Source organism: Carassius carassius, chromosome 9, assembly GCF_963082965.1.
Source record: "Carassius carassius chromosome 9, fCarCar2.1, whole genome shotgun sequence".
Taxonomy (NCBI): domain Eukaryota; kingdom Metazoa; phylum Chordata; class Actinopteri; order Cypriniformes; family Cyprinidae; genus Carassius; species Carassius carassius.
In genome coordinates, this window is record NC_081763.1 from 28,898,636 (window position 1) to 28,969,862 (window position 71,227).

General features: G+C 37.2%; 6 protein-coding genes and 1 pseudogene across 9 annotated transcripts; 2 read left to right on the plus strand and 5 right to left on the minus strand.

Annotated features, from left to right (window-relative positions):
• The first annotated feature begins 16,680 nt into the window (after positions 1-16,680).
• LOC132149512 (interferon-induced GTP-binding protein MxE-like) lies at positions 16,681-26,059 on the plus strand. Its single transcript, XM_059558827.1, has 12 exons — positions 16,681-16,746; positions 21,305-21,513; positions 21,634-21,771; positions 21,881-22,035; positions 22,154-22,292; positions 22,403-22,602; positions 22,885-22,962; positions 23,226-23,348; positions 23,803-23,944; positions 24,182-24,340; positions 24,543-24,838; positions 25,215-26,059. The coding sequence occupies exons 2-12, from the start codon at positions 21,318-21,320 to the stop codon at positions 25,446-25,448; spliced, it is 1,860 nt and encodes a 619-aa protein (XP_059414810.1). The 5' UTR covers positions 16,681-16,746; positions 21,305-21,317; the 3' UTR covers positions 25,449-26,059.
• A 255-nt stretch (positions 26,060-26,314) lies between these two features.
• LOC132148665 (tripartite motif-containing protein 16-like protein) lies at positions 26,315-30,382 on the minus strand (annotated as a pseudogene).
• Positions 30,383-34,016: 3,634 nt separating this feature from the next.
• Positions 34,017-37,458, minus strand: LOC132149513 (large ribosomal subunit protein bL12m-like). The gene is made up of 5 exons (XM_059558828.1): positions 37,243-37,458; positions 35,814-36,006; positions 35,284-35,361; positions 34,648-34,785; positions 34,017-34,434 (listed from the first exon to the last, which is right to left on the minus strand). The coding sequence occupies exons 1-5, from the start codon at positions 37,299-37,301 to the stop codon at positions 34,318-34,320; spliced, it is 585 nt and encodes a 194-aa protein (XP_059414811.1). The 5' UTR covers positions 37,302-37,458; the 3' UTR covers positions 34,017-34,317.
• Positions 37,459-37,988: 530 nt separating this feature from the next.
• On the plus strand, positions 37,989-40,712 carry zgc:103625 (methyltransferase-like 26 B). Of its 2 annotated transcripts, none has more exons than XM_059558830.1 (7): positions 37,989-38,263; positions 38,354-38,556; positions 38,656-38,818; positions 39,774-39,833; positions 39,951-40,018; positions 40,142-40,220; positions 40,522-40,712. In XM_059558830.1, the coding sequence occupies exons 2-7, from the start codon at positions 38,354-38,356 to the stop codon at positions 40,591-40,593; spliced, it is 645 nt and encodes a 214-aa protein (XP_059414813.1). In that variant the 5' UTR covers positions 37,989-38,263; the 3' UTR covers positions 40,594-40,712. The 2 variants fall into 2 exon arrangements, with proteins under 2 accessions (XP_059414813.1, XP_059414814.1); XM_059558831.1 differs by having other exon boundaries at positions 37,998-38,263; positions 40,484-40,712.
• A 1,315-nt stretch (positions 40,713-42,027) lies between these two features.
• Positions 42,028-56,221, minus strand: LOC132149515 (hepatocyte growth factor-regulated tyrosine kinase substrate-like). The gene is made up of 21 exons (XM_059558832.1): positions 56,117-56,221; positions 54,888-54,972; positions 54,706-54,781; positions 53,992-54,084; positions 53,505-53,628; positions 53,212-53,264; positions 53,042-53,110; positions 52,825-52,949; positions 52,528-52,612; positions 51,267-51,365; positions 51,095-51,187; positions 50,971-51,009; positions 49,962-50,123; positions 49,666-49,879; positions 45,717-45,889; positions 45,506-45,646; positions 44,407-44,593; positions 44,163-44,296; positions 43,702-43,797; positions 43,498-43,584; positions 42,028-42,784 (listed from the first exon to the last, which is right to left on the minus strand). The coding sequence occupies exons 1-21, from the start codon at positions 56,151-56,153 to the stop codon at positions 42,689-42,691; spliced, it is 2,268 nt and encodes a 755-aa protein (XP_059414815.1). The 5' UTR covers positions 56,154-56,221; the 3' UTR covers positions 42,028-42,688.
• Positions 56,222-57,915: 1,694 nt separating this feature from the next.
• Positions 57,916-60,929, minus strand: LOC132149516 (claudin-4-like). 3 transcript variants are annotated; one of them, XM_059558835.1, is made up of 3 exons: positions 60,650-60,929; positions 59,131-59,238; positions 57,916-58,946 (listed from the first exon to the last, which is right to left on the minus strand). In XM_059558835.1, exon 3 carries the CDS (start codon positions 58,785-58,787, stop codon positions 58,137-58,139), a length of 651 nt encoding a protein of 216 aa, XP_059414818.1. In that variant the 5' UTR covers positions 58,788-58,946; positions 59,131-59,238; positions 60,650-60,929; the 3' UTR covers positions 57,916-58,136. The 3 variants fall into 3 exon arrangements, with proteins under 3 accessions (XP_059414818.1, XP_059414817.1, XP_059414816.1); XM_059558834.1 differs by having other exon boundaries at positions 59,131-59,320; XM_059558833.1 differs by lacking the exon at positions 59,131-59,238.
• Positions 60,930-66,010: 5,081 nt separating this feature from the next.
• On the minus strand, positions 66,011-68,302 carry LOC132148666 (GTPase IMAP family member 9). Its single transcript, XM_059557365.1, has 2 exons — positions 68,287-68,302; positions 66,011-67,035 (listed from the first exon to the last, which is right to left on the minus strand). Exons 1-2 carry the CDS (start codon positions 68,300-68,302, stop codon positions 66,011-66,013), a joined length of 1,041 nt encoding a protein of 346 aa, XP_059413348.1.
• Positions 68,303-71,227: the final 2,925 nt, after the last annotated feature.

The following is a 71,227-nucleotide window of genomic DNA, read 5'->3' on the forward strand; positions in this document are numbered from 1 at the left end:
GAATAATTTTTGCACTTATTTCAAAACGATTCGTTCAAAGCAGTTCTGCATGGGCTTAAGGTCTGTAAACTCCTCCCTTCCATAAGTCTACTCTGCTCTGATTGGTCAGCTGACCAAGTCTGTTGTGATTGGTCTTTCCGTATACAATGCCTGTCGGAAACAAAACGGAAGATTACTTGTAAACAAAGATGCTGTAAGCTTACAAAAATTGCATCAAAATTGACTCCTCTATTTTAAAATTACTCTGACAAAAGAGAGAGAAAACAAGATTTTTACATATTCACAAATAAATGTGAGCGCTGCTTTCCCATGCAAACCTCACCATGACAATGCTGAGCGTGTTCTATGCATCTGCCTCTTGGATTTCATGCAAGCTTGAGCTCATGCTGATAGCAAAATTATTATTGTACAAACTATTGACACTTGAGAATTCATTGCCATATTTCTTTGGAGGCGTGCAAATCACTGAATTCAGCTGATGTGCAGTTTTACTGCTTGATCATCTATAAAGTTTCCATCTATTTTTCAAAGAATAAGCCTTGTTTTATGAAACAAAGTGATGTGTAAGAAATGCTTTGTTTGGACTTCTAAGAAAATGAATGGGGTTGGGGTTGGTACTCTAGGTTCGGGCCATACTCCAAATATGCATTACCATACTTCAGCCAATTAAGCATGAACTCGTGAAATTATGTTCTGCAGAACACAATGGTCTTCAGATGATTTCTTCACAAATTATGTTCTTCAATGAATTGAGAAGATACAATAAGCATCTCAAGCTTCAATGGAAGCAAAAACATCAGAATGTCTGTAATACATGGTCAATATCAATCATTTGCTTATATGATTAGTGAACTAAATAGTGGTGAATGCTAAATATTTCCATTTAAAAATTGGTTAAAACTTGGCACCAGGTTTCCTGTGTGGTTTCTGACTTTTGGTACTTAAACCTAATAGCTAACAGGCTTTTCATGTTTCCTCTAGCAGCTGAAATGGGTCAGAGACAGAGAGGGACAAAGCAGAAATGTGTGCAGATCAACATCCAGGCCTCTATTCACTCCTCTGACACGAACAGTTTTCCATGTCTGCTGTAGAGTCATTTTTCAGCAGAGCTGTGAAGTGTTGCCAAAGTTCCCCTGGAACACAGTCAGTCAGTCACAAGAGCCAGAGACACTGAGAACTGAGATGCCATGGCTGTTATTTTGCCTGAGCATTATGCTTCCCATATTCACTTTACAGCTCTACAAACCTATTATCTAATTTCTATAAATGTCATGATGGTAAACATGGTTAGGAATCCTTAGAGACACCAGCATCCAAAACACATCATATGCTGGTGACCAGATCCAACAGTATGACATACTAATGTCTGTGACAAGATTTGTTTTTCTAGTTTTGCAAGAATTTTTGCTTAAAACTCCAGGCAAGACAGAAAGAGACAGATAAGATAAATGCTGTTTACTGAAGAAAGTCTTGAGAGTAACAGAGATTTCTAAATATGGGGCTTAATTGTGTTTCTTCATAATTATAAAGAAAATGCTAAAGAAAATGAGCAGTTCTAGCTGGATGTTTGTTTGTGTTGTGTGCGTGGGTCTGGTTGTGCCATTTTTCTGGTGACCAAATGTCACAACAAAGATAAAACCTGAAATTCCCAACAGTGAGGGGAGTAGCCAACAGCTGACACAAACTTTGACCTTGTATAACTTCTGTTCCATGGAACACAAAAGATGAAATTTTGAAAGAAATACGTGTTCTTTTTTTCAGTGCAATTACAATTAACAGGAGCTTCAAGTTTCAAAAAGGATGAAGTCAAGACTAAGGAACAAGATTTTTAAGCGAGTTTAACTTGTAAAAACTGTACAATAACGATTCATTAATTAATTATTTAACATTTGTAAAGGATCTGTCGCCTGCTAAATTAATTAAAAAGCTCAGACTTAAATGAGCGACTCTTCATGAGAATGATTCTTTTTCTCATTGAAAATTCTGGAAATCAATTCCAGCAAGTTAATAATTCAATAATTTAACAATACATTTGCATGTTCATGGTTCTCTAATTATTGGTCACATTACATAAAGTAATAAATAAATAAATAAAATATAATCAAATATAATATATATATATCAAATATATATATATATATGTAAGCTGTAAACTGTAAGCTTTATTTACATTTCAGTCAGAAGCGATGCAAACTGAAATCTTTTACGATGTTCATTCTCGCCTTGTTTTTGGTTCCCTCGCTTTCTGGTCTTTTGTCTTTGTATTCCTTTTAAGACGCTTGACTGCCATTGTTGGCAGATGAGAAATCTTTGACATTTCGCTGCCAAAACTCATAAAAACCACTCCAAGTTCTTCTTCTGCGCTCTCAGCTTCCGGCTTCCCATATATCAACATCCCTCTGAGAGCGCGCCAAATTACTGGATGGTAGTAAGTGTGAACACAAATGTGTTCAGATTGGCTAAACAATCTGACCACAGCCACTTTATAACGGTACTCTTGGGAGCAGGTTAAAGAGACTATGGGCATTTATTAAGGAGAGACATCTGTTTTTAATACAGCCAACTCAGTAACTCAAAAAAATAGTAATTATAATCAGGGTGAGTGATGCTGCTTGGGTGAGCGGCTTGAGCACCTATCCCTTTAATCACCAGTGCAAAAGTGTCCATTATTGTGATGTAAGTGCCCCTGGACCACGATTGTGCTCTCGTAATGACACTTGTCTCCTGCCCCTCCGCACACCACTGTCTACAAGGGTTAGGTTTAGTGGTACAGTAGGTAGCATACATATAATAAGCTTAAGAGAAATGAAGCCCATTTGTGAGAGATGGTGTCAAAAAAGTAGTACAAAACTGATCATTCACACTGAGAATATAGATGTTGTTTTCCGCCAAGTTATGTACGTTTTTTTACTAAGAAAAAAAAAAATGGATGGAAAAAAAGCCAGTCAGATTGGAATGGAGATTAGCAGTCTTTCACAGTCTCTCATCTATCTTTCACAGCACACCTCTCATTGTAAATCTCAGTGTTCCACACAATTGCCTCAGATGTAGAAACATGGAAAGATCCCACAGATGTCACTCTAAAGGGAAGCAATAGAATTCCCATACTTTGGCTACGATCTGGGAATGGAAAATGCAAACAAAATACATAAACAGGGCTCTTGGGGTCATGTCACCACATAGTAGAAGCACATGTTTCACAGTCAGTGAAGTAGTGAGGGTTTATCTCGACTGATGTTTGCAGCCGTTAGTGTATTCTTATGATCCTTATAGCTTCAAATATTCCTCTTTCATTATTTTTAGTTAGATAATATCGCAATTCTTTCATTTTGAAATACTATTTTATGAAACCATCTTTGTAGATTAAGTTTGTAAAAAAAAATAATGCAGAAAATATGCTTTGTGACCAACAAACGTTTATGATTCTTTCAGTGTTTGTTCATCATGATAATCTTCACAAACAAACACAACTTTTATGACATTTTGAAGCCCAAATACTGTTTTATTAAACCTTCAGGGTTTTATTAACATTTTTTATGTTTTACAGATACATTAAAAATACATTAAACCTGTGTTGACAGCAGACCTTATTTCTGGTGTTTGATCAAAACCCCATCCACAAAAATCACTGGCTTCAGAACAATGGAACCAAAAGTGCCAGAATGCCAATTAGTTTCTAGGTTCCGGACTACAAAAAAACATCATCCCTGCAGCACTGTACTGACTACAGTATAGCAGAACCATGTCCTGACACACTGGAGATCAACACCGTGATGAAAGCGTGCTGCTGTGACCTGGATCTGGATGGGTTCGGTTGTGTCTTGGTGGTAAAAAAAAGAGAGCAAGTGTTGCTTGTATATGCAATATTGATCAGAAACCGATTATTATTTTATTGTATCCAAAGGAGATTTTCTTTTTCTTTTTTCTTTTTTTTCTTTTTCAGATCACAGTTTGACTCCTTGACCTGTACCCACTTCCATAAACATCTTCACAAGAACATATTTAACCTTATATCATAAGAAAAGAATGAATACAGATAAGATTGCTGATTAATGTAATTATGTCCAAATATCTCGGTGGCATGGATATTTTAGATGCAGACACTTGAAAGTGTGAGTTCCTCTTCAGGAACTCAAGCTGCGTCAAGCGCTTTGGGGAAACGCCTTTGGCAAGATCAACTCTGAAAATAGAGCATCACAGCCCCGCCCACAGCTCGAGTGAGCTTTGGTGCTGGAAGTAAATTTCCCATTCATTTCTCCCATTGACTTTCGGAAAAATCCGTATCTAAAGAGTTTTAGAGCATGTGTGAGGATAACCAGTTACGGCTGAACTCATAAGCATATAACATATCATTTCGAGTGAAAAAATTAATAGAAAATCCAAAAAAACTCAAAGGTACAAGACTGTGTACATATTTTCATTTCGAGCGCAAGAACTACTCATCCCATAAACCACCGCGCCTCACTGAATTCGACTGAAGCCACAACCGCGAACGAGCCTTTTGAGCGACTTCCAAATCCGATGACGGTCGCCCGCGCAAACTTTTTCCTCCAGTGAATTTTATTTTATATAGTGAATATATTTATATATTCTTTCAGTATTAATTGTGGACGATAATGCTAACTAACGTTACCAACCTCCCTGCAAAACTCTCATGGCAGCCAAGGAGATCATGATTGCACTGATAAGTCTACCGTGCAAAAACGCAACACAGGTTTTTATTTTATTTTATTTTTTTATTAATGATCTTCATTCAGTCTTCACGGACCTTCGCTGGGTTTAACCAGATGGTTACACGAGCTCCACCAATCAGATGCATCACTGTGGGATTGTTCAGGATTGTGGGTAATGAAGTACTTAGTCAAGACATCGCGAATAAAAGGGAGAAGAGCCAGGAGCGGCCGACGCGGCCGCTTCGATCCCGGAGGGCTCTCTTCGAGGAGGGAGCCTCCGCCAGCGTTTCTCGCGATACCGGTCCCGCTTTCGCCGAGGCGGAACGGCGCCGGCATTCGTTGGGTTCGCAGATCTGCCTGATTCCTGGGTTCGGAAGCCCGAGCATCGGGCTTGACGCTCCGCCTTTCTTTCTCCGAGGAGATTGACACTGAGGGCGTCTGCGTGCTTGTAGTTGCACAAACATAAAGTTGCATAAGCACCAGTATACAATAAACAGTGTTATGCCTAACATTATACGGGCAGCGTTAATGAGCAGCTATTTAATCTCCGAGGGGATTAATATTGTTTGTGTGACAAAGCTATTCGCGTGCAGTCGGAGGTAACGCGTGTATAACATCATTTTCAGTTTTAATGTGAATTTTTCCATACCCGACCGCTTGTCTGGTTGTTTAAACTCCATTTAATAAGGAGGAGTTAGTTGTATCACTTCAATGTGTACTTTATCACAATCTAGACCGTGTTTACTTGTCTGATTGTTTGACTACATTAAATTCTGGGAGATTTAATGACTTTGAGAAGTTAATATATCACTTCAATGTGTATTGTTCACAATCTAGACCGTGTTTACTTGTCTGATTGTTGGATTGCATTAAATTCTGAGGAATCAAATGACCGTTATCTAACTTCGAGAAGTTCAATATATCACTTCAATGTGTATTGTTTCACAATCCAGACCGTGTTTACTTGTCTGATTGTTTGATTGCATTAAATTCTGAGGAATATAATGACAGTTATTTAACTCGTGAAGTTAGATGTACTGGAGGGACTGCTGGGCGGGAGCAGTCCCCTCCGCGTACAAACAGAATGTTGCCGCCCGTGTTCCCCCGCTTCGGGACCAGAGGCTGAAGCAACGCTCTGGGCCAGCGACTTCCCAGCCTAATCCGAATCCGATGGAGCTGTACTTCAGGCTGGGAGGTCCACGGCCAAGAAGTCATGACGCATTTCGGTCACGACTACAGAGGGCGGCCCCTACTGAGGCAGAGCGGTGTCCACCTCATTACACGGTGCCCGTCTCACCTCAGTGCCCTCGGGAGGTGGGTGTGCCAACCCTGCCAGAGTTTCAGGGCGCAGCGGCTTCCAGCGAGCACTGCTCTCAGTTATTTCCGCCCGTGAGCGTAGCGGAGCTGAGACGCTCGCCGCCCCTTCGGGTGCGAGAGACTGATTCCCTTAGTACATTAGTTAGCAGCGTGGAAACTACTGCCAAATGTATCTCAATGGGGCCTGCACACAATAGAAAGAGGCTATCGTCGGCCATCCACTGCCGACATTCAATGGGGTTACACCCACAGTAGTCGGCCCCCAGCAGGCTCTGGTGATGGAACAAGAAGTGAATACCCTATTAAGGAAGGCGGCCATCGAGGTGGTCCCTCCTCTAAACAGGGAGTCCGGGTTTTACAGCCGGTATTTCATAGTTCCAAAGAAGGATGGGGGTTTGCGTCCGATCTTAGACTTAAGTCATCTAAACCTCTCAGTAATGTCACTGAAGTTCAAAATGCTCACTGTCAAACAGGTTGTAGCTCAAATCAGATCCGAGTACTGGTTTGTCACAATAGATCTCAAAGACGCATACTTCCATATATCCATCCTTCCACAACACAGGAAGTTTCTGAGGTTCGCTTTCGGGGGCAAAGCCTACCAATATCGAGTACTTCCCTTCGGCCTTGCACTCTCACCTCGCACGTTCACGAAATGTGTAAATGTGGCTCTGGTATCCCTCCATATGCAGGGCATCCGCATTCTGAACTATATCGACGATTGGTTGTTCTAAGCTCAATCAGAGCCGGGTCTGAGACTGAACGCCAAGAAGAGTGTACTTTCTCCAGTTCAGAGAACCACCTATCTAGGCGTAGTGTGGGATTCAACCACGATGCAGGCACATTTGTCTCCTGTTTGGATCGAGTCAATCCTTACCTCAGTCAAGAGAGTCAGAGAAGGCCAGTCACTCACTGTCAAGCAGTTTCAGAGACTGTTAGGGCTTATGGCAGCTGCGTCCAACGGGATACCTTTTGGCCTCCTGCACATGAAACCCCTACAGTGGTGGCTCAAGACCAAGGGATTTTCCCCGAGGGGGAATCCATTATGAGCTATCAAGGTCACGCGGCGATGCCTTCGTGCCTTAGACGTGTGAAAGAAACCTTGGTTCTTGAATCAGGGCCCGGTGCTGGGAGCTCATGGTCGCCGTGTAACGCTAGCGACAGACGCGTCCCTCACCGGTTGGGGTGCAGTCATGAGTGGCCACCCTGCCCGCGGTCTGTGGAGCGGTCGCCATCTGACATGGCATACCAGTTGTCTAGAGATGCTAGCTGTGCATCGAGCATTGAAATATTTCCTCCCAGACCTGAGAGGTCACCATGTGTTGGTGTGCACCGACAACACATTGACGATCTCTTATATAAGTCACCAGAGAGATCTGCATTCGTGCCCCTTGTACAAGCTGGCACACCAGATCCTTCTGTTGTCCCAGGACAAACTCCTCTCGTTTGTAGCAGTGCATATTCCTGGGAGATTGACTGTGGGAGCAGGCATACTGTCGAGACAGGGGCCGAGGCCCAGGGGGGCTTCACCCCGAGGTGGTGAAGTAGATATGGAGAGTTTTTGGACCTCTTTGCGACTCAAGAGATATCGCAATGTCCCCTCTGTTTCTCTCTAGTTCATCCAGCTTCTCTGGGACTGGACGGTACAGACCAGGCTGAGGCTTCATCTGTACGCCTTTCTCCCTATCGCTCTGCTCCCGGGAGTTCCGGCGAGAGTACGCCGGGACGGGGTCCGTCTTCTATTAGTAGCCCCGTACTGGCCGGGCCTGTTATGGCTCGCAGATCTGATCTCTCTCCTCGACGGCTCTCCATGGGAGATTCCGATCAGGACAGATCTACTCTCTCAGGCACAGGGCAAAATAATTCACCCTCACCCGGAGTTGTGGAAGTTGTCGGTGTGGCCCCTGAGGGGGCACAGTTAGCTTCCGGTCTCTTCAACCGAGGTTGTTGAGACCCTCCTCCAATCCAGAGCTCCCTCTACGAGGAAACTGTACGCCCTGAGGTGGAAGCTCTTCACCTCACGGTGCAGAGACCGCCAGCTTGACCCTGTTAACTGCCCAGTTGGTACAGTTCTGGAGTTTCCCCAAGCTAGGCTCCCTGCGGGGTTAACTCACTCCACCTTAAAGGTGTACGTGGCGGCCATAGCTGCTTACCACGTCCCTTTCAACGGTCAGTCAGTGGGTAGACACCCCCTAGTTACACGTTTCCTCCACGGTGCGCTGAGGCTGAGACCTCCAGTACGGTCCCGTGTTCCCCCCTGTGACTTGGTTGTGGTGTTAGAGGCTCTTTGTAAAGCTCTATTTGAGCCGATTCATGACTATTACTGGCTATTACTTCTCTAAAGAGAGTTGGAGACCTTCAGGCCCCCTCGGTGGCCCCTACCTACTTAGACTTTGCCCCTGGTTTGGCCAAAGCATTTTTATACCCTCGAGCGGGTTACGTTCTTAAAGTTCCCTCTGTTACGCCACAACCCATAGTACTGCAGGCCTTCTGCCCTCCTCCCTTTCGGGAGCCAGACCAGGAGAAGCTAAATTGTATGTGTCCAGTTTGAGGACTGGACGCATACGTCTACAGAGCTGCCCTGTGGAGAAAATCTTACCAATTGCTTGTTTGCTACAGTCCTCCTAAGAAGGGTTCCCCTGCCTTTAAGCAGACCCGTTGTCGTTGGATAGTCGAGGCTATGAACGTCTCCTATGAGTCCTCTGGTCTTCCCCTTTCTTTGGGAGCCAAGGCTCACTCTACTCGGGGTATGGCTGCCTCTAAGGCCTTTGTAGCAGGTGTGTCCCTCTTGGACATCTGCAACGCTGCGGGATGGTCCACACCCTCTACATTTGCCAGATTTTACAATCTCGATATGCGAGCCGCTCCTGGCTCTTCTGTCCTCTTGCCTTAGCTGTTTCTCTGCGTCGCAGAGCCATGCTCCCGGCACCCCTGCCGGTGCTTGCTTCCCTACTCGAAGCTGAAGTCACCCCGCCCGTGACGTCACGCCCTTCCATTAAACAGATTGCACACAATATTCAGAGTTGATCTTGCCAAAGGCGTTTCCCCAAAGCACTTGACACTGCGTCTCGTTCCTTCGAGGAACTAGGGTTACATTCGTAACCTAGAGATGCTTACTCTCATGCTCACACCATTGTCACACACGCTTGTGACAATGCAGCACTGCCACCTGTAGGACATACGTGATTTACAGTATCATTTCAGTGATGACATGAGTAGGTTTTAATGGTTTAAAATGGGTTGTCATTAAATAAATGCTTTATTAATAGAACACACAAAAAAAAAATGATAGGCTACATTTAGATACTGTGACTGTGAAATTATCAGAGGTGGAAAGAGTACAAAAATATTCTACTCAAGTAAAAGTACCATAACATTAATGAAATTTTACTTAAGTACAAGTAAAAGTACCAGTCTAAAAATCTACTCAAGTAAAAGTAAAAAGTAGCTCATTTAAAATTTACTCAAGAGTAAAAATTACTTAGTTACATTTTAACAGTGGGAGGGAGTCAAAATGGGACAGACCAAGGGTGTCAAACTCAGTTCCTGGAGGGCCACAGTCCTGCACAGTTTAGATATAACCCTAATTAAACACACCTGATCCAGCTAATCTAATCATTTAGGTTTATTTGAAAACTACATGATATGTGTGCTGGAGCAGGGTTAGGGCTACGGCCCTCCAGGAACTGAGTTTGACACCCCTGGGATAGGTCTATTAATCTCAAACTAGTTGTTTTTAATTAAAGTAATCAGAATAATAAAACATTTGGGCTTTTACCAGGCAAATCAGCATCAACAAACTCATCTTTTAATGCAGAAGATTCATTGGAAGTGGCATTTAGATGTATTACACTGTTTAGTGCAGGACAAGAATGCATTTAACCTGCAGTTACAAATGCATGAATAATGTTTTGATATACAAGACATAAAATGTTGAATACTCATTTGAAATGATAAGAAATTAATTATTTAAAAAAATCAAAAGATACTTTAAATGTGGAATTAAAATGGCCAGTATGTGTCAGCAAGTCACTGTTAATAAGTGAGTCATTGCGATTGAACCGAATCATTTAAACGGTTGATTCATTCAGGAACGAAACACTGTCACGTTGCTCAGAGACGCAAAACTGTGCTTTGGTGGCTGTGTTTGGAATTATTTTCTGTTGTAGAAATAGAGCTAAAAAAGGCAATATGGTGTCTAAAACCCAAGTCTCTTAATTAACTTGTTTACTGAACTGTTATATGTATATATTCATGATGATTTTTGGTGGAAAAGATGGCATTTCTTTGTGTGATTTTGACTTAATATATGAAATTATATAAATATGTGAATTTTCTGCCCCTATATCTTTAATTTTGTGATCATTCTAAATGCATTTTAGGAGACTGAATCACACAGTGAAAGAACGCACTATAAATGCGCGTGCACATCATTAAAACAAAAATAGCACACTCCTCACCACCGTCTTTTTGGCTAATTTGTGCAAAACCTCTTGCTAAAATGTCAAAGCTTTTAACCACCAATGCAACGATGCAATTATTTAGCTTACCTCTACATTCTTGTGAAGGGTTGATGTCTTGTCGAGATTTTATAAGCTGCTAGTTTGGTCTTCCTAGGCAAGTACAGCTTACACTGCATAATAGAGCATACATATGGCCAGGGGTTCACTTCATTTCCTTCGAGTTCAACTTCAGAATATGACGGGGTTTCGTTGTCAGCGGTGTCTGCACCACTAACGCCTGTTTTGTCCGTCTGCATCTTTCTTGTGATTTTAGCGCCAGTTTGCCCTCCTGCCCATTATTTACTGACGTAGTTTCCAGGGAGCGATTTTTTTTTTTTTTATTACTCAGTAATTAATGTGTTTTAAAATGTAGCGAAGTACAATACTTCAAACAAGATATACTTAAGATCATTTCAGGTAAATAAAAAAGAGGCTTTAAATATCACAAAGAAAAAACGTCAAGGCCTATATCACACAATCCACAGACCATAAATGACAAATTGAGTATATAGGGCAAACATTAATGACATGTAGGCAATTTGAATGTTATTATTAATAGCACTGCAAAATGAATACGAGAGAGAGAGAGAGAGAGAGAGAGAGAGAGAGAGACCGCTAAAGAAAGGTACCACTGTTGTCAATAGCCCTTTGTTTTTTCTCCTGCTGAATCAGGCTTCTTGGCCAGTGCTCTTCTGGAACTATGGCCCATTGCTCTACATCTTATTGGTCTCATCTTGGTTGATTTAGTCACAAATGGTCACCATGTTTTTTTTGTTTTTTTTTTTGTAACTACATGCACTGGACACTATGTCCACCATTTTTAATGATCTGTACAATATTGACTAATGTCTGTGGCCAACATAATCAGTTGGAAAGTTCAAAAGAACAGCGAAAGAAGAGTGAAAGGGAATCTTGTGTAGAATTGCACGGCTACTATGTTAGGGTAAAAGAACTGGCCAATGGTGACAGACTTGCTGTCTTGTCAAGGCTGGATATATATATATATATATATATATATATATATATATATATATATATATATATATATATATATATATATATATATATATATATATATATATATATATATATATATATATATACGTACATACTTACAAAAGTATATTTTTGAGAGTAATTTGAGAGTACTTTTTGTATATTCTCTAATATATACATGTGTGTGTGTGTGTGTGTATACAGTATGTATGTATATATATATATATATATATATATATATATATATACATACATACATACATACATACATATATATACACATACTGTTTTATACTGGGACGTTTTTTAAATTTTAATAAAATGAAAACTAAAAGACTTTCAAATCACATGAGCCAATATTTTATTCACAATAGAACATATATAACATAGCAAATGTTTAAACTGAGAAAGTTTACAATTTTATGCACAAAATGAGCTCATTTCAATTTTGATTTCTGCTACAGGTCTCAAAATAGTTAGGACGGGGCATGTTTACCATGGTGTAGCATCTCCTTTTCTTTTCAAAACAGTTTGAAGACGTCTGGGCATTGAGGCTATGAGTTGCTGGAGTTTTGCTGTTGGAATTTGGTCCCATTCTTGCCTTATATAGATTTCCAGCTGCTGAAGAGTTCGTGGTCGTCTTTGACGTATTTTTCGTTTAATGATGCGCCAAATGTTCTCTATAGGTGAAAGATCTGGACTGCAGGCAGGCCAGGTTAGCACCCGGACTCTTCTACGATGAAGCCATGCTGTTGTTATAGCTGCAGTATGTGGTTTTGCATTGTCCTGCTGAAATAAACAAGGCCTTCCCTGAAATAGACGTTGTTTGGAGGGAAGCATATGTTGCTCTAAAACCTTTATATACCTTTCAGCATTCACAGAGCCTTCCAAAACATGCAAGCTGCCCATACCGTATGCACTTATGCACCCCCATACCATCAGAGATGCTGGCTTTTGAACTGAACGCTGATAACATGCTGGAAGGTCTCCCTCCTCTTTAGCCCGGAGGACACGGCGTCCGTGATTTCCAACAAGAATGTCAAATTTGGACTCGTCTGACCATAAAACACTATTCCACTTTGAAATAGTCCATTTTAAATGAGCCTTGGCCCACAGGACACGACGGCGCTTCTGGACCATGTTCACATATGGCTTCCTTTTTGCATGATAGAGCTTTAGTTGGCATCTGCTGATGGCACGGCGGATTGTGTTTACCGACAGTGGTTTCTGAAAGTATTCCTGGGCCCATTTAGTAATGTCATTGACACAATCATGCCGATGAGTGATGCAGTGTCGTCTGAGAGCCCGAAGACCACGGGCATCCAATAAAGGTCTCCGGCCTTGTCCCTTACGCACAGAGATTTCTCCAGTTTCTCTGAATCTTTTGATGATGTTATGCACTGTAGATGATGAGATTTGCAAAGCCTTTGCAATTTGACGTTGAGGAACATTGTTTTTAAAGTTTTCCACAATTTTTGTACGCAGTCTTTCACAGATTGGAGAGCCTCTGCCCATCTTTACTTCTGAGAGACTCTGCTTCTCTAAGACAAAGCTTTTATAGCTAATCATGTTACAGACCTGATATCAATTAACTTAATTAATCACTAGATGTTCTCCCAGCTGAATCTTTTCAAAACTGCTTGCTTTTTTAGCCATTTGTTGCCCCCGTGCCAACTTTTTTGAGACCTGTAACAGGCATTAAATTTTAAATGAGCTAATTAAGTGGATAAAAGTGTAAAATTTCTCAGTTTAAACATTTGCTACGTTATCTATGTTCTATTGTGAATAAAATATTGGCTCATGTGATTTTAAATTCCTTTAGTTTTCATTTTATTAAAATTTAAAAAACGTCCCAACTTTTCCGGAATTCGGGTTGTATATATATATATGTATATATATATTCACCAAACTTAGGTCTTTCTTTTGTGTGTTGTCTCCTTTTTGAGAGTAATGAAAGTTGAATATTTTTTTTACAATTTCTTTTACTTTTTTTGTATATTCTCTAAGATTTACTACATACAATTAACTGTTTTGTTGTTGTTGGTTTGTGTGTGTTTTTTTTTTTTTGTAACTACATTCACTGGACACTATGTCCACCATTTTTTGTTGTAGTGTCTAATCAATGATCTGTACTTTATTGACTACTGTGTGTATAATTTGAAAGCTTTGTTGGATTTTGAGTACAGGTAAAAGGGTCTTCAAACAATTGTTTGATTTTGCCAGAAGAGTTCAGAGAAGGTTCAGTGAATTTAGTTTGAAAGTTTGGATTTGTGTTTAAGTTTTTGAGAAAATGTGTGATGGTTTCAAGAAATGTGTTTTAGCATTTCAAAAAAACTGTATTGCAACCTCAACTACCACCTGGACAATCTTATAAACCCTTATGAATCTTTTTGAAAAAGTAAATAAATAAATAAAAATAATCATGATAAGAGCAAGTTTGTATACAGTGTGATATGACATTTAGAAGAGCTTAATCCATACTTCTGTCTGCTATTCATTTTATACATTTGACTTTTTCAACTGTGTCAATTAATAGATTTAATTTCAGAATGGCTTCTTAAGAAGTGTCTGTACACAACATGTTAGTTTAAAAAAAAAAGAAAAAAAGGAGAGGAAAAGAAAAGCAGGGGTTGGGCTGGTCTTGTCAGTTAAATGAAATGGATCCCACTCAGGCCCTGACTTGTACAAATTACAATATCTCCGAAATCACGTGGGGCAGACCTAGTAGACTGAAATTAACTGTGAATAATTGTGAAACTTTTCACATTTATACAAATAAAAAATGCAAGAGAGTTAGACATAATAAACATGGTTTTGGCCAATAATGCTATCAGTCTCAGAGAAGTACAAGCAAACATTATCGTGACCATGCCTTTTTTAATGCCCATCGGGTCTCTGAGTCAACACTGGCACGCTTCCTGAAAAGATATCAGATTGAAATGAAACCATTTTATCGAGTGCCTTTTGAGCGGAATTCAGAAAGGGTCAAACGGCTGTGGCATGAGTATGTGGAGGTTTGTATTATTCACTTTAGCACTGTGATGTTGCTTACTCCACACATTACTTTTTTACATTGACTGTAATATACTAAACATACCCTGAACTACACAGTGTTGTCTTTCACTGTATTTCAGAGTTTTGCAGACGGATGCTAAGGAAATCCTGCATGAATTCATATATATTGATGAGGCAGGGTTCAACCTCACAAAAGCAAGAAGAGGAGGCAGAAACCTCATTGGCCACAGGGCTATAATCAGACTCAGGTACCCCTCTACACCGCAGATGTGCAAGGATGGATTCGACATTCAAGACTGTTCTTCCCGCGTTGTCTTGCTAGTGACGATATTGCTTGTGGTGTTGATGAAATTCTCTGGCCAGATCCAGCTAGGCAAAGAGAATGTATAGTATGGTTACTGTAATATTTATTGTACAATATTGTCAGTGTTTTTTTTTTCTGATTATTATTTTTTGGTTGTTTTTTATTGTAATTGTAACCAGTACTGGATACAGTATTTTACGTTTGTCTGTTGTTTGCTGAGTGTCTTATCTAATCATGTTGACTGATTTGGGTATATGGAGAGAAATAATGATATTTTCCTCAGTCTGCTGCATTGGTCTTGTGTAGAGTTTGGTGAAATATTGTATAGTTGCACTTTCTCTGTGTACTTCATTTACAGTACTCTAATCACTGAGAATTAGACTTGCTAAAAGTGTTTTAGGTTAGGTTGTTTTAGGCCCTGTTTTCAAAATTGTGCTTAAGCAATCGTAAAAAACTGTAATGCGCATCTCGTAAATGAAAATGTTATCCCATAATGTTATGCCGTTTTTTTCTAAGACCATGTTCATGACTGCAGTTTCATGTTCAGGAGACAGAACACGTTCCCGACCACCTTGTGCAGGTAATCTTTCAGTTCTGCTAAACAAATTGTATAATACTGTAAATACTGTGTAGGAATACAAAGTAGGAATACATTTCCCAAATACTTGAAACATACTTTATTTTTACAGTCCTACAGAACAGTCCACAGACAATTATGTACTACTGTACTCATTGAGCACTGTATTGATTTGCACTAATGCAATTTTCTAGTGTGAAATAACCATGTTTTTTGGTTTTATTTGTGGTAAAACCATATATGGATAGCCTACTTTTCGTAAGGAATAAAGCAGCGAATTTAGTTTTGTTTTCTCTATTCCTCACCCAGATAAACGGCAATAACTTCAAAAAGACTTACCAAAAATATTCAAAACAGTAGGCTACTGCAAAAACAAACAAACAAACAAACAAAAAAGTCCGCAAAAACAGTAAGGCTGTCAGGAACACAACTGGACACAGATGCAGGTTACAGCGGACATGACAAAGGCATGCTCGTGGCAAAGCGGAAAGTTACCGTATTGTTTATGTTATCATTCTGGCAACCACAGCTGCTGTTTTTTTTTACCATATTTTTTACGGATTATTTTTTACAATGTATAAACTTTACTCTTTCTCTTCTTGCATGTACTCTTCCTCCTCTCCTTCTCAGATTGTTTCCATCTATTGTTCGTATCATCATTCTGTCACTGTGCCACTTGTGCACTCTGAACTGGCTCATATTTTGTAGTTGATTTGATCACATCATTAGAAGCAACTGTGAATGATTTTGAATTGTTGTGTGTAAATGATGACAGCTGTGCTTTAGTTGTGTTTAACCTTTGCCACTTGTCTTTAGCATATTGCAGCACAAATGCATCACAGTGTGATAAGCGTTCAAGTGAATCAGAATGTGTTTATAGTTTTGCAAAAAGAGCCTAACTGCCTGAACATGTTTAAGGTTTAGCAGAAAGAGTGCTTTATTCAACAAATTGGTTTAAGCTATAGTGAGAATTTGGTTCAGAGATTGGGGTTTAGTGTTTAGGCAATTCAGAAAACTCCCTAGCTGAAATTGGGTCCCATGCATGTCCTGATTTGTACAAATTAGCTACAACATTTCCTTGATATTTTAAATTGAAACTAACTGTGACTAAATGTTAAACTTACAATAACATGAGATCTGCAAAAGTTTATAGCTATTAACAAACTGATAATTGAGTTAACAGGCCCATGCACGAATACATGAAATGAAAGCATGATAACCACATACTTTTACTAAAAATGAATTTTTATTGTGCTTAATGGAATTTCCCCTAATTCCGTTTTAAAAGAAAATAAAAGAGAAACCTAGGCATTATAAAGCCAGCGCCTCTCAGAGCATCTCACAAAGGAGCCGTTAGTAAACTGAGTGAGTACCTGCTTCCTTCTCTTCAACTTTATTCAGTCCTCTCACTGTAAGCTTTCATGGGAAAACTTGAAAAAAGGCATGTTTTGTAGGATATACTATGGTATGTCAGTTCCACCTTTTGTGATAAGACAAATAATTGATTCAGAAACTTTAACTATTTTTGTGGGTTACGAAGTAAATCTGTAACAGAGTGGAGATTTCCTCTTTCCGCTCATTCAACCACGAAAGGGTTTCTTTTTTTTACTTTTTTTAAGAGCACGGGGGGAGGGAGAATTAACCCTTACGAAAATTGAACATGGTTTTACTAACCATGTTTTTTGGTTTTATTTGTGGTAAAACCATATATGGATAGCGTACTTTTCGTAAGGAATAAAGCAGCGAATTTAGTTTCGTTTTCTCTATTTCTCACCCAGATAAACGACAATAACTTCAAAAAGACTTACCAAAAATATTCAAAACAGTAGGCTACTGCAAAACAAAAAAAAAACAAAAAAAAAACAAGCAAACAAACAAACAAACAAACAAAAAAGTCCGCAAAAACAGTAAGGCATGCTCGTGGCAAAGGGAAAAGTTAACTTCTTTTTTTGTTTGTTTTGGTGTTGTTATGCACTGACATGAAAACCCGTGTTTATATCTATATCTATATCTATATCTATATCTCTATATATATATATATATATATATATATATATATATATAGCCTATATATATATATATATCACAACCTGTCTTTTTACTCCTGCTACTGGAAATGGGAATTTTATGTAAAAAAAATTAAATCTCTTTTTTAAGTAGTTTGTTTTCATTAGGGAGATAAAAGCATGAAAGCAGTCTCATTCAGAACTGTACATGAAGTATTTCACAGCCTATCTTTTTACCCCTACTGGCTGAATAAGGAACATGTTTTAAATGTACCTTTCGTTTTGTAATAGCATTTTTAATCAGGTAGATGGAGACGTGAAACCAATCTCATTCAGTAGAGGAGGACAGTGGGCAACCTTCACAACCTTTTACATTTCCCATTTTATTATATGTCAAAGCGAATCTGGAACAGAGAGGAGACAGAGATGTTCTCTTTCTGCTTGTTCAGTCACGATAGGTTTCTCACTTCCCTCATGTGGCCTGTTCTGTTGATTTATCCTAACTTCTCAGATTTTCCAACTGTAGTACTAAATTATAGCTATATCTGTCAATCTATCCCACCACAACGAGTGAATGAATAATACAATAAACATTATAAAGTGTATAAAGTTAAAATAACTACACTTTAGGATGAATTTGAATGCATATCTACAGATGCAATGCCTTTTGTGCTTATACCCTGGGTACGATCCCATTGGCAGGATATTATATAGTGCTTCCATACCAGTTAAAAATGCAAGAAAGAAAAAAAGCACACACAAAAAAATAAAGAAATGTAAATAATAATAATTACAGTATAATATTATATATATATATATATATATATATATATATATATATATATATATATACATACACTCTCAGAAATAAAGGTACAGAAAAGACAAAAAAAAGGTACAAATGCTCGTCGCTGGGGCAGTACCGCCAAGGGGAACAAACTTGTACCATATTAATGGGTACAAAGAAGTACAGTTTGTGCCTTTTAGGTACAAATAATGTATGTACCTTTGAGGGTACAAATAGCTCATCGCTGGAGTGGTACCCCCGAGGTACAGCAATGGTACCCTAGCCATAGGTACAGAGTTGTACCCTTTTATACTGTACCTTTTGAGAGACAATTTGGTACCTTAGCAATACATTTGTACCTTAATCCACTGGTACAAAAATGTACCCCATTAGATGGTACCAATTTGTTCTCGTTAGGGGTACCACCCCAGCGACAATGCCTTTGTACCTATAAAGTGACAAAAATGTCCTTGATAAAAAGAAAATAATGAGAGCAAAAGAAAGCAATGTTTTGTTTTCCCACAATCAATGATTTAAAATAAGTTAAACTGTTCAAATTAAAATACTGGAAAGAAAATAACGACAACACACCACAATCCTCGTTTGCAACCTTTAATAAACAAAGTTTTTCACATTTAAACAACTTTAATAGAGAATCACTTTATGAATGCATAACATAACATAACATAACATAACCCTTTATATTGACTAAAAGCTACTGTGAGTGTTCATTGTATGCTTAAATGATTATTTCACCCCAAAATGAAAATTTCCTAATAATTTACTCACCCAATGCCATCCAAGATATCCATGTCTTTCTTTCCTCAATGGGAGAGAAATTATGTTTTTTGAGGAAAACATTTCTGGATTTTTCTTCTAACAATGGACTTCATTGGTTACCATCATTTTTAAATCCAAATCAATGCCGTTTCAAAAGTCTTTGAAGTGTTTAAATGGGCTGTACGTGATCACAGCTGAAGAAGAGGTTGTTGTCTAGCGAAATGATAGGTAATTAAAAAAAAAAAAATTATAATTGATACTTTTTACCTTCAATAGTTCGGATTGAGCTGATCAACAAACGGACAGGGAACTACATCATCACGATGAAAGGTCACGCCGGTGCCGGCAGAAGTTTAAAATGCGACCGTGCGTAGGATGATAGTTCAAATATATATATACACACCCACACACACACACATATATATATATATATATATATATATATATATACACACATATAGTAATAGTATTCAGTGAATATGAACAACATTCTGATGAATATAAATAGTAGTTTAAATAGTATTGCCAGCACTGGCGTGACATTTCAGCGTGATGACGTAGTTCCCTGTCCGTTTGTTGATCAGCTCAATCCGAACTATTGAAGGTAAAAAGTCTATAATTTTGTGATTAATCATTTCACTAGATAACAACCTCTTCTTCAGCTGTGATCACGTACAGCCCGTTTAAACACTTCAAAGACTTTTGAAACTGCATTGATTTGGACTTACAAACGATGGTAACCAATGAAGTTCATTGTTAGAAGAAAAATCCAGAAATGTTTTCCTCAAAAAACATAATTTCTCTCCCACTGAGGAAAGAAAGACATGGATATCTTGGATGGCATTGGGTGAGTAAATTATTAGGAAATTTTCATTTTGGGGTGAAATAATCATTTAAGCATACAATGAACACTCACAGTAGCTTTTAGTCAATATAAAGGGTTATGTTATGTTATGTTATGTTATGCATTCATAAAGTGATTCTCTATTAAAGTTGTTTAAATGTGAAAAACTTTGTTTATTAAAGGTTGCAAACGTTATTTTCTTTCCAGTATTTTAATTTGAACAGTTTAACTTATTTTAAATCATTGATTGTGGGAAAACAAAACATTGCTTTCTTTTGCTCTCATTATTTTCTTTTTATCAAGGACATTTTTGTCACTTTATAGGTACAAAGGCATTGTCGCTAGGGTGGTACCCCTAACGAGAACAAATTGGTACCATCTAATGGGGTACATTTTTGTACCAGTGGATTAAGGTACAAATGTATTGCTAAGGTACCAAATTGTCTCTCAAAAGGTACAGTATAAAAGGGTACAACTCTGTACCTATGGCTAGGGTACCATTGCTGTACCTCGGGGGTACCACTCCAGCGATGAGCTATTTGTACCCTCAAAGGTACATACATTATTTGTACCTAAAAGGCACAAACTGTAAAACCCTGGGAGGGAAATCTGAGTAGGATGACACGTTGACAAGTTATTCATCTATTTTTTATTTTCTTCATTTTACCAATTGTCTACTTGCATGAAATATTTCCTGTATTTAGCCATCAAGTGGGCTTGAAGACTGCAAGTGTGTGTACAACTTTTAATTACTTAATGGGAAACAGTTATGTTACAAAAATAAAATAAAAAATAAAATAAAATGAGTATAAATAAAGAGTTCTTTTAATAATCCACAGGAGAGAATGGGCACAACCAAACATAAATCCAAATGATAGCAGACAAAGTATGTAATTGTGTGTAAATGTAATTGTGTTTTCCTCTAGCCAAGAATGAACAGTGAAAATAGTGCTACCATTGTCGTTATGTCTTGCATTCTGGTTGGAACTTGGCCATGGTCCGGAACCGGACCGGGGTCTGCTATTTGAGGACCCCTGCTCTTTAGTACAGGTGTGTCCAATCCTCCTTCTGAAGTTTAGCTTGAGTTTAGTTCCAACCTGTCCCAAAAATACTTGCCTGGAAGTTTCTAGGGCCCAATCCAAAATAGCACACATCATGTGCACTTGTTGTCAATCGGACTGCATGTGTGTGTCTATTAAATCTCCAACAAAATAGGGTGGCACACTTCTGCTAAGACCGCACTAAGGTTCTATCTGACAGTCAAAACAGCATTATGTTACAAAAGTGAGGACTCAGAGGAAGTCAGCAACGGTTTAGATGCCATTTGGGATTGGGCCTAGTGTGAAAATCCTGAAAACCTTAATTAGCTATAGTTCAGGTCTCTTTAATTCGGGTTGAAGCTTAACAGGTTTGGACACCCCTGCTACAGCACAACATCTACTGCTTAAATAAAATAGCTACTACTGTATATTATATAAAAGAATGGTTCTTGGTAATATTTTGCAGATAGACTTCAGACATGTCTGAAAGTAGCTCTCTGAACCAGCTCTATGAAGAGAAGGTGCGTCCATGTATTGACCTAGTGGACTCTCTCAGGTCATTAGGTCTTGAAAAGGACCTGAACCTGCCGGCTATTGCTGTCATCGGTGATCAGAGCTCAGGAAAGAGTTCTGTGTTGGAAGCTCTGTCTGGAGTGTCGCTGCCTAGGGGAACAGGTAACATAAGCACAGTGATTACATTACACTGCGGAGTGGAAATATAGCTTTCTCTTTCCTTACCTGTTAGTTTGAATATAAAGGTGTTGTTCAGCTGACCATCTGGTATGTTAAACACAGGTATTGTGACACGCTGTCCTCTGGTACTGAAACTGAAGAAAATTACAAAAGACAAAAACTGGAATGGATTGCTGTCATATAAGGATCTAACAAAGACACTAAACGACCCAGAGGAAGTAGAGAATGCTGTCTTATATGGTCGGTATTATTTCACATTAAAGTCTATTATTTTACAGTTGAGTAATGCCATGATGTGACACTTTAGATCATTTAATCCGTGGGATGATGTCATTGTATTGTTTTGTAGCTCAGGGAGTATTGGCTGGAAACGGAGAAGGGATCAGTCATGAGATGATCACACTGGAAATCCAGTCATGTGACGTTCCTGATCTTACTCTTATTGACCTGCCAGGCATTGCTAGAGTTCCGACTGGCAACCAACCAAAAGACATTGACAAACAAGTAAAATGCAGTTTGTGTATAGAAATGTTCACAGCATTTAAATATGTTGTATTGCTACTACTTTATCCCCATTGATCCTTGCAGTATTGCATTCAGTAATTTTGGTCTTCCGTAACAGATAAAAGATCTTATTGAAAAGTTCATTCAAAGGCAAGAGACCATCAGTTTGGTTGTGGTGCCTGCAAATGTTGACATCGCCACCACTGAGGCACTGCAGATGGCATCCAAAGTAGATTCAACTGGAGAAAGGACTTTGGGTTCGTAACATTTCTTATAGGTTACTCAAGTGAATTATTGTTGTATTGTTCATGTTTTCTTGAAAGAGACAAATATTCTGATATTCTACAAATATTCAAATAATCTGCAGGTGTTCTGACTAAACCTGACTTAGTGGACAAAGGTATGGAGGAGACGGTGGTCAAAACAGTGAATAATGACGTAATAGAACTGAAGAAGGGCTACATGATTGTTAAATGCCGAAGCCAGAGTGACATCAATGACAGACTTGATCTGACCAGGGCTCTGGAAAAAGAAAGACGCTTTTTTAAAGATCATGCTCATTTCAGGCAAGAAGTGAATCTGATTATAAGAATTTCTCTCAGAATGATAGGGTGAAATACAGCATGTAGGCAGGATGTTCATGAAACATAATCTAATATATGCACCGGTCATTGATCTTGATCAATCAATGGCGCCTTATAGTGCAATCTGTCAGGTCTTAAGGACATTTTGTATTTTTTTAATGTCTTTTCTTGTTAATAATTATAATTGTATAATTATAAAAAGTATGCAAAATTATCCAGTTGTCCTCAGCTTCCTTCTTACTATTTAAATGACTTCTTTCCTTACAGTTCTCTTCCTGAAGGAAAAGCTACAATACGCTGCCTTGCAGAAAGACTCACAAACGAATTGTTTGAACACATTGTTGTGCGTATACAAAGTTACATTAAAACTTGAAAAAGAAAAAGCTGATTTTAGCTGGTTTAAGCTGGTCCTTAGTTGGTCCTGATCGGGAGTTAGTTGCTTAAGACTGGCACATGACCATCTTAAACCAACTCAAACCAGCTTCCATGCTTCCAGACAAACCTAAACAGCATATGCTGGTTTTCAACAGGGTTATGACTTTAAAAAAAATAAGTCTGGAGTAAACTAAAGTCAGAATTGGGAACATCTTATTTCTTGACTTTTAGAAAACACTGCCAGACTTGCAGAACCAACTTGACATGAAATTACTGAAGACGTCTGCGGATCTTAAAGCACTGGGTGATGGAGTTCCTCCTGGTGAACATAAGAAGATCAAATTCCTGGTTACGGTAAAATGAAGTCGCACATTTGATGTATCCTAAAGTGTCCTAAAGTTCTAATATAAATAAAAAAATAATATATATATATATATTAATACTTTAAATCTCACTGGGCTTCCCAACTTCAGAGTTTTCTATTTAAATTACATTATATTTGTTTCAAATAATTGTTACTATACCTACTGATTTCCCCCTAGGCTGGAAGATATACTGTGTACAGATGTTTTTAAACAACAAAGTTTTTCTTTTTGTATTTTGACCACTAGAGTAAAGTCTATTGTACAGTACATAAACAGCATGAAAACAAGATACATGCATTGTATAAATGGCCCTTTCTTATCTTTCAGTTTGCACTGAAGCAACATTTTGCTAAACATAAAAGTTGTATACTTTCCACCCCAGCAATGTTTTTATCTGGCTTGGTTTTTACATGTATAACTTTATGAGATTTTGTGCTCTGCAGAAAATTAGCCAGTTCAATGATGACCTTGAAAGAGTCAAGAAGGCAGAAGAAGATGTAAAAATTCCAAACACAAGGGTCTTCTCCAAAATCAGGGTGAAATTTCAAAAATGGAAATCCGCCCTGAATGTCAAAGCCATTAAGAGTGAGTTTACAATGCACTCACAGATACAAGCGTTTCTATCTGGGAAGAAATACTATTATTGATGCTTGTTTTGTGCAATTCAGCCTTTTTTATTTTGTAATTTTTTTTTATTACTTTCTGTGAATTTTGTTCTTTCTCTTTAAAGCATATATGCAGTTTGCATTTAACCCCCATGTTGCAGTGGTTCATAAGCCAGTGGTTGTATTCTTCCTGATTTTGCCTGTCTTTTCTCTCAAGCGGAGGACGTCCTCAGAGTTGAGGCAGAAGAGTATGTGAGGACTCACAGAGGATTGGAGCTTCCTGGATTTTTAAACTATAGAACGTTTATGAGCATTATCAAGGAATACATCAAGGAGATGGAGGAACCTGCTTTAAAGCTGCTCAAAGATGTCACAGGTGAAGGGTCGTGTTTCAAGATGGTTTTCTTGAATGTTTTTTTTATATTTTACTAATGAACAAGAAAAATAACTTTATTTCAAAACGGTTGAAATAATTACATGGATGCATAAAGTTAGTGGCAATTATGCGTATAGGATGATGTTTTACCTCCTCTGATTGACTCCTGTTTTCTTGTATTTTGTTTTATTATTATTTACAGATATTGTGCACTCCTCTGTGGACCATATCATTAACATTCATTTTAATACCCTACCTCACCTGGAGAGTGCTGCAAAAGAGCAAACTGTTTATTTACTTGATAAGCAGTTTCAGAAAGCTGAGAAGAAAATACGTTCACAGTTTAAAATGGAGAAGATTGTTTACTCCCAAGATGATCTCTACTGTAACCAGCTATACAATGTAAAAATAAAATCAAAATCAGGTCAAGGGCTTCTGGCTCCATTTGTCAATGCAGATGTACGTGACTTGGCATACCATCTCATCTCCTATTTAACGGTTTGTATGCCTTATAATAATCTTTATTCATTAAAGAGTGAAGTGTGCAGTCTCTGTGCCATTTGCGGCACCTTACAGAATTGCAATAATAAAGATTTCAAATTTCATTCAAATACTCCAAACAATAATTTATCTGCAAACTGCTCAATTTCTAAACTGCAGGTTGCCATAGTGTTAACATTTAATTGATCCCTCACATTAATGTGGATAAAAAATAAAAATAAAAAACCCTTAAAATAAACACATCCACTTAAAAGAATAAATCTTAGTTCATATTTTACATGCACAAGGCCATTTCTGTTGCAATTTGTCTTGTGTTGGCCATTTGTCTTGTGAAAAATATTGCCTTTTGAATGTAATTTGTATTTTTTCGTAGATTACCACTGACCGTCTGGCTAATCAAATTCCACTGATCGTCCTGTATCACACGCTGAACAAGTACATCTCTCAGCTTCAGTGTGAAATGCTTGTCATGACTAGAGAGAATGATCCAGAAATGCTACTCCGAGAAGATTCTGGTGTTGAACGTAAGAGGAATGAATTGAGAGAGCAACTGAACCGCCTGCAGAGAGCTGGTATAGAACTGTCAAACTATAAGCATTGTGCATAATTATAGGTAGAACCATCAACTCACACATCAAGGTCCCTGGTTTGAGTCCCTGCTGACCATAACACTGCGGCTCCAGTCTCCATGAGAGCCTACAATTGGTGGAAAATCCTCATTTGTCCTATATTTCTTTTCTTATCGCATATTACTGGTCTTATTGTGAATGATTCATACTGTACAATTTAGTCATGATGATGTTCTGTGAGTGGAAATTAAAGACCCCTTCATCCCTTGAAAGATAAAAGATCACATCTGTTTTATGTAGTGTGCAATTTCCTTTAGACATTTGTGGTGTGTTTTCATGTTAAACATTTATATCTAAAAATGCATTGGTGCACAGGTTAGGGTTTGTGTGGATCCAGCCTCAGAAAGACTTCAGATTACCTATTTCTTTACATTGTAATCATTATGTTCACAGGTTCTGCCTAAAATTAATTCATGTCAGCAAACTCTATGATTCTTTTATCTTGAACTATTCCTTTGTGAAATGAACATTACTTGGACACATTCACTCCTGAAAGTGTCACTCTAAATTGTGATGTAGACGCATGCATTTTCTTTAAAGCTGCTTTGAAATGATGCATATTGTAAAAGGCACTATACAAATAAATTTGAATTGAATTGAATTAAATTGAATTGAGTGGTTTATCAGGAAGTGTACACTGATAATATATATATATAATTTTACCAGCACACCTGTTATGTTGGTGAGTGACACAGTACATTTCCAGCTCTTTATTGTGTGTATGGCAGATCATATCCTTTAGTCGTCCAGTGTGTCATCACCTTACGAGTGTGAAACTTCTTGTGACAGTCAAAGTGAGTTTGACAGCAAGATTCCTGACACGCCAGACAGGACTAGATTTGCTACAGGAGGCCTTTAGCATTTATTCTGATTCATCAACACAGTTGCACTGATGATCCATATTCAACATAAAACCCAGGACAGAGCGGCTGAGTGAATGTGGTCTGGACCAGGTGGATGAGGCTCATTGTGTCAGAGACGTCGTAGAAGAACAGAGTTCCTGCACTGTGATCCACATACACTCCTATTCTAGAGCTGGTGGACGCTAATGTGAGATCAGTGCGTTTGTTATTGTGCCAGAATAAGTATTTGGAGGGAGAGCAGAACAAACTCCAAGACTGATCATTGTGTCCGAACAATAGCTCAATAGCATCTCCTTTCCTGCTGATGCTCTTATATGACACTGATATGAACACACCATCATCTCCACTCCACTCAATCTCCCAGTAACAGCGTCCACACACACTCTCTCTACACAACACCTGATCCCAATAATCAAATCTGTCTGGATGATCAGGATACAGATGATCTGTGCCAGTGTTAGTAATCACTCTGTTCCTCTCAGACAGACCAAGGTTTTCATTCACTGTGTTTAGATCCAGAGTGAACTGATGGGAATCTGACAGAGAGACACATCACATCAGAATCAGCAATTATTAATCTTTTATAGTGTCTCCGTACAGCGGACCAGATATCCTGCACAAATCTCCATTTACATGATCAGTTATAAAAAATAAAAAAAAGTTTTCTGTTTGATTTCTCGGTGACTTACATTGTAGGAAGTCATTCCTGGTCTTGGAATTGACGTTGGTTAATAGGACTGTGAAGAAAAATGTCAAGATAAAATACATCTATTCCTAAGACATTTGTAATATGATGCTCTATGACTCATTTCTGAGAGTAGATGAAACTCCAGCGGCCTATTAAACATATTTGACGGGATAAAATCTCCCATAAAATCTTTAAAAAATAGTTTAATAATTAAGTAACAAATGGAGGTAAACAAATAAAACATAAAATATTTTTTGTGTGTTTTATTTTGATTGCTGTTACTTTAAAATAATTTATTTACGATGACATTAATTATTAGCTTTTTATTAAACTCACAAACCCATTACAGCTCCTTTACGAACCCCAATTTTGGGTAATCATAAACATGTAATGTTTAATTCACTTCATGCTTTTAATAACAATAAATGTATTTTTTATACCAACACTATACAAGATTTTTGTATTTAAATCAATGTAATTAACAAGTAATAAACAAAGTAATCCAAAAGTAACCAAAAAGTAGACAGATTACACTACCTATTAATCCTAGTAATGGATTACATGTAATTTGCCCAGCAATGTATATACACACACAGATATGTGTGTGTGTGTGTGCAAAACACAACGGGATATTTGTAGGATTTTGTAGGTGGAGTGAATGAGGACTTTACCTCTGTCACAGATCTTCTTGATCTCTTCTTTGAAGAAATCCTCCAGTTTGTCTCTCAGCTGATGGACAGATTCTCTCACGACATCAAAAGGGACGAGAGAACTGAAGCGATTGTAATTCATGTAAGTAGATTCAGGAGCTGTTAAAAGAGACGGGAAACTCTACAGAAAAGAGAAACCAAAACTCATTACCTCCACACTTCACGTGATAACAAATTCCTGACAATGTTGCAGTTCAATACTCATTCGGCTCTCATGAAATCTTGCTCAGGTTTATCCTGTTGTTCTAGATTTCTGTTACCTGCAGGAAATGGTTGGAATTGTGTGAAACCTGCTCTAGCTCAGCGTCTCTCCTCCTCAGCTCATCAATCTCCTGCTCCAGTCTCTTTATGAATTCTTCAGCTTGACTCACTACAGCTTTCTCCTGATCTCTGATCTTCTGTCTGACCTCAGAGCGACTTCTCTCTATGGAGCAGATGAGCTCAGTAAAGATCCTCTCACTGTCCTCCACTGCTGTCTGTGCGGAGTGCTGTTAGACACACATCAGAATCACACACTGAGCTTCAGTGAGACTGAAGGAGCTCCAGCACTGGAGAAGAGTGCAATCTTCTCAAACGTCTCCAGACTCACCTTATGAAAGGCCACGGTGTCTCTGAGCTGCTGAAGATCTTTCTGTCTCTGCTGGATTTTCTGCTGGAACTTCATCTGTGTCTCCTTCAACTGTTTCTGGAGGACACACCAAGGTTAATTTCATAAACAAAAACTAAAACGAAAACAATAGATCAAAAAAACATTTTCATAAATTGAAATAAAATAAAAGGTCGGTTTCGTGAAATGTCAATCCCAAGAATAGCTAATGCACAATGCTGCTAATCGAATCTTTGACAGACTTCAGACTGCTGAGCGTGAACACCAATAAACACGGGACCATCCGTGCTTCAGTGGGTATATCGTATTGAGTCTAATTAGTCTTGGCTATCGGACACACATTATTATTCAATTTCATTAATGATTTTTGCGTTTTCGTTCGCGGGAAAGTGAGCAAGACAACAGTTAGCCTACACTATCGTGATTATGGTTAAATAAGATAAAACACCTAATATAACAAATTACTTTTATTTTCTAATTAAATATCACCACACACATTTATCATTGTCTAGTGCTTTTAAAGTTTTTTTTTCAACTGCTTACATAAATTTTCAAAACCTTGCCTCTTTTTTTCTAAACTTTACATACAAATCCAAGAATTGCACACACGAACTGCAAAATGTCTCACATATCTTGAAAAACGAAGCACTGCATTCAAGATATCTCAAACATCTTAAAAGCAAACATTTGTCTTACATTGCAAACACCTTTGTTATAATATTATATTTGTGGATATATCATATGGCCTACATACAGTTATTAAAAACCTAAAGCTCTTCTTTTACAAGCTCCTATGTACATTTCTGTTCAAGATTGAAAGTAATTGGCAGATAGATGCTAAAAAATTCCGTTAACACAAAAGCAAGATTGAAACCAATTATTTTTTTACTGTAACTTTATTGTAACACTCTGTGGTTGTGAATACAGTATTACACGGTAAAAAAAATTAAAAATTCATAATTTTGTGTCGCTATAGACGTTTGTGTCAAGGTTAAATTAAGTCTTTTTTTGTTAAACTTCAATTACTCAAACTAAAACTGAAACTATATAAAAACGAAATAGAAATGTGTTCACAAAATAAAAACTACACTAAAAATAACAAAATTAATAATTAAACTAATAAAAATGAAACTATATTTTATTGCAAATTTGAAAACAATATTAAAATAAAATAAAAAGGCAAACTATAATAACATTGGGACACACTAAATGCCACATAAAACTACCATCACAAAATCATGATTTAAAAGTTACATAAATCCAGTATTGGTGGAGTAGATAAAGATTTAGCATTATATATAACAGATTTATTGTTTCCTGAAATGAGATTATGAAATTTCAAGCCAAATTGTAAGCGTAATTTTCTTCAGTGCCTAGTTTTATGGAGTTTTTATTATTGATGTATAACTAGATTTGATTTAGAAATCTATTTTGAGTTACACACTAGTAAGAAAATCATACAGGTTTTCATTAAAATTTCAGACTGAACAGTCCCTGTAATTTCATACCTGTTTCTCTGTCCCCTGAGCTGCACTTGACACAGTTTTGTGGTTGTTATGTTCATCCTCCTTACACAGCAGACAAATGCATTGTTGGTCAGTGATACAGGTCATTCCCAGCTGTTTATAATGTTTACAGAAGTTCATGTCCTTCAGTTGTCCAGCGGCATCAATCACTTTGAGTGGCTTATGAGAGTGAAACTGCTTGTGACGGTCAAAGTGAGTTTCACAGTAAGATTCCTGACACACCAGACAAGACTTGTCAGCTTGCAGTGTACAGATGTCACACTGCATATCTCCAGCTTCCGTGTAACAGTGTAACACTACTTCAGCCAGCATTGTGTTCTTAGCTAAAGCAGGTCTTGGACTAAAGGTCTGTCTGCACTGAGGGCAGCTGTAGACTCTGTCCTCATCCTCCTGATCCCAGCAGCCTGTGATACAGCTCTTACAGTAACTGTGTCCACAGGGAATCCCCACGGATCCTTTATGAGATCCAGACACATTGGACACATGAACTCATCCTCAGAAACTCTGGCTTCTGCCATATTACAGCAGACACACACACAACAGATCAAATGAACTCAAGTTTTTTTTTTTTTTTTTTTTTTCAGGAGTTAAAATAGTTCCGTGCTTCTGTGTTATGCGTGTTTAAAACAGGTTTTTCTGTTACCCATTTTCCTCATTCCTGGTCAAGAGTCAATTTCCTGCTAAATGTATTTCAAGTGGAGAGAGAATGCTAGTCCATCTGAATAACTGAATGCTGGCCATCGTAGAAATGTGTCAGAAAACAAAGTTCATCACAGTTTGCTGCGTATGGGGCTGCACAGCTGCAGACCGCCCAGAATGCCCATGATGACCCTTATCCATCACCAAAAGTGCCTACAATGGACACATGAGCATCAGAACTGGACCATGGATCACATCTGATGAATTATACTGTGCACCATTTATCTAGGAAGGCAGGCTGGCAGAGGCGGTGTTCTGGACAATGTTATGTTGGGAAACTTAAAGGATTTGCTGTCAATGTCTTGGTGTAAGAGACCACGGGACATATTTAGAGGTCTTGGAGTCCACTGGTGCGTTCCAGGCATGTCGGAAAGATCGTATTTACGAGTTGAATGCACATGAACATCACCACAAAGTCATTATTACAATGATATTATAATTTTTATTACTCATGAGAAAACAAGTCAAGGGCAAGGAGTATTATATTATTGTATAATTACTATAGAATATATGATGTTTCATTTACATCACCTTCATAAATTGTGTTTTTGTATATGTAGTGTTAATTTTTTGGCAGAAAAGTGAAATTGCCATCTTGTTCCAACCAAATTGACTTGAACCGGATTCAACTCATCAGCTCATTAGTAAAGACTCCAAGACCTGAAATTTGTATGTCTGATAAGAGAGACATCAAAAACATGCAGTGTTGATGGTTCTCCAGGAACAGGATTGGAAACCACTTCCATGGTGCACCACAACAACGAGGATACAACCAATGTACACTTAATGGCTACAGAATACCCAAAATGCACTGCGAGGATCATGCTGAATGAATTCGCCATAAGATGGAGACTGAAGATGAATCATCAACACCAATACCACTTAACGTCCTTGAGAGTTTAGCTCCAACTTTCTTGCATGAGAGTTTCTAGCAGACAGAGGACCTGAACAACGTTTTAGCCTGTTCATGAGTGCTTAATTAGGGCCTGTTTACACCTATCATTTTGTCTGTTTTTTATGATTGGATAGTTATCCGATTGTAAAAAGAACAGGGCTGCGTTCAGCAGCTACAAAATGGTGCAAAACTTACTTTTTTAATGGAAACGGTGGTGCGTTGAACACCCTGTTCTAATGATGCAAAAGTTGCAACTATGGCAGCTGAGAAGGCCATTCTTTGTGTTCTTTTTGAAGAATTTTCGGAGCCTGATGAAATCGGTATAAATAGGTGTTTAATATGCTCGCTGTTATAGTCACTGCCCTTGCCGTACAAAATAAATAAGAACATCTCAATCAAGTGAATGGATTTGTGGAAACTGTGGTTCCTAATTATTGTGAACCAACATTTGCCTCATATTTCAGGATGAAAAGACAAAAATTTCAGGTGAAGGATATCCACTTCTTACCTTGGAGACTGTGTTATGATCTATATGACCTTATATTTTTTATTGTGAGTATTAGGCTTATCATTATTGCTGATCACTGTTGTGCTATGGGATTGTAATACTCACCATTATATAATCAGCAGAGTATCGGAAAGTTTATGAAAGTGTCACTTCACAATACAATAGCAGAATATATAAATGTTTACAGTATTTTTATGTTACATTAATCAATGTCTAGCACACCTTCCTAAGGAAAGGATATGGAACAGAAGACATTGCTATTACTAAATGATATTTAGACAGACTTAAAGAGGTTTCAGATCTATACTTGTGCTCTTATTAGTTCAGTTATTTTGCCTTTAATGTAAATAAACGTGCAAACAATATGCTTGCTCTTGTGAATTTATTTTTATGTTAATATCATTGTGCGAGCTGTCTCTTTAATACCGCGTGGTTTCTATACATGTTGGTGCTGATTGGGCTGACATGCTTAACACACCCACCAAACAAGAGAAAACATGTCTCAAACCCTGTTGCACACCGTTTCCAGGAAACATGTTGTTCATGTTGTATTTTGAGCAATACCTTTCATTAATCCAGTTGTCTAACAACAAAAAAGCCTTAAAAACTTGATCTGTCTGTTAAACTTTTCCTATATTTTATTAAAAAAAATAAAAAATACTAATAATATATATATATATATATATATATATATATATATATATATATATATATATATATATATATATATAAATAAAAGCAGGGAAACACAGAGCACAGGAAATTAGGTCATTGTGACATCAGATCAACAGAGGATGCCAGGGACAAAAGGCCATGCTTTCCATACAAAATCAGCAAAAAACAACAAGAAAACCTTTCCTTTTACAGGATACTGGCATTCGGGCCTTCTTAATCTTTTTGTATTTTAAATGCGATGACAATAAAGGCAATTAAAATTTAAACCTGCACTTTAAAATTAATTTAGCAAAATTGTTGGCTCTTAGTAGCTCTTCACCATTTACAAGTTGCCGCTCAGGGCACTGACCTGTTTTTATACAGTCTTAAGTGTCGAAAATCATGAGATGTGAGCAGTGAAATCGAAATGGAGAAAAAAGATCTAAACATTATTTGAAAGTTAAGCTTATTTTTTAACTTGAGTGCCACATCTTAGAAAAGTGTTACGTGTGAGATGATGCAAAGCATGAGCACAAGGGTCATGTCCAGCGCATGTTCGAAGAGAAAAAACAAATGGACAAATATAGCTGCAAGCAGCAATTACGGGGCCAAGCACTCCACCGGCAAATTGAGGAGCTAAGCATGGCATGGAAGATCCCACCAGATGCAAAAATGAGCAATTACTGCAATTTTAGAATGATAGTAATTGAAATGGCTCAAAATCATAAATACAATAGGTTAATGCAAGCAAAAAGTTATTAGCATTTTTCTAATTTTCATCACAAGTGTTGACCACAAGGTGGCGCTGCCCCCAAACTTTGAGTACCATCAGGGCATGGAACAGAATATTTTTGTAATTATTTTCGTAACGATTCACTAACGCGTAAAAAAATACAGCATTTTTTTAACAATTCAAAATGGCCGACGCCTAAAATCATTGACACAGAAAAATTGGATATCATTCAACTTGACATGACCCACCGAATCTAAAGAGACAAGTTTTGTGAATTTTGGCCAAAGCATTCAGAAGGTATGAGCAAAAATATGCATTTTTTATATCTCCTGACCACTAGGGGCACAGTGCTGAAAACTGCAGGTAGTCTCTGGTCATACTTGTTATAACACACCAAGTTTGGTCTCAATATGACAAACCGTTGCGGAGATATAGTCTCACACGCATTTTTACATGATTTTCGTCAAATTTGGTCACGTGTCATTAGAGAACGGTTGGACGAATCAACTTGAATTCCATAACTTTTTGCATCTGTGCTTGGCCCCTAAATATAGAAATATCCCTTTAAAGGTAACTGAGATCAGCAGTAATCACCAATTATTCACTTCTGGCAATGTATTGATTAGTACTCTGTAAGTCATGATGAAGCATTATGATAGACAGTACAGTATATCATGTTTATTTAACCACAAGCAATAGCATCACATCCCTTTTTCAGGCCAGCTCCAGTTTCATGTGTAGCATGGGGACAGATGGAGGAGTCAGTGATGGGTGGTGTGTTTGCAGGCTCAGAGCCTGTCAGAGTTCAGTCTGAGAGTTCAACACCCAGACCATCTCCTGAGGGCCAAGTGGTCATTTTAAAGGCATCATTTGTTTCCTTCTGATTCCTTATCTTTTTTGTAAAAAAGAACAAAACGATGACTGACATGTAACATCTGATCAAGTGAAGGGCCGCCGCAGATATTCACTCCAGCGCCACAGTGCCTCCTGCTGCTTCAAGTGCTGCTTTCAGTTTTTCTGCTTCATCTTTAAACACATTCACCCGGATCTCCTGAGGTAGAGACTCCACAAGCTTCTTGGCCTGTAATTGGGAGGGAACACCATTAATTAAGTACATTACAACCCTTTTAGACAAAAACATCAACAGTAAGTATCATGAATTGTCTGAAAAGCTTGTGTACTGCATTGCTGTCTGCTGATATTTGACAGATTGGGAACAAACTACACAGATAACTTACTGATTCATGCTATTGCAGCCTATAAAAGATCCACATTTGACTAAAAACACCTTTACCTGTACAAGATTCAAGCCCTCCATGCAATTCTTCACTTCTTTAATCAGTTTGACTTTATCAGCCGCCTTGAATTCTGTCAGTTTGACTGTAAAATGGGTTTTCTCTTTCTTTGCAGGTGCTGCCTCCTCATCTACTGCCTGCAATTTCAGTTAAAACAGAGGAAAAAAACTCACAAACTAAAGTTTTACATGATAGCACTTTGCACAAAAATATGAGAATGAGATGTTGTATTTTAGATCTATTTTCTAAGGTTTTTTTGTTGCAAAATTATTATTATTTTTTTTACAGCTTAAAACCCTGATTTGTGCACTCTTGACAGTAAACAATACGTGTTACTATTACAGAAGTACTGAGTACATAGTTTACAAATAAGAAATAAAAATAGTTTGAGACTAGTTTGTTGTAACTTGAAGTTTCCCAAAAATGATTTTTAAATAACTTTAGTAATTTATTAATTTGTACAAATTTAGACAATGCAATGATATTATCGGGTTTTCCACTATGCTCTATGCAAAATGGTCCAAATTATGGTGTTTCTTGGCTTTTCAAATTTTAAACAATGTTTCACATTGTAGGACACAGATAATTAAAAGTTTCTGGTTATTACAGTTTAAGTCATAAAACATTAGACATACCTCAGCAGCAGGAGCAGCTGCTATTGCTGCCATTGAGCCCATGGACATCATTCCAACATCCTGAATGTTCAGAGTTTTCTGACAGGGACAAAACATTTAAATCAGTGCTTTTTGCATAAAGGCTACATACTATTAGAGCTGGGCAGCAGCTCATCATGTGTGTGTGTGTGTGTGTGTGTGTGTGTGTGTGTGTGTGTGTGTGTATATATATATATACACACACACACACACACACACACACACACACACTGAAAAACTGCATTTATACAAAATACGCTACACTTAAGTGGCATATTATTTCTTTAATATCTGCAAGCACAGTTTTTCAGAGTTTTTTAAATATACTTTTAAATTTGAAGTACATTACAAATGCACATTTAACAATTAATTATCTCTTATTTCACCACTCAAAAATTTCAAAGAAGTTCAAAGAAGTCAAAATATGCAGCTAAACACTTTGTAGTGTGGATTTCTGCTGTATTTTGCATTAAACATTGTTATTAGGCTGGTGTTGTGACAGTGCGCTGCACCTTTAGTAACTCATTGAGGTCAGACACTTCTATGAGCGTGAGGCTGGCGATGTCATTGACCAGCTGATGGATTTTGGGAGAGTACTCCTTTGGCGCCCCATCAAAAGGAGGTGCTGAAATGGCTTCAGACGGACTGACAGGGCTGGTCTTGAGTGTTCGCCGGGCACACAGTGCTGCCGTCTGTAGGTTGTGTCTGTGAAATGAGTCCATTCAGACAACAATGAGCACATAAAGCAGCAGCAAACATATAGTGCATCTATTCTCTACCTCTGTTAGCAAAAGAGCAGCAGATCAATATATCAGAATGATTTCTGAAGGATTGTGAGACACTGAAGACTGGAGTAATGATGCTGAAATTTCAGCTTTGCATCACATGAATAAATTACATTTTAAAACACACACACACGGTTTTGATTTCATCAATTAAAAGCAGCCTGAGTACATAAACAATAAATAAATTAATCTTACCAAGCCCAATCCTTTGAACGGTAGAGTATATTACATAATATGTATATATATATTTTTTTTGTTGTTGATTGAAACCACAATTTCAGTTTTCGAATTTTGAAGACCAACAACAAGTCTAAAGTCTAAACGTCTGATATCACTAGTGAAACTGCATCCATTTTTCATTTTTTTCTTAAACAATATATTGTCAGCATAACAATTTGAGTGAAAAGCTGATCATGTCTGAGAAGATCCAAAAGTCATCTTGAGCTTAAATTTAAGAAGAAAAAAAAATCTTTGGGATTCTGCAGCAAATTATTAGTTCTAACTGTCAGGTTATTAGTGATAAAACCCTCACAACTAATAAAGGTTTCTTAACTTCAAGAGATTAGTGTAACCTCTGCTGACCTTTAGTACAAAGGAGTTCACATGATCAGTCACAAATGTGTTTACATTTAATTAGTGACTCAATAATACATCAAATTAAATGCTTATGAATTTTACACCACGACTTCTTAATTTCAACCATTTAAAAATAGTTCCAGGTGTTGTTAAGAAAACAAATGCCAGGTTTTCAATGTGGTCTCAGGCTGCATGTCAGCACGCCACTCTATATATCGGTTGACCACCATTAGAAATATATAAAGGGAAAATCAAACATTCATGATTTATTAGAATCACATTTATGAGTCAGACAGAAGTCACGTGACCTTCTGTACCGGTACACGGTCATTCATGCTATAATTTCAAGTAAACATTTATGCTACTGCATACACATGCTCCCTCAGCTCTGCAGTTCAGAGATTGAGATCTGCTGCAGGATAAAGATGCCTCTAATGTCATGCCAGAAGCTTATCTGAGCACTTTCAATGGTTATAATATGTCAGTGTGTTTGTTTCATTCACAGCGGTACTGCGGACTCCTCCAAACACTCAGTGTAAATTCTGTCCTTGAGACGCAGGGTCTTTCATCAAGCTCTTACCGGTGTGTGTTTGCCGCGGTCCGCAGCGCGAACCGGACGCAGTATCTGCCGCAGAACATGATGACGAACTGATTTAGTGAACGCGACAGGACGAGCAGCCCGTTCCCAAAAACACAAGTCTCTCTCTCAGCGTGTGACTGACTGTCAGACCTCCTCTAGTATAAGCACATGGCGTCCTCCGCTGGCTCTTCCTGACCTACCCACAATGCATCGCGCCAGACGGACAAAACTTTATTTAAAATCCTCAGGCGTCATGGCTTCTTTCGAAACTAATCTTTTTTTTTTTTAAATGTCCATATAGTCTATGGAAATTTCTTAATTTAAAGATAAATCGTCTCAGAAAACTAAATAAAAAATAAACAGTCCAGCACCTACACATGGGTTTTTAATGCAAAAGTCTCTAAACTGAGACACATTATATAAATTATATAAAACGTCTCTAAAACAAATCCTAGAAATACTTAGTTAAAATTAGTAGGCCATGTTTGAAATAATGAAAACTCGGAACTCGCTGTTATTAATAATATAACTACAGAGTAACGCATTTATCCTTCTAGATCCGGCTCTCTTTTTTAAAATGTTAGATTTCATAAATACAATTAATTACTACAAAGCACTGTTTGTTTTGATGTTTTTATGCCTATGTTGCACTCGTTAATGCCTTGAAACGGATGCACGAACGAAGTCCCCCGATTTTTCTTCAGCTTTTTACAAGCCTTGTAAACAGTGGAATTAAATCATCCATCCATCCATCCATCCATCTATCTATCTATGAGTCATAGTGCTGTATCATACGGAATAACAATAATCAAATAATATAAAACACCATGCCACTTCATAAAATTTCCAAGATAAATGTCATTTGCATGCCCTGTTTCTTTGTAAAGTTATGTAGCGCCAAAAATGATAGGGTTATGCAGAATTTGAAGGGGAGGAGCAGACAGAAGCCTCTTATCCAGGTAATCTCCGGATCCATCTGCCGGTTCATCAGCCATCACTGAGCACCAAACAACAGGGCAGCGTGAGTATCAGCTACATAATTAATAGCAATTTAAAAATAAACATGTTCAGAATTTAGCAAAAGTCAATTAAAGGTTCCTCTCTTTTGCAGATGATGCTGCTCTCTCCTGCAGCTGAGCGCAGTCAGGACGGTCTGCTGTCGGTTCTCGGGGAGCTACTGGAGGCTCAGTCTCACTGTGAGCTGTTTGGTCTTGAGTTGGGATCAGGCACAGGGCAGCATGTGGTGCACTTCGCTCAAGAAATGCCCTTTGTAACATGGCAGCCATCAGACATCAAGGAGGAGGCACGAAACAGGTTATGGCACACAGGTTCTTTGTTACTGTAATTACAAATGCCATTATGAGACATACCACAGAATTATCAGGGTTTGTAATGTTAACGTCTCTGCTGCAGTATCAGAGCTTATATAGGGGCCACTAAAGCAAAAAAAGTGCTGGAGCCGGTGTATCTGGATGCCAGTCAACCCTGGGAGAAATGGGCAGGACTTCCACAAAACTCCTGTCACATTATTATAGCAATCAACCTGCTTCAGTACAGCCCCTTCAGCACTGCAGAGGTATAGCACCAATATATATGTAATATTGACTTGTGTGTTTATTCATTCATATATATATATATATACAATAAGTAGATTTACATTACTAGATTTACAAGTTTCTGCACACACAAATTTTAAGTAATATTTAAGTATTAAATTAAGAAAAATCTACTTAACTAAGTTAGGTACATTGATCAAAGGAATTGAGTCAATTTAACATGGCCAGTTAAGAGTTTGATGTATAATATCAAGTTATTTTGCTAAATACACAGTCCTAAAATACACAAGATAGCACTGGAAAACAACCATGCTATTAAAGCATGTGGTTCATTTGCATACATGTAAGCAAGCAAGACAGCTTGCTATCCTTTGAAGATAGTATGTCCACTCATAATTATTACCCAAATGAACACAGAGACCCTGATACTTGGTTTACCATACACAATGACAGAAACAATCACTGGACAGTGTTTGAGTATAAATGGGTTATTTTGAGTAGACAATTTACTCTAGATATCACAAAACATAAAGTTGCTAAACCTAATGATAAAATCATCCATAAAACAATGTAAATTAAACTCGAAAACAGTGAAAATTGTAACCGTTTTAATTATTCATGCCACAGCGCATGATGGGATCATACCTTTTGATATTTACTTAAAGAATCCGTGTAAACAAACAATTCCAGATAAAATATGCTTGTAATTTCAAACTTTAATTTCTATGAGCTTTAAATTGATTAGTAATATATAAAATTTGCTTTATTTTTTAAACTCTTGCCTGACCTTAATGTAGAAATTACATTTGTTTTTATGTAGTATTTACTTCACCACAAAATCATTTTTATCAGTGGTGATGAAAGCTGAATTTTCAGCGTCATTACTCCGGTCTTCAGTGTCACATGATCCACCAGAAGTAATTCTGATATTCAAATACAGTTAAAAAATTAATGAATGTAGTCTTGTATCCACAGGGTGTGTTTAAAGGATCTGGGCAGATACTGAAACAGAACGGCCTGTTAATGACTTACGGAGTGAGTGATTATTGTATCATTTTCATGTGTTTTATATGAACAACATATAGTCATAACCACATCAACCATAAATCTCACTATAAACATCCTAACCTCGTGGAATGAAATGTGTCTCAGCCGTATGCTATCAATGGAACCATCACCCCAATCTGCAACGAACAGCTGGACCAGACATTGCGCCAGATGTGGGTTTTCAGACTGACACACTTTTTATTTCAAGATTCAATATATTGATATTTCTTAACAAATAAAGGTGAAATATATATAATTTTTTTTTTCAACTTACAAACCTACTGTCTGTCTGTCAGGAATCCGGACTGGGGTCTTCCAGACGTCGATGTGCTCAGACAGCTGGCGTTCAGTAACGGAATGAGAATGGAACGAATGGTGAGGGGCAATTAATGACTTCATTTCTGAAGCCTATAAATGTCCAGATCACTTGTCACCCTAAAATCAAAATATAAAACCTATTTTAGGACTATTTAGAATTTTTGTTGTTGTTTTGCACTGTGACATGATTCTCACAACAATTAAGCAGTTTACCCATAATTCTTATTACCGTAATGAAACTGAATGATTATTTTATTATATATATAGAAAGATTTGAAAACAGCACATTGATAACCTCTGTCTGGTGTGTTGTTCAACAGATCGAGATGCCTGAGAGTAACAAATGCCTTGTCTTCAGAAAACTGTAGGAAATCTGTCCATTCAGAGAACATGGATCCGGTCTCCAAGAAAAAACATCTACGACACTTGACTTTCTTTTAGTCAGTTTCACATATTTTCTGACTGGCATTGCTTTATTATGCACATACTTTCATAGACAAGAAAAGAAACATTTCCACTAATGTACGACTAATAAAAGAACAAGATATTTATTAAGTATGCTGTTAAAATGACTTCTTTTTAACATGAGGCAGATCAGTTTAGAATAAAGATTATCTTGAAGGGGTTACAGACGTCACCGGATGTTTGTGTGTGTGTTACAAACATGCAGCGTTCACGACATCCATCAAAACCATCCACAGGCTGTCAACAGTTTTTACAACCACAGTCTAAAAATAGACTTGCCTTGTCCGCCATTGATCCAGTACTCAATTCTGCACTGTAATTAACTGATAATGAAACTGTGGCTTTGAGATCGACTGATTAGTTCTGCGCAGTCAGGTCTGAACCCCGCTATGCCACTCTGTGAAGATCCACATAGAGCATTAAAGACAAACGGATGTGAGTACTTTGAACTTCATGCAGTACTTTGAAACACCAGCCTGTTTGTTTTGAATAGATTGGTGATATGCAAATGGCAGCACATTTGATATCTCATTGGCTGTTATTTTATATGACAGAAGCCACTGTTTACACCAATCTACCGCATAAATCATTAGCAAGGAATCCACAACACTGATCCTAAACGCAGAGCTTCTGAAGTATTTCTAGAATCGCATACATGGAAGCCAGCACTGGAATGTCACATGATCTTAGAGCACTTCAGAGCAAAGCAGAGCTGAAAAACTACTATGTGACCTCAGTGACTTAACCGAAGAAAAATAAATGGCTGTTACATATTCACTCATGCAAACACATCTTAGAAAAATATGAGACAAAAGGATAGTTATGTTTTGTCTTTTTGAATCATATTGTGTTTGTTTCTCCATGGTACGAACGACTAACCTGCGTCAGTTCAGTTTTATGAGGAAAAACTGCATTTGCAAAAATCTAGAGAGATGACAGTTAGCAGTATGATGAATCTCACAACATGTCCAGGTCATATTTTTAATAGAATCTCATTTCTGCCAGCTAAGCTTTGGTGAACATTTTTTTAATTTTTTATAAAAAGCCAACAGAAGATATTAAGTCATAATTATGACAAAGTATTGACATCTCAATTATGACTTCGTATCTAATAGTTTTGACTTTCATAACTACGACTAATTGAAATGTAATTTAAATGTTAAAATAATAAACAAAAATCCTAAATTATGAGATAATAAATCATAACTGAGATTAGCAAACTTTCAACTTTAAAATAATAACTAAGCAAAACTCTAAATTTTGACTTATCTTATAATTATGGCTTACAATGTCAATTTTGATTTGAGGTACAAAGTGATAATTACGATTCAGAAGTTGAAATTATGACTTCAATTACAAGGCAATAGAAATACTGTGTCAATTATGACTTAGTATTGTGTTTTTGACATAACGTCTCATAATTATGATTTACCAAAGTATGACTCATGTTGCAGTAATGCAGAAATTTATTCTAGTACCATTAATATTTTTTGCATCGTCAACGCAAATTTTCACTAAATCTCTCACAAATTCAATGTGTCAGGATGATTTGATGTTGTTATTTTTGGTAAATCTAATAATTGTCAATGGTGAATCTCATTACTAATACAGTCATTTTTAATCATGATATCAGAATAAAGGCAGTACAACAAATATTACCATGTAACTACTTTACAGTTTAAATTACTTTTTTTTCTTTCTTTTTTTGCATTACAGTAATGAGAAACTGAGCAAAGAAACACATTTAACTCATACTGTCACAAAAAAAATGTAATGGTCTAAACCAGGTTTCATTTTCTTTAAGCAAAAGAGGAGTAAAATATGATCTAGAGAGTTTTGTGAGATTCATCAAGTTAAGAGACAAAGGTTCCCCACCAGCTCCCATCTGTAGCATCTCCTCATTTCATTTAAAGAGACGGAGAGGAGGGGGACCCAAGAAAGCCAAATGCTTTAATATCTGTGGATAATAGTGAAGTGAGAGCAGGTGCAGGGTAATGGAGCCAGAGACAGCAGGGTGAGCGAGGGTTGCATGTAGTGTGCTGGACCTGGATGGTATATGATCAGTCAAATGAAATGAGCTGAGCCTCAGGACTGCCCGGAGGAGCCTGCGCCGGCTGCTGTTGAGACTGCTGCTGTGTACCGCCGGGGGGAGCCATCTGTTTAAATACATCAACAGACTACATGATTCAGATTAATAGTCTGCAAAAGTGCCAAGCACACTTTTTCAGTAGGGATTAAAACACACTGCCAATTCAAGAGATTGGGATTAGAAATGTTTTCATGGTTTTTAAACAAGTCTCTTATCCTCAACAAGGCTGAATTTATTTGATCAAAAATGCAGTAAATAAGTAATAAGTAATATTGTGAAATATTACTATAATTTAAAATAAATGAGTTTTCTATTTTAATATACTTATTTAATATACTATATATAATATACTTGATATAATTTATTGCTGTGATGGCAAAACTGATTTTTCATCTTCGGTGTCTTCACTTTCCTCTTCAGTGTCACACAATCTTTCAGAAATTATTCGTGTATGCCGATTTATTTTTAAATGTTGAAAACAATTGTGCTGCTTAATGTTATCATCTTGGAAATAATTAGTTGTTTCGTGGTTATAATCAGACATTTTGCTTAAAAATGTAAACTTTTCAAATACGGAGCCCAAAAAAATTCTCCAGATTAAATTGTCACAAATTAAATTGAAGATTGAGCACAGTGCATTTTGTGATATAATATTGTATAGTATCACTGTATACTGCATATTTCTGGATATTTGATCATACAGTATAAAGGTGTGTACTCCACAAAAAACAGAGCAGTATGAGATTCCACACAATAATATTTCTACATAAATATGCTGACCTGCTGGTACATAGGCTGCTGCCCAGGCATGTAGGGCTGCTGGGGAGGCATGTTGGGGTCTTGTCCTGGAAGAGCGTTCATCATATTCTATAAAAGAAGATACCAACAATCACTGACAGCCTTCAAACTTTCCATCCCATATGGTTTTTGTAAGTAAGGAAGAACATCGGGACACAACCTTTGTTCTGATGCAGTAAAACGTACCTGCATGTTGTATGGCTGGTAGCCCATGTAGGCGATACCGTTGGTGGGGGGAGCCTGGGACATAGGGGGCAAACTCTGAGCTTGAGAGACCACGTTCTACAGAAAGAACATGTAAACATTCACACCAAACCTCAAAATTAACTGTACACCTCATTAAGCAGACTTCCTGTAGAAGCCCCATTTCTGCCACTGAATAAAAAAATAAAAATCACAGTTCTGACTTTTTTCCCTCAAAATCGCAAGTTTACATCTCACAATTCTTACTATTTATTCTCAGAATTTGTGATATAAACTTGCAATTGTAATAAAAACAGTATTTTCCCCAGTTTATTGTGAGATTTAAAAAGTTTTATTTTATTTTTTTATTCAGTGTAGGAATTGGGACTCCATAAATAACAGTACTTGTGAAGCAAAATGATATGAACATTTCAGTTCAATGTAAAGGTCTTGAATCTCCTGACCTGGTAGCCCTGTGTGGGTGTGGGCTGATAGTTAGTGTAGGCGGGGCTGGTTGTGGGAGGGGCTTGACCTGGGGCGGCTGGCTGCCCACTGGTGCCTGCATTCTGATACATGTAAGCGTTCACCATGTTGGGATCTAAAAGAAAGTAAGCAGAGAATCTGTTAAATAAAAAAGTTCCACTGGTTTATTGATTAAAACGATTTTTAGAAATAGAGCGAGAGAAAGAGAGAGGTTGTTTGGTTGACCTGTAGCTGATACAGGCATGGCCTGGTACGGGCCACCGGCAGCAGTCTGTCCGGGCTGGTTCATGTAGACTCCATGCATGGGCGACCCCTCCACTGAGCCAGCAGGACTGAAGGTGCCAGGATAGCTGGGAGGGCCAGTGGGGGGATACACCACCCCTCCTGCCACATTAGGAGGCAGTGACTGCATCTACAAACAACAACAGCACATTACAAATAAGGCTGCAACAATGAATTTATAAAACCGATGAATAATGAAAATAATCAACAAAGAATTTGATTATCAATTAATCATGTTTGCACACTTAAATGTAAGAGAAGTCAAGTGATTACTTCTATTTCCATAAAGGATCATCCTGAAATCAAACAGGTCTGTTAAACTTCACAGACTGAAGCCGCAATAGAGTTAAGAGTGTAACAATTCTGACTAAAATAAACATTTTGCTAAAACGTTATTTGATATTAAATTCCATATGTGATACAAGAAACTTTTGTGTGTCTGTGAGTGTATTATATACCGTAGTTTCCGGACTATAAGTCACACTTTTTTTCATAGTTTGGCTGGTCCTGCGACCTATAGTCAGGTGCGACTTATTTATCAAAATTAATTTGACATGAACCGAGAGAAATTAACCAAGAGTAAAACATTACCATCTAGAGCCGCCAGAGGACGCTCTATGCTGCTCACTGCTCCTGTAGCATACACTGAGCAGCATATAGCGCCCTCTCACGGCTGTAGACGGTAATGTTTACTCTTCTCATCCTCGGTAATGGTTCTTGGTTCTAAATAAATGCGACTTATAATCCAGTGCGACCTATATATGTTTTTTTTTTCCTCATCATGACGTATTTTTGGACTGATGCAACTTATACTCAGGTGCGACTTATAGTCCGAAAAATACGGTACTCCTTTTATAAATACCCATTCAATATTAACCAGCCCTAAAATTAACTTACAATTCTCAGTAAAAGCAAACTTAGATTTCTATAAATATAAGACAATTAACAAATACATACATAATTTGTACATTATAATATTTATCATGACTGATTCTGATCTGCATGCTGAATATGTCAAATGTGTGTATGCAGTAGTGCACACCTGTGCATAGGGCAGGGGGAACGCAGGCATCTGTGCTCTCATCTGAATGGTGTGCTTCTGCTGCTCCAGACGCATCTGTCTCTCCTTCTCCTGCTCCTGTAGGCGCTGGATCGCGAGCTGCCTTTGCATCCCCAAGTACTCCTGCAGTAACCAATCACAGTCAGCTTCATCTCATCACATGATTCTCAGGCTCAAGAGAAAAGCAACTTGCCTGTTTCTTCTGCCTCATGATCTCTAGTTTCTGGGCGAGTTGGATTTGTCTCTGTCTCTCTGCCTCCTCGGCAGCCCGTCTTAGTTTCTCCCTGTGCTCATCTCTCAGGGCGTTCAGTGCCCCCCGTGCGTCACGCACCTGCGCCAGCTTGTCCTGAAGTCCCTCGTAGTACACTGACCACGAGAGGAGACAAAATTCACATCCCAAGACACCTTTTAATTCAGAATTGTTGTGGACGGTACTTTGAAATTGCAACCCACCAAGCTACAATATATTTGTACATTGTGTATCATTTGGAAGGGGAGCAGTTATCTACACAGGAAGTTACTAACAAAAAAACATCAGGTTGACAGCAAATCTAAATATTATAGTTAAAAATAATAATAATAAATATATAAATCTAATTTATTCTGATGTTTATATATTAACTGATTAATGTTCAAATATTTTACTTCTAATTATTTTAGTAAATATATTAAACATTTCTTTGCAGCAGTTGAAATGCATGTGATATTTACTGTCTTTCTCATTTATTTTGATCATTAAATTGATTCATTATCAAAATATTTGTTTCTGATAAATAATATAAACTTATTTGGAGCAGTATATTTTGGGAAATCAATTGTATTATTTTATAAAATAGTATCTAAACAAATATTTGCAGCAGTTGTTATACATGTGTTATTCACTTATCTTTAAATTAGTGTTATATATATATATATACACACATATATACATATATATATTAGGGGTGTAACGTTTCACAAAATTCACGGTTCGGTTCGATACGATACACTGGTGTCACGGTTCGGTACGTTTTAGATACAGCAAAAAGAAAAAATTGGAAGATAAATTTCCTTGATTTTTAAAAAATGTTTTATTTATTAAAACTAACAAAGTATGTTTTTTTTTTTTACATTGAACAATGATGGAGCTATTCTTTACCCATCTTCTATGGTGTTTTCTTAGCAGCATACTGTATAAAACAAAAACAGCTCCTTATTTAAAAAAAAAATGAAAATGTTATATTAGTTATGAACAAATACAAAGATGTAACTTTTTATATGGAACTCTATAACTCTTTATATTGAGTGAGTTTTTACTCAATTGGTTCTCTATAGGGCTTATGTTTTTTGGAACAAAGCAGGAATTACGGTCTGTCTGAAATGGGCTCGTGAAGGAATATTGTAACGGGGCTCAATTACATTAAGCATGTTCTTATGCTGTGTTCACACCAAACGCGAATAGAGCGTCTGGCGCGAATGATTTCAATGTTAAGTCAATGCAAAGGCGCGTTTACGTGCGTCTGGAGGTCTCGCGGCGCAAATGAGGCGTTTATCGCGGCGTGGAAGACGCGAATTCGCCTCATTTCATCGCCTCTAGTTTGCGTTAATGACGCGAATTGAGCGTTTCGCGCGAATGGTGCTTTTGTGCATTTAAGCGTTTGACGCGAATTCGCGTCTGCCGCCCGAGTTGAAAAATTTGAACTTTGGTGTCAATTCGCGCCGCGTTAACCAATCAGGAGCCTGCTAGGAGTCACTCATTTAATAGTATGTTCCTGCAGCCTCCGGTTGTGTGCAGGAATACCCTTCTCCACTCATTCAACAAGGAGGAATGACTGATGTTGTCAGTGAGCAGTCAACCAGAGCTATATTACAAAAGTTCATTTTTCTATAGAGACAGGAATAAAATAAAGGACCTATATATATATATATATATATATATATATATATATATATATATATATATATATATAACATATTAATAGATTAATTGAATAAAGGCCAAAGATAAGAAACGTTTCGTTTTACCCCAAACGAATTATATTTTAACTTGAACCACTAAAGACACATCAGAGCCAGCGGCAAATGTCAGAGGGTCTAGCCGAGGTGAGGCTGCTCTCGGCGGATACTTGAGCTCTGAGCTCCCGCTGATCGCATGGAGCTCATCTCCGAGATCGGCGAAACACATTTTTAAATAGACGCTGTCATTATAAATAAACTGCATATTTGAGTTTAGAACAACTACATTCTCGCCTGATATACTTTTAAAACTACATTTCATGACACAATAACAGTAATATTTTGAAAATTATCCGAATAAAAATGGCGGTTGAAAATGCTGCGTGAACTCAGCTGGCAGAAGCCCCCCCATGACGCGAAATCGCGTCTGTTGTGAAGTTAATTTCACGCGCGAATGAAGCGAATTACTCGCGCGAATGAACTCATAATGGTCAAGCGGCAAACTAGACGCGGTAGACACGAATTTGACGCTCTATTCGCGTTTGGTGTGAACACAGCATTAAAACCTACGTTTTCCACTTCACACCAAACGCGAATAGAGCGTCTGGCGCGAATGATTTCAATGTTAAGTCAATGCAAAGGCGCGTTTACGCGCGTCTGGAGGTCTCGCGGCGCGGAGTTAAGCGCGGCGCGGAAGACGCGAATTCGCCTCATTCGCGCATCTAGTTCGTGCGAAACGCGCATTTCGCACAAAATGCTCTATATCGCGAATGGTGCTTTTTGTGCATTTAGCGTTTGACGCGAATTCGCGTCTGCCGCCCGAGTTGAAAAAATTTAACTTTGGCGTCAATTCGCGCCGCGTTAACCAATCAGGAGCCTGCTAGAAGTCACTCATTCAACAGTATGTTCCTGCAGCCTCCGGTTGTGCAGGAATACCCTTCTCCACTCATTCAACAAGGAGGAACGACTGATGTTGTCAGTGAGCAGTCAACCAGAGCTCACTCAGTATGCGCTGAAGGCTCGTTGCAAAATGGCCAATGCGTTTAACAGACCAGAAATAGAAGATCCTCCAATAACCAACAGGTCTGGTGTTTGGGTGCACTTTGGATTCCCTGTAAGCTATAATGGTGATGATAGAATGAATGGTAAATAGTAAGGTCTCATATCCGCGGCTATAACGTAAATGTAGCCTACCAAAAAAGCCGTGGTGATGTCTTTTGCCCCGTTTGAATCCGTTGGAAATGTCTGTCTAAATGCTGCGGGGATAGTTTGTTGCGAATATGTTTCTCCTTTTTTTCGTCTTTTCCCAGATACTGACACACTAAGGTGATGTCGGCGTAAATGAGTTGACATGTTTCAAGTATTCCCGCTGTTTTTTTGTTTTTTTTGTATTCCCGCTGGTGTACCCTAGATGCGACATATCGTTGTTGTTTTTATCCACCACTCTCTTGCCATCACCATTATAGCTTACAGGGAATCCAAAGTGCACCCAAACACCAGACCTGTTGGTTATTGGATGATCTTTTATTTCTGGTCTGTTAAACGCATTGGCCATTTTGCAACGAGCCTTCAGCGCGTACTGAGTGAGCGAGCGCCTGACTGAGAAGCCTAATAAGTTGGTGTTTTTTTCTTCTTTGGGGGTGTCAGGGGCGTTGCCTGTTACGTCGTTTGGGTTATTGGGCTACCTTGTTGAACGCATATTATATTTCACAATTTTTTTTATTTTCCAAATATAATTAATTAGTCCAACGAACCGTTCGGTCCATAATGCGTACCGCGTACCGAACCGAAAGCCTCGTACCGAACGGTTCAATACGAATACGCGTATAGTTACACCCCTAATATATATATAGATATATAGATGGATGGATGGATGGATGGATCTCATCAAATAATCCACATTGGACAACCACATCTTATAAAAATTGTTAACAATTGTTAGTGCATTATGTTTAATGAAGTAACAACTGAACAACAATTATGGTTCATTTAAATCTTTAGAACATGTATTGTTTTTAATTGATTGTTTTGCAAACCGTAAATTTAATTCTAAGTATTAAATAGCAAAAATCAAATATGATGTTTTTCACTACTTGGCATTGATAAAGGAGATTTTGGCCCCCATTTCCACCTATATTTAGCACTGTGCGTGAATGTTGATAGCAGGTGGAAACGGGTTTGAGACATGCACACGTGACGTGACTCACGTCTCTTCTCATCCAGCTGGTTGAGGATTTCCAGCAGCTGTGGGTGCATGTTGTTGATGGACTGAAAGAGAGAGAGCACAGCGCTGTCGTTGGTGATGCTGCGGCCGCGCATGTGGTTGCTCTTCATGCGGTTAAGGAAGGTGGTGACGGCGTTCTGCAAGGCCTTCAGGAACTGCTCATGGTTCTCCTCAGATTCTCCATTCTGATATTGCTGCTGAAGAGACAAATGCAAGACATTCAGCGCGGAACATGATTAAAATTTTTTTATGATTATCCATTTTCAGTGCTCCAAGTACCTCTACTATGTTGATGGGTTGGACTGAAGCGTGGCTTTCCACTGGTTGGCTGATTGGCACGGGCTCAGCCAGTGACACTGGAGCAGGAGCAGAGGGGGTGGGACTCTTGCGAACCTCTTCCTGTTTCTTCTCCCAGTAAGTTCTATTTAGGTAACGGGCCAGCTGAAAAGAATGAAAATATTATTTAAAATATACTTATTGGGTTTTTGATGTACTACCATTCAAAAGTCTTAGGTCATTTCTTTTTTTATTAATGTTGGTTGTATTTAAGTGTATGTTATTTCATGGCAGATATAGATTAAGCATTCAACAATACAATAACTCCTTTTACCACTCTAAAAAAAATAAATAAAAAAAATAACTTGGAAAAGAAAAAAGATCTTGTATGCATTCTTTAAAAGTTTTTCTGGGTGCATTTTTTTTATTTTTTTTAAGTCCAAATTTTTTTTTCCTTTTTTTTTTCAACAGAAACTACTTAAATACTTAGCAAACATGCATTAAATTATTGAAAAAATGTCAAGACAAAGTAAAGCCATTATGTTATAAAAGTTTTCTATTTCAAATACGGTAAACTCTGCTTGTGATCTTTCTAATTATGAAAGTACCCTGAAAAAAGGTGTCACAGTTTCTGCAAAAATACTGAGCAACAAAACTGATTTCAACATTGATATTGTGAAATGTTTCTCAAGCAGCAAATCAGCATATCAGAATGCTTTCTGAAGGATCACGTGACACTGAAGAGTCATGCAGGAAATTCAGCTTTGATCACAGGAATAAATTACAGAACAGAAACAGTTATTTAAAAATATAATAGTATTTCATATTACTACTTTTACAACATTTGATCAAATAAGTGCAGCCTTGGGGAGCATAAGAGATTTTCAAAAACTTTTTTCTCTCTTTAAAAACAATAGTGTACAAAATTATATTACGGTTTTAACATTTACTGTACTAATACAAATTCTAAATTTAATAAACCATTTTTAGAGGAACTCAAAAATGGTTTCACCTCTGGGTCCACGTCTTCAGCTGATGGAGCCGTTGAGTTCTGAAAGGTAAAGAGAGACAATTTACCCACTACGATAAATTTAGACAAGGCGTTTAAATCACTTACTAAAATGCATGTTTCTTACCACAGTGGAGTAGAGAGTGCTGACAGGAGGTGCAGAGGAAGTCACAGGGGTGGGATCAACTTTGGGGTACGCAGAATAAGTGTTCTTATGTCTCTGTCAACAAAAACAATCATCATGTGACCCTGTATTTATGCTGACAGAACAGCTGGCTTATAGATGTTAGCGTACGTACCATCCTCTCCTTCTCCTCGGCCTCACTCTGAGACAGTGCGATGGCCAGCTGCAGCTCCTCTTCTTCCTGCAGTGCAGCCTCGTCTCTCTTAGGAGGCATCTGAGGAGCAGAGCACAAGACGAGGTCAAGAAGAAACAACGAGAAGGTGAGGTGGAATTAAATTGTTCTTTTAATTTAAATATTACCAGTGCATAAACATCATAAATTTGGCTGACATAATTATTTATGTGTTATGTTATTTCAAACGTGTATTTAAGTTTTACGTATAGATTTTAAAGATTTATTAGGAATAATTAATAATCAGTAATTAATAAGGGGTCAAATCACTGGGTTCCACTGATTCGGAATGAAAAAAAAAAATACAAACACACCAACACTGATACGATCACTTAAATACTGTGCATCTATTTTAAAGGTGAAGAGTGTAATTTCTACACTATTAACAGCACCAAATGAAACTGCAATCAGTCTGTTAGCCTAACATAACATTTCCTCTATTATTGGTTTGTATCTGATTAACTATATATATATATATATATATTTTTTTTTTTTTTTTAATTTAGCAGGAGTGGATTAATTTGATCAAACATGACAGCAGAGACATTTATATTTTTCCAAAAGATTTCAATTTGAAATAAATATTCTTTTGATATTTCTCATAAAAAAAATAAAAAAATAAAAAAGGTTCTCAACATTTCTAATAGTAAGAAATATGGGCAGTAAGAAATGGGCAGCAAAGCAGCATTTTAGAATGATTTCTGAAGGATCATATGACACAGAGTAATGATGCAGCAATTCCAGGTGGTTATTTTAACCATTTTACTATATTACTGTTTATTTTATTATTTTATTTTGTACTGTATTTTCAATTAAAAATGCAGCCTTGTTGAACAGACTTTTTTTCAAAAACATAAAACTTATCATATGATCATAAATGAACTACTCCTACAATAACCAGCCATTCTATTTAGTCATACCAGTGGCACAGAAATGAAACACTTCACCTTTAAATACAGCGTTTATTACTGATTAGAGTGGGACAGTTGGCAGTTAGCACACAAACTACACAGTAATAGTAGCTCTCAACTCATGAGCCTCAAAATTGCTTTGCATTCAAGGTCTAAATAAACTTGGGCATGGACGATAAACTATTGGTTCATTGTCTGTTTCAATAAATTTGGTGGTTTGCTCCATAATTGTGACGCCCATGAGAGTGAGCCCTCTATGAAATGCAACTACTTACTGATTCGGTGGGCACTACCTGAGACTGCTGGGACAGAGGGCTGGTCAGGTACTCAGGGGGAAGCTCGGGCTGCCCAGCGCTGGCGGCCTTCCCTTCAGCTTTCCTAGGAGGGGGAGAGAGGGAGGGGTGGCTGGTGAGGAGGAGGGGTTAGGAGACACACACATCCTGGTAAATCTCTACGCGTCAGCAGGCTTATGAACATGAGAAACCCAAGGGACAACTCCAAGAAGATATTACACAGATATAAAGACCTTTTCTTTTATAACAAAAAAAGCAGCACAATGGTAGGTATTTGTCTTTTTCACATATACTCACTTGTTGAGAAGCTCGAAGCAGGGCTCGCACACACGCACCTCCTTCTCAATGCCAAACTTGGGAATGGTAGAGTACTTAGAAGAGCACTTAGCACAGAAAATCTGCCCACATGCCCTGCAGTGGTGCTGAATGAAGAGCCACCAGCAGTTACTCATCATTATACTCCATAAACATTATATAACTAATGATAGAAGATTTTCAAAGGAGTGGTGTATACCTTTCGGTTTAGCACACCAAACTGAACCCTGCATCTGTGACAGTCCTCTGCATCCACCCAATCAGGGGCCTGGAAGAGAGAGAAAAAAAGAAAAGAAAGACAAACCCATGACAAACTAAACATCTCCGAGTGTGTGAAACATACTTGATTTACTCAACAGTTACTCTCACCCTTTCTGCTGCAAACATGGCATCGCTCTCCTTGAATTCCGGGAAGACATGACCTGAACGAGTATAAGTGATTGATTACTTTTAAAAAATTTCACAGCTTGTCATCTTATTTTGACTCACATATGAAAATTAATCAGGTGTTTTTGCTATTAAAATTGCATTAGGCATTGGAAAGTATTTGTATATAATTTGCAGCAGGGCATGATGCATCATATCAATCTGGTTCTGCAAAATTAAAAAATGGATGCCCTTTAGAAATGCATTTCATGTTTAAGAACCTGAATAAAACTTACCTTCCACCTTCAGGATCTGATAGGTGTCCTGGACGACTTTATACTTGGGCTCGTTGCGGAAGGCGTGGGACCAGGCCTGGATCAGATAAAGGATCTTGTTCTTCACGTTCGGTTCGGTTTGTTTCTGAACACAAACAAGTCACATTCAGTCAGTGAAGGCTTAAAAAAAAAATTGAAGCTGTGAAGTCAGAACTCAGAAGTCCCCTAACCAGGTAGTTAAAAAAAAATAAATAAAAAAAAAAAACACATGAGAACAGAAAAATCTCAAATTGTTTTGACCACCTCAAAACCTTCTCAGTGTGTCGTTTCTGATTTCTGCTGGAACTTCCCTCAGCTGAATAAACATGTGACGTGATGACACAATCAGGAAGTACAGTGCAGCGTTAGTCACTGGGTCGAACCCACTTGGAAAGATCATAAAGCCAGGGCCAAAGACTACTCTTAAAGCAACAGTCACAGATTTTAGGTTGGGTTTAGCAGGAATCACCTTGAACAGCTCCTTCAGCTCTTCCATTGTCTGCTTACAGGCCACTTCGTCATGAATCGTCTGGCCACAGTTCTTCACCACTGACTCCAGGACCTGTGGACAAGCAAAGGCTAACTTACACACATCACCTTGACTGATCGGGGCATAATACAAAACAAAACTACATCTCATATATATATATATATATATATATATAATCTTGTATCATTTATGAAAAGTCAATATTTAGGTATAAGAGTACAGACTCGTTCATACCAAAGACGATAACTATAATGATTATGTGAGAATAGGGAAGTCCACACCACAATTAAAACCGATAACAGCATAGAGGAACGATACCATTGGAATCATTTTCAGAACAAACTTTTCCAGCCGATAAATGGTATAATCAAATGACAGCGATCATCAGAATCCCCATGACTTTAAAGAGTAAGCCACAGTCACAGACGACAAAAGTGCAGTGGGAGCTTACAGTGAGCATTAGTGTGTTTCTATTACATAGAACTGTAACGTTTTACTCATACATAGTATTGTAAATAACAGTACAGTACTATTTAATTATTTCATAATTAGTATATTTTGTAATAACTATTATATTTAAATATATTTTGAATTATTTATTTATTTTTATTGCTTGCTTTATTTAACTATTTTACTATTGTTTGAAAATCCCTGGTTTACAGTGCTCTATATCTGAAGATAAACTACACTTACCTCAAGAGCATAGAGTGCTACATGTGGATTTTTGTCATTGAGTTTTTTCTTGATGGAAACAATTGCATTCTTAGCCCTGGTGGCGGGAAACAACAGAACAGTTTCTAAGAAAGTCAAAGCCATATTTATCACAACACAATCTTCCATGAACATGCAATCACATAAGAACTGTTTTATCTTACTGTGTATCTCCTTGCCGAATGAGGTCACATATCTGCAGAATGGACTCCCAGTCTGTCTCCAGCAGCAGCTGACTGGTAGCCTTATCTGTCAAAGATTGAAAGAGCACATGTTTTATCATCAAGTGTTATCAGAATCAATTAGCTTAAGGTCCGTTTACTAAAAACATAAGAAAAGGAAGCAGAAAAGACTAAGGTATAGCAATATATCCCTCTTCACTGGTACATATGAACCTGAATCCAAAAATAAATATAAAATTCTAAATATTCAAGACAGTTTTCCACTAAATGAACACAAGAAATAATCATATTTAATTACTATAATTTATAGGCACAGATATAATACAGAGTAATAAATAAATGGACCAACCTATTTTACAACACGGATAATAACAGTCACAAAAATGAACAAAACGAAAAGAAAAAAAAATTATAATTATTAATTCATTTTGCTGTCCAAACTCGCATTATTTTTTTTTTTTTTTACAATATTCTATCTATCGGTCTTTTTATATAGATATATATATGTGTGTGTGTGTGTGTGTGTTAAATGTAGGAGAAGAGCAGGAAGTTACTGTTATGTGGTGAACCAAAAAAAATGGGCAATATTTCCTCTCTCTCTTTATACAGAAGCACTCGATTACACGAAAAAAACGGGAAGAGACAACATTGAATAACGGGAATACCTTCAAAATCCTAAAATTAAAATTTTCCAAAAGGTGTGAGCAACTGTAAACATAAATATTGATATGAAGCGCCATGGCAATGTATACACGCCTCTTTAATTGTGCGGTATAATTGCCTGCTTTACAGCGAGATTTGGTGAAGAAAAAGTCAACTAATTCATACACACTAAGCACAAAGTACGCAATATAAGCAACACATAACTTATATGATTTATTATTTTACGTAGCTTGTGAAAAGAGGCCCGAGAATATCTTATAGCTCTGGTGCTAACTAGCTTACGTTACGTAAAATACTGGATTTGTCAACTGCAGTTACACAATACGGTTTAACTGTAAAAGATGTTCGCAATGTAATGTTTAAGTTCATATCACAGGTGTGTTAAAGCTCCGGTGGGTTAAATAAAGACAATACGTTACATGTTATATTTCCGTCACGGTTCAAGCTGTGCTAACGTTAGCAATAGCAGACACACTTTATCTACGTGTCAGCGATACATCGGTCAGTCATTAGAAATAAACACTGAAAACATGAAATATAACACATACCCAACAGTCTCTCAAACGTTCCGCCGCCTTTGCCCATTTCTGATCTCTGATATCGGGACGCGCTGTGTCTGTTTTGATGTTGTTCACCTGTGTGAATAAGCGAGTTTCACTCATAGGTTTCGCTGCCGGGGATGGCACGCGCATGCGCGCACGATATGAAACAAATGTCCGATAAAAGCAGTCCAATTGACAGTAGCCTAACATTATTTATCTTTTGAAATGTTTATTTGTTTTCTCATATCTATCTATCTATCTATCTATCTATCTATCTATCTATCTATCTATCTATCTATCTATCTATCTATCTATCTATCTATCTATCTATCTATCTATCTATCTATCTATCTATTATTATCTGCTTAGTTGGCCGTTTTAGTGCTATTACAACAAAATAAAGTAATTTTGTATTGATTATTGTGGTAAGAAATGAAAATAATCAGAAAATTTGAGTGTACCAGTCATTGCATGATTTATACTGTATATTTGTTGCAAACAATGGCGTATCTTTAACTCTCTTGTACATTTGTAAGTAATGTGAAATACCTGAATGTAACACTTGTGCCTTATGTAAAAATAAGCCTTGGTGCCTTATCCCTTTTACTCCAGCAGTCAAGACAACAATAAACACTTTTCTATATTTTACAACCCCGGATTTTCACTCGTATCATTAGGTCATACATGAGTCACTACCTGGCGCAGTAAACAATGTAGCTATTGTCAATGTTGTCCTGGTGGTGCAGCATACAGTGGTATTGTACTGCTGTCTGTAGAAGCAGCCCCCATAACAACAGCCAGAGATGCTCAGACAGAGACAACACAAGCCAATAATAGCTTAATTTAAACTTTTTATATGAGAGGTAGAGGTTTATCTGATGTGAAATTAAACCACACCATGCTCGTTTTGAGAACTGAACTGGGCTGGACGACGACATCTCTGAAACAACAAAGAACTGACTTTAACTGATAAACTGAATTTTCTGTTTAACACTGTTAAAGCTGCTTTGACACAATCTGTATTGTATAAAGCATTATATAAATAAGGGTGACTTGACTTGACTTATCTGGAACTAAATGTGTATCAGATTTTCTGCAAATCCAAAATTTGTGAATGACCTTATGAAGATTTATTTATTCATTAATGCTAGCATCTTAAAGTGATAGTTCACCTAAAAAAGAATATTATGCCATAAGTCATAAGACTATCATCTATTTTATAAACACAAATGAAGATATTTTAAATTAAACCTGAGAGATTCTGACCTTTTATTAAAAAGTCCATGTCACCAAAACTTTGACTATTTTTCATGAAGACTTTAAGTAATCTATATGAATTAATGAATCTCTAAAGAAACATGATCACTTGATGAACAGGTTTAATTTAGCCTTTATTCACATAAAATTGTTTATCAACGCACAAATGTGGAGCACATCAAATATGGTAAACTATAATTGTTTGTCATACTAGAACCAATGAGGTTTGTTCTTGTGTTAGATATATACATCAGATTTTGCAAAAGTATTCAATGTCTTTATGACTTTTAGAAAAGTCAGTGTTTTTGTGTAATGCCCTTCAGTGGAGGGACATAAATCATTCAGATTTCATAAAAAAATATCTTCATTTGTGTCTCAAAGATGAATTGAAGTCATACAAGCTTAGACCAACATGAAGGTTAGAAAAATTATGAAATCATTTTCTTTTTCTTTTTTTTGGTGAACTATCCCTTTAAGTTATATGAGTGACATCATCAACCATCTTTATTCACAGACAGATCTCCCAAAAATTCAGAGATGACACTATAAAGGATTTAAGGTTTTATTATTGAATAGCAAAGAAAGACAGATTTATAAGTGGACATTAGAGGTGACAAGGAAACTTGATTTCACATTTCTATTTACTACCTCCATCCCACTACAGAAATATTCTGAATAATAAAAAATAGATTAAAATTAACTTGAATCTATCACAATGGGAAACTCTAGAAGAGAAGGCTTTCGGGGACTGGTGTGTCGATGCTGGTCATTAAACATAACCCTTGACCTGGGCTGGTCCACCCGCTCGACGTGGGCTGCTCTCGCCACTGCTAAATGTAGGAGAAGAGGGAATCCCAGGGGGATTGGACCCTGCGTAGAGGAGCGATCCACCGATCAAAAGCAGAGCTGAACCTCCCCAACCAAGGTAGAGTGCAGGGCCGAGCTCACGTTTGTGAGGAGCCGCCACATAGGGGTCATAGAAATCCCTGATGATGGAATGGGCTGTCCAGCAGACAGGTATGAGGATGAGGAACCCAGCGATGAAAAAGAGCACACCGGACACTCGGGCCAAGCGTGCCTTGGGGCTTGGGAGGCCCACGCACTGTGTGCACTTGACACCCAGAACACCCAGAGTGAGTGCCAGTGTGCAGATGAGTAACGCGAGAACCGTCAGACCCCGGGCAGCCTTCATGTCACTAGGAAGAGCCAGCAGGCTGTCATAGACCTTGCACTGAATCTCCCCTGTACTTTGCCAGATGCAATTCATCCACAGGCCCTCCCATGTGATCTGTGCCGTTACAATGTTGTTTCCGATGAAGGCAGTGACCCTCCACATGGGCAGGGTGCACACCAGGAAGCCACCCACCCAACCCATGATGGACAGGACCAAGCCAAACAGCTGCATGCCGGTAGTTGCCATGGTGAATCTTTTCCAAGAATGATCACTTGGAAGAGTCCAATGGATAGCACAGACAGAAGCCTTCGATAGACTTCAACGTCAGTAAGAATTGCAAAGACAAAGTCTTTCCAAAGTCTTTCCAATAAATAAAGAGAGTAGGCTGACAAGTGGACCTAAAGACTGGAACAAATGAATGTGTATTAGTTACAGAACGTTATTCTTTGTTGTAACAGTACATAAACTCTAAAAACACACACAGACAGGACTTAAACTCTGGACTCTTCAAAATGTAATGTGCTTGAACCAGTCATGTAGAATCCTGCTCCTGGACAGCCACAATCCAGCAAGTTGTAATTAAACTCACCTGATCCAGCTAATCCAGGTCTTCAGGATCACTGTAAACTTCCAAGCAGGTGTGTCGGTGCTAAACTCAGGAACAAGGCCCTCCAAGAGCAGGATTGGACACACCTGTCTTAAAGAGAAGTTCTGAGTTAAGCCAGGTGTTACCAATCCTGCTCCTGGAGGGCCTATGTCCTGTAGAATTCAGTTCCAACCTGCCAAAACACACCAGACCTTGATTAGCTGGAACAGGTTTGTTTGACTAGGGTTCGACATAAGTTTAGTTTTGTTTGGAAACTGGACCTTCTGGAACTCTCAGGACTCCCCTGGGATAAGCTCTATCAACAGCATCTGTGGCATATGCTGCAGGAAAATGTATAAAATGGCTTGTAATTGGGGTAGTACCCTCAAAGGGACAACTTTATACTTTACTCCTAAAAGGTGCATTTAAGTACCTTAGAGTTTAGGGATAGATAGGGCACAAATATGTCCCTTTCAGGGGACTATCCCAGTGACAAGTTATTGTACCCTTGGTGGAATTACTTTTTTTGTTGGACAAACTTCTGATTTTCCATCCCATATATTGTTCGTGTGAGTAGAATATCTTTTTATCCAGGAAAAATGCCACTTTCTGGTATTAATGCGTGTTTCATTTGTTTGGATTGGATTATACAGAAAGGTTATTAGATAAGGTAAGTAAGAGATTTATCACACCAGTCACATGTTAACAAGTGTAATGTATAATGCTGCCCACACATACAACTTTCAAAGTTGTTTGATTGCTGTTGGTTTAACACTACACAAGTGTCTGTCATTGCTGAGGTCTTTTCCAGTCAAAACACATGGCAGGATTTGGAGTCACAGACAAGACTAGATATTAAACCTGCTAAATATCTCTTGGGCATCTGCAATGTAAAATTTTCAGATTGTCATGTGAACAAGCACCTACTTTTTTGCTTTCGACTTCAGGCTTTTGCCTCACTTCCATAAAATTGTGAAAATCAGCACTTAAATCTTGCAGCATAAAATAGTGTTTATTTTATTGTTTAATACCTGGTCCTATGTGCTTCTATTATACCATACCATGTTGTTTTTAATACATTCGTGTTTATGCAGCTTAACTTGTAACACAGAACATCCCTCTAAATATTCATGTGGTTTTATACATAAATATTTGGGCACTGTTATGTACAGTGAGCATTACTGGATTCAATATACATCCTAGAGAATGGGTTCTTTTCACACTGTGGTGGGTGTAGATCTACGCCTGGTGGGGTGAGTGGATTATCTCAGAAAAACATGAGGAGCCTCTGGACACAAGAAGCTTTCTTTAAATCATTCAGAGTGGGCCAAGCAGACTTGAGTCTGTTTATGTCAATTCTGAATGCTGCTGTAACAGTGCTGCATAAGCATTAAAGTCTCAGTTGGGAACCTCAAGTTTAAAAACAGTCTAGACAAAATTGTTAGTTCTTTTAGTAACATATCAAGCCATTTGCTAAACCAAACTTCTGATTTCCATAATAAATTACTGAAATTGTTGTTACCTGATGGGCGACAACAAAGTCTCTGAAGTTTAACTCCTTCCACAGTCACTCATCTGCTAATCCTCCAACTTCTTGCTTTGGGTAACTTCGATCTGGATATAGAGCTTGACCCGAAATGCCATAAACCTGTAATGGAGGTTAAACCTACAGATTCAGACCTCTGAATAGGCTCAGATAGAGCGAATGTCACTTGGGTTGTGCGATTCAGAGGCAAAGACAGGAGTGAAGTGCTGCCCTCTGGGATGCCAGCTCGGGTCTGTGTAGCGGTGGGCAGAAGCATTCGCTTATGTGCGTGTTTTTGTCAGTGTGTGAATGCATTAATGTGTCTTGAGTGTGTCTCCCAGTGCCTGGTGTACCAACACAATGACTCGCTGTTCTCTCGCCCTCGCTCTCCATCCCTAACCTAGTCCTCTTTTTCATCCATTGCCTTCTTACTCATTGAAGTGAACTCTGTTGTTTCTTACAACCTTTCAGTCATTTGGCTTTCATAACAATTCATAGAGTGAGTACAATATGTTAAAGTCTTACATTCATTTCTCATGACAATGGCATATGTGTAAAGTTACACATAGCATTTAAGGAATAAATAAATAAAGGAACATTAATTTTGGATTTGAATCTTCTACATTTTCAAAAGAATGGATTATATTTTTTTAATAATATTTAAATAAAAATGCATCATCATAATTTGATTGTCCTAACCTATATTAATTGTAATAATAGCAAAATTTCACCACCGTGATGCTGGGATGTTGTGGGTTGCTAAAGTGTTTCTTAGCATGTTTAATCATTTTAAAAACGGTACTTATACTGGAAATAATATACCTTAAAAAATATACCTAATTGCAAATCAAATGCAATATTTTCTGAAAATTTTAAAATATTGTTACTTACAATTAAAATAAATAACATTTATTATAGTTTAAATGTATATTAAATGCATTTAGCTGACCCACTTATGTAGAACCTGCATCTTTATACTAACGTCATTTCATGATTATTGTACTGTATTTGAAATATGGTTTAAGTGTACTGCCAAACATGACCATCAATAATGGTAAACTATTTCATTTCTATTGATAGTCATGTTTTTAAATATTTTTATAATTACACATTCATAATGACAAAGGCAAATCTGCAATTTAATACATTTGAATTATATTAACTTTAAATGTAAAATCAAAAAACAAACATAAGTTACAGTTATAATCAAGTACTTTACATGTGCTTTAGTATGTTAGTCTAAGGTTTTAGCAAGCACACAATAATAAATATATATATTTTTTTGTAATGGTAATAATAATACAATTAATTGCATCCTATAATGCCAATGGTAAAGAAAGTGAAAGAGTTGTAAGAGCTAGCATATTGTTTCAGATGCTGCTGATGATAAGGGGAGCAGTGTTCATTTCCCCGTTGGGTCGTCCCAGGATGAAGATGGGGTAGAGCTTATCTGAGAAAGCATTTTTGAAAGTGTAGATATGGGTCCCAGAAGACACATGTACCTCCTCATAGTCCAGGTAAACAGACACACTTTTAGGTTTGTGACTAATGCTGAAGAAAGTTGGAGGGAATGTGTTGGCAGTATACTGGGTTCCATTTTTTAAGCTAAGCATCTAGAAGCCGTTGGCTGGACAGATTGTAATTTTTCCTTTTCTGTTGACAGATTGTTTGGCTACTCCCAGATCTCAGTCAGTCTTGCCTCCAACCTTCACTTCCCAAAAGTGTCTTCCATAGCTAAAGGCTTCCTTGGACATTACGTTTGCCACACGGTCAAACCTTTTGTGGTTTTCTGGGAATTCTTGTCATTTATTTGCATGTCTAAGCTCCTTCCTGTCCTCAAAAATGTAGAGGTAAGTGTGAGCTGTCCGAGGATTCAGATTTACATCAACTGAAAAGGAAGATGGACAATTAGCTTTGCAAAACAATGAAACAATGGCAGAAAACAAATTTTATAAAGCATATATAAATGTGTAATGAAGACACACCTGAGTACTTCTGCAGTCTCTTGAGTTCTGAAAAATAGCAAATTGCATATGAAACATCAATGGCATATGCTACAAAATAATGCTAAATTATGCTATGCTATTTAAGTGGCTCTGAAAGCTTATGGTTTAGCTAGTTAGCGTTGCTAAATACACCACATTTTTCTCCATCGGGAGAAAAAAATGTATATGCTTTTTGATTGACTTTTTGATTACTTTTAATTTACTGTTGAACTTGTTTATCACATGGAGTGATTATTGTGTACGAAGCTAATAATTATTGAAATCATAAACACATGAACAAACATGACATTACATGGCCAAATTCTTCCAGGCGTGAAATACTTTTGTCCAGGCTTCCAATATTAATAATTAGTGAAGATCACTGAATATGATGAAGACATATATCCTATTTCACAGCTAACTTTAATAAATATTGGTCTCATGAATTAGTGGAAGAACGACAAAACCAAGATTAATTTAAAAAAAAAATTTTTTTAGGAATGTTGTTTTAATCGTTGAAACCCCTTTAATTTACACTGTGTATTCTTTACTGTAAACGTTTGGAGTAGGTAAGATTTTTTTTTTTTTTTTGAAAATTAAATGGTAACGCCACGCCAGCAGAGGGAGCCCTCACCTGAGTACTGACTGTTCACCGCTCCCTCTGTTCGTTTTTGATTCTGCCTGTTTTCTCGTTCATGTCTCTTGGATTGCCCCATTGGATTTACTGCCTGATTAGACTGATGTTTGTGTCCTGCCTACTCGTCTCTGCCTTTTGGATTTCCCCTGTGCATGTTGAAAGATCAGACTGCCATTATGGTACTGACTCTCTGCCTGGTTTCACGACAGCCTCTGTAAGATCTTTCCTTAATAAACTCTTGCAAATGGATTCTTATACTGCCTCAGCCTCCTCCTTACATAAATACTCTTATTTTTCAAGTATGCATTACATTGATCAAAGGTGACAGTAAACACTTCTCTGTTTCAAATACATTCTGTCCTTTACATTTACATTAATTTAGCAGATGCTTTTATTTAAACAATTTAAATAATCCTGAGAAAAGATGTATCATTTTTTTTTCTTTACACAAAAATATTAAGCAGCACAACTTATTTCAACACTGATAAAGCAAGATCATCAAATAAATATATTAGAATTATTTATGAAGGATCATAGGAGTAATATCATTATATACCATGTATCAAATGAATGTATCAAATAAAATGTATCAAATGTATTAAACATTACATGTACTGACAAGAAGAAAGGGGTTCATTAAAAATTCTCCTCTTTTTTTATAACCGCTTTTCTGAAGAATTTATGGAAGTAAATTTAAGACTCTTTAAGACAAGTAAAGACAATTGAAAACTTAAAAATACAACGTCCAGCTGAGATAATTTTAAATAATAATAATAATACAAATATGGTTTGAATACCTATTCTTCCTTAATTCACTTATAATTTTATTAAAAAGAAAATGATGACAATGAACTATAACTTCACAGCTAAATATTAACTATCATATTAACATTTAATCATTGAGAACTTCTATATGAATATGTGTGTGGCGTGTGGGTACAGAAAAACGAGCACTGTGGGAACTGTCCGGTCTCTCCACGCCCCATCTGTAAAGTAAAGAGATTGGCTGATGTTACAAACTGTGTTATTACAGAATTCTTATGAAATAATTAGTGTAGCTATGCCAAAAAAAAAAAAAAAAAAAAATAGGATCTGTGCTGTGAGTTCTACAAATATTACAGTTCAGTAGTTTACAAAAGTTAAATAGGGTGGTTTAAGAATACACTGTAAAAGAGTACACCTGAAAATAAAAACTTAGAAAATAAAGTAAATGCTGTGTCAAAATGTTGTAGATGCGAAACTTATTTGAGTTGGCATATGCTACTTTCATGAACAAGCTATAGCAGCATTAAAAGAAAACGTCTTATGAAACATCATTAGATTATGAAAAGTATAAAACTGCGTCACGCGGATACATTTTAGAATTCATCAGAAATATCTTAATATGTGTTCCAAACATGAATGGGGGTCTTATGGGTTTGGAACAAAATGAGGGTGAGTAATTAGTGCCAGAATTTAAATTTTGGGGTGAAATAACCCTTTAACTGTAGGCCTTCATGTATTTCTCATGACTGCTGCCTTCTGCTTTTAAAGTCGCTTACATTTTGAGTGAAACATAATTTTTTTGTAGTCTAACTTTAAAAAAAAAATAGTTTTGGGGAAATGTAATTTTAGTAAAAATTAGTTAGGGGCCATAAGTGTAGCAGCGCAGTGACACATAATAATAATAATAATAATAATAATAATAATAATAATAATAATAATAATAATAATAATAATAATAATAAATAAATAAATAAATAAATAAATAAAATAACCTTCCAATTTCTGAATTTTAAAGATTTACACATTTCTATAACAAATTTCCTTTAAACTGAGCAGGTTAGTCTTCAGAATAATAATAATAATAAAAACAGTAATATTCTGCAAGTGTATACTTTAAAAAGAAAATGCATGTTGTTTTATTTGTAATGGGAACTTACAAGACAGTCATCCTGTTACTTTTTGACAGCATCAACTGGTAAATCATTTTAGAGGACAAGTATGCAGTGTATGGGATTAATGTGATGGCTTCAAGTTGGGAAGGGTATATTTGTAATAGGTCAGGGGTGGGTGGGGGTTGGTTTGTTTCGGTTTGTCCCTCAAAATGTATGTGTACAGCTCTAATGTGGTTCAAAATATTAATTCAAAATAAAGTTGACTTATTATTATTATTTATTAAATTTAAACTTTTTGCCCCATAAATCACACCTGACGTAACATATTGACTTATAACGTAGTTATATACTGTCATAAAAGCTACTTTGTGTCCAAGGGTGTGTTTAAATACTATAAAAATTGTTTTGTGCAAAACATGCTATTTTTCTCTTTTTTGGAATTATTTGGAGAGTAATATTTGCAATGTAGCACCTAGAGATCAATACAGAATATTGTATATTATAAATATTTTTTTTTTGTTAATGCAGATGCTTTTTTTCTTCTTCTCAGAGGTGGCAAGAGTTTTCTCTGTCAATAATATTATTAAATTCCATGAGGACAGTATTCTGTCATGTTCCAGGATAATTGGCTATCAAAATTCTCCTCAGTTGAATTAGTGTTCCAAGGCATGGGGGTTTCGCTTCAATACGTGGACTAAAAAAACGAATTATTATTATTTATTTATTTTTAACTTGAGATTACTTGGAATATCACAGAAATGAATAATGAATATAGAATAATGTGCTTTTTCTTGTTCTATTCAAAGCTGTTGGAGGTGTTGAGTTCCATAAACATCTTACTTTCTGTTCTTCACCGCATTCAGACTGGAGGTGCCCGATAGAAGCGGTTTACAAAAACTGTATTAAAACTGGCTGAATGTGATCCCACTCTGTCATCCATGTGTTCAATGGCCAGCTGTGCAGCAGCACCTGAAGCCCCGCCCATGACACCACCCACAGCCCCTCCCACCACCATTCCTGCTGGCCCTTCCACAGAGCACACGATCATTCCCATGGCGGCTCCAGCCACAAACCCCAGTCCCAATCCCACAGCCAGTGAAGTCCTGAGCCAGCTATTCTGCAGCTCGGCCTCGGCCCTGATTTCTGCCCCCACCCTCGCATTGACGGCATCCATCTGCCAGCATAGCTCATCCCCCTGAAACTGCTCCTCCAGTTCCCGGCACGTCCGCTCAGTCTCTGACCGTCTCTTCTTGCTTAGCTTTCTCTCCTCATTTCTGACGCTTTCCTCTGCCCTCTTGTAAGATCTGTTAACATAATGGTGTCCACCCATAGTCTGCAGCATCCGCTCGATCTTATGTAGGAGCTCCCGGCTCCCGCTGCGGTTCCTCCAGTTCTTACTGAAGACGTGATAGCGGCAGTTGCATTGCTCCACGAGCTCCCTCAGATGCCAGTCGGTTCTCATGACCTTATCATTAAGCGCTCTGTCTCTCAGATGCCCGTCGTAAACCAAGAGAATCATTGTGTAATTCAAGACATTCTCTCCAAATTTATCCTTAACCAGCTTGGGAGTCTTCATATCGTTGGGGCAGATCTTCTCCAGGTCGAATGTGATGAGTATGGCATGAGGTCCAGGAGTTGACAAGCACATCGATTTTTTCAGCTCTTTCCTCATCTTGGACTTTGACATGCCTTTGTCATACAGGTTCGGTCCGTTGACTACTGCGACCCGTCTTCCTACTATCTCGCCCACATTTTTCTGGCTGCTCGCAATGCTACAGACTTCCTCAGAGAACTCCTCTCTTCCCAAAATGAAGTTGGTGAGAAGGAACTGAGATGGACCACTGCTCCCGATAACCAATATCCTTAGTTCCACATCACCAAAGTCTATAAGAAATGAAACACAGGGTACATGGGAATGGAATAGTTGACCCAAAATGTAATGTCTCAAATTTATTACTGTTAATTTTTTTTTCAGTGGAACACAAAATCGCCAAATTAACTATATTTTTAAGCTCCACAAAGGATCCTAAATACCATAAAATAAGTCTATATGACTTGTGCGCTATATTTCAGGTCTTCTGAAGCCTGGTACAGATTGAAATTTAATTAATTATTATCTGAAAATCTTCCCCCATGTCATAACTCTAAAATGTAATTTGCAGTTGTTCTGGCTTTATGCTATTGGCCACAATGGTACACAACACATCAGTTCAAATATGTAGAATGGAGAATGATATTTGAGAGCTGCAATTGAAGGGAAGATTTTCTTAGATTTTCTTAGTGCTTTTATGGTATTTTCGTGTCCTACCCAAAGCTCTTGGAGGTGTGGAGTAGCATGAAACATCTTCATGTTTGTTCCAAGGAAAAAATAATAATACAGTTTTGGAACAAAATAAGTGTGAATAAATAATGGCATAATTTTTTATTTTTTTTGTAAACTATACCTTTAAATTATTAATTGGCCTACATCTATACAGTGATATTAGCTGATAGAGCCAACACGTTAAATATTTTATAATATATGTTTTTCATTTGTTTATACTTGTCTGTATTGCATGTTATTTACAATCTTATGAAAAACACGTATAGTTTAAATGTATATTAAATCCTTTTTGACCCACTTATGCAGGGCTTCATACAGCTTTATAGAATTTCATAATTACTTTTATTATGACATACAATTTTTTGTTTGTTAAGAATAAACTAACAAGCACAAGCGTAAACCAACAAACATACTTTAATATAATTTCTATTTATTTAAATATATTTGTAATGATGTGAAGTTGCAATTTAGCACGCTTAAAATATATTAACTTGAAATATAATATTGAATAACACCACAGTTAAAAATATAATCAAGCACTTTACCTTTGCTTTAATATGTTAGTCAGCACATCAAAATAAGTGTAATTCTTTAAAGCACGAAAAAAGAATATTATACCATATGCAAACAAATTATTTACAATTTTCATTTGTCATAATTACAAGGTGCACTTTTTAAAAGCATAGTCATGAAAGTAAACTTTCTTTAAGCCTTTTCAGAAAATCCAGTGTTTTAAAAATACACTTTTAACATTTAAAGTCCATACAATACAATTAAGCACACTTCTTTTATGTTGTAGATAAATAACTTACCTGCTCTTTTAGGCATGTTTTAAAGGCTGCTTTGTTGTTGTTGGTAGTTTATTGTTGTTCTTAATGTGAAGAGCTTTTAATAATAGTTACATTAGTTTTCTCATCTCATTCTCATCTCTGCCGATAACGGACGAGCTCTAACACTGGATGGAACATGCCCCGGAGACATTGGGGATTGAGTTTATTCATGCATTTGCCAGAGCACAATGGCTTCGATTTTAGCTACATCTTTTATGGAATATGAATCTCAGTTTTAACTGATAAAATGCATTTTGCTTTTATATTATTTTCATTGGTTACCTGATATTCAAACAACAGAACAAAATAGTAATAATATTGTTTTATAGGATATGATTGTATTGGTATTTAAATGCATTTCTATTATAAACATTTTTAGTCCTTTTTTTGAGTAAGGATAATGTTTTTAAATGACACCAGTGCCAAAAGACATATACAGTATCTGATAATAAACATGAACACAAACAACAGACTAGAACACAGGACAAGTAAATTATTATTTTTTTTTTTTAATTTAGTTTCCATTGCTTTATTAATATATTTAATTCATTAGGTGCTTGCTTGGGAAAGAACTGAAAGCCAGATGAAAACCCCATCAAGCACTGGTATTAGTCTCACATGAACTCTCCATTAGAGTTATCTTGTATTTCAAGCTGCCTGACAGGAAACAATGCTTCTTTAATAAGCATTTTTTGTTTATCAACAAATGTATTATTTTAAGCCAGTTTTAACTTCACATGCATTCACTACAAATTGTCTGCTTTTATTATTTCTAAGTGTGATTCTAGTCTGTAAATCAGCTATTTAGGCTTGTACCTTTAACAAATATGTAATATTCTGTACAATAGAGTAAGTTATTAAAATGTTTTTAGCTGCCAGTATATATATATATATATATATATATATATATATATATATATATATATATATATATATATATATATATATTATCAAAAAAACATTGGTGGTAAGTCATAAAATATAAGATGAATGACAAACCTTCGAGTCACACATACCCCAATATTATAATATTTAAAAGGAAAAGACACCATTAAATGTCACATATAGGACTACAGAGCAGATTTAATCTACAGCCCAACATAAACTTTACAAACCTACAGAAGGTCTGGGTCCAGTTGCACAAAACCGCTTAAAAGGACAGTTCACCCCAAAATGTAAATTCTCTCATCACTTACACTCATTTCATTCCAAACCTGTATGACTTTCTTTCTTAACTGGAACACATACAATTTATAGAAATGTCTCAGTGTTTTATTTATATATTAGTATTCATATTTTTATTATTATTATTTAATAATTTAATGATTAATAATAATCAGTTTTTAATCATTGTAATTTAATATTTTTTTCCATTGAATGTCAATGGTAATCAAAGCTGTATATTCTTCAAAAAATAAGAGCTGCTGGATACCATAAATAATAATGTTTTATAATGTTTTATGCATAATTTAATAAATGCCGCTTTTCCACTGCATGGTATGACAGGGCTCGCTTTTGGGGGGTGGGGAGGGGGTTCCACTGTGTACACAGTAAATGTGTTGCTAAGTGTTTCAGTTCAATACTGGATGGTGGTGACAGCACGCCACCGTTTGACTATCTATGCTATTTTATTTTAGTTTATTTATTTTGATCCGTAATATGGCATGCATTTGCATTCTGTGAGATATATCTCTACTCATGTATGAAGCATCATTTTATGCCCACGTCAGTATCTAAATTAAACGGGACAAAACACACATTTTCGTCAATCTCATGTTGATCTTGAGTGGCTGACCTATACAGTACTCAGTGTTGGGGGTAATGATTACAAGTAACGCGGGTTACATAATCAGATTACTTTTGTTCAAGTAGCCTAACTAGTAAAAAAAGTTACTTTTTAATTTATAAGAAAATATCTAGTTACTTTTTCAAAAAAGTAATGCCAGTTACTTTGTTTTCCCATTTATTAACTGACAAGTCTCCTGTCCTCATATTGGGAGAAATCTGAAGTACAGAGGCATTGTGTGCACTGTGTGAACACGATGTAGTTCTAGACTAAATGGGAATTTGCATTAGCCTAATTCATCCCACTTAAAAAAAAAAAAAAAAAAAAAATTGTTTTAATCTAAATGAATTAAAAACGTGAAATACAAACTCAGAATATGATGCACAAAAGTAACAACACATTAACGTAATTAGCTACTTTTTGTCAGGGTGCATAGGCTACTAGACAGAGGACTCAGATGCAGAGTAGAGAAATGGAGAATCTTTATTCTCGCCACAAAATAACATAAACAATAATAAAATGCTCTGGCACACAGAGATCTCCGAGCTGGCCGGCACGCGCGGACCACTCGCGCTGCAGGATCTCCGAACTAAGGATCCTTTGACGGGAAAACAGAAGATGAGACTGAAATTTAGAACCATACAAAACATGGGCAAATACAAAACAATCTACTCACGACGACAGACAAAAAAGCAGAGACATATAAGGGAGTGGGGGAACGAGCGACAGGTGGGGAAGAATCAGCTCGTGATCTGCACAACCCCGTCACGATCAGCGCTGATTGCCCAGACCACGAGCTACCGAACAGACAAGACAACACGGACCGCAGGGGAAGCTGAGACGGCACCCTGCACCGTGACACTTTTTTAGGCAATATTAACGCAATATTATAATTGTAAAGTTACTTTCCCCAACACTGATAGTATTGCATTTTCTTCATATATTTAAAGAGTCTTTAGTTTGATCAGATTTATAAGAAAGATACAGCTTTAGGAATGGAAAATAATATGAACAGTCACTTTTTCTTCCCATGCATTAGTTTCCCCATATCCTATACTTTATTATAAAGACAGTGGCATAGTGGATGGGCATGCAGGGCATTGGGCCAGCGATAACCTTCCTGTGCTGGACTAAAGC

What these genes read in the sequence shown, in the direction of transcription:
- LOC132149512 (XM_059558827.1), top strand. Translation starts at nt 21,318, where the DNA reads ATGTCTGAAAGTAGCTCTCTGAACCAGCTCTATGAAGAGAAGGTGCGT. An exon ending in CAAAAGACATTGACAAACAA is followed by an intron (nt 22,036 to 22,153) that starts GTAAAATGCAGT and finishes CTTCCGTAACAG; the next exon opens with ATAAAAGATCTTATTGAAAA. An exon ending in GCTGCTCAAAGATGTCACAG is followed by an intron (nt 24,341 to 24,542) that starts GTGAAGGGTCGT and finishes TATTATTTACAG; the next exon opens with ATATTGTGCACTCCTCTGTG.
- LOC132149513 (XM_059558828.1), bottom strand. Translation starts at nt 37,301, where the DNA reads ATGTTCTGCGGCAGATACTGCGTCCGGTTCGCGCTGCGGACCGCGGCA. An exon ending in ACCGCGGCAAACACACACCG is followed by an intron (nt 36,007 to 37,242) that starts GTAAGAGCTTGA and finishes CTCATTTCACAG; the next exon opens with ACACAACCTACAGACGGCAG. An exon ending in ACCTCAATGAGTTACTAAAG is followed by an intron (nt 35,362 to 35,813) that starts GTGCAGCGCACT and finishes TGTCCCTGTCAG; the next exon opens with AAAACTCTGAACATTCAGGA.
- zgc:103625 (XM_059558830.1), top strand. Translation starts at nt 38,354, where the DNA reads ATGATGCTGCTCTCTCCTGCAGCTGAGCGCAGTCAGGACGGTCTGCTG. An exon ending in AAGGAGGAGGCACGAAACAG is followed by an intron (nt 38,557 to 38,655) that starts GTTATGGCACAC and finishes TCTCTGCTGCAG; the next exon opens with TATCAGAGCTTATATAGGGG. An exon ending in GACCAGACATTGCGCCAGAT is followed by an intron (nt 40,019 to 40,141) that starts GTGGGTTTTCAG and finishes TCTGTCTGTCAG; the next exon opens with GAATCCGGACTGGGGTCTTC.
- LOC132149515 (XM_059558832.1), bottom strand. Translation starts at nt 56,153, where the DNA reads ATGGGCAAAGGCGGCGGAACGTTTGAGAGACTGTTGG. An exon ending in TAGCACTCTATGCTCTTGAG is followed by an intron (nt 54,085 to 54,705) that starts GTAAGTGTAGTT and finishes GCTTGTCCACAG; the next exon opens with GTCCTGGAGTCAGTGGTGAA. An exon ending in TCCCCCTGCCCTATGCACAG is followed by an intron (nt 44,594 to 45,505) that starts GTGTGCACTACT and finishes TGTTGTTTGTAG; the next exon opens with ATGCAGTCACTGCCTCCTAA.
- LOC132149516 (XM_059558833.1), bottom strand. Translation starts at nt 58,787, where the DNA reads ATGGCAACTACCGGCATGCAGCTGTTTGGCTTGGTCCTGTCCATCATG.